Here is a 72,089-nt window from a genome sequence, read left to right as displayed (position 1 = left end):
GTGCAGCAGATCATCTCCAGATTGTCTTCACCTCTTCGGTGGTAATCAGGCCAAATAGTAATTTCTTGCCTTGGTCAATTGTCATTTCCAGCTGGAAATCATTTCAACTATCCATGATTTCCAGCTTTCTTTTGTGTAGATTTCCAAACACAAACTAGTGAAGGACATGACTTGGATACATTTTAAAATTATGGTTTTTTTGCTAAGTTGTCTGTATTTACTGGTTGATTTCTTGAATTAGGTGCAAAAACAATCAAACACACACAGAGACAATCCTCGTTAAATGATCAGGTACAAGAACTGGACTGAAAATGAGCTACAAGAGGTGGCTCAAGACTTTTGCACAGTGCTGTACCTATAGACCTATATATACCTGGCTGATTATAGGGGTTAAAGAACATGTTAACCATAGAGTTTTATCTCTGTGGCTGTTTTGTCGGCTGCACCTGATTAACACATCTGAGTTGAGCTTCCTGTGTTTCCTTCCTCCTGTCACCATCTGTTCACACGTGCATATGCATACAGTTCCATATGATTTCCTTCAAGTTTTCTTTTTCTGTCATTTTTCCATTTTACAGGCACACTTTTCATAGATTTAATTTAAATGAGGGAGGATTAGAGATGAAACTGAAAGCATTAGCTTGGATGATGAGGTCTTATACGCTCCATATGCATATTTTGGTGTATTTATGTGTGTTTGTTTGTAAGTGTAGACAAATGTCTACCTGGAGAATGGCCTGAGGAATCAGAGGCCAAACCGTGCCATCTGGTCCTACAGCCTGGAACTGACCAGTCAGCATTAAGTCAACAGCTCTCTCTCTCTCCATCTCTCTGGTTCTCCCTTCTCTCCCCCTTTCTGCACATATCCACCCACGCACTGACAGACAGGCCTCGGCTATGTGCGGTCTCAGTGGAGCTCTGATGGCCTTTGTGAGGCAGCCATGCTGGAGGCAACAGGCCCGGCTTAGTGCTCCACTGTGACATGCTGGCTTCGTTATTTCTCCATTCAGCGGAGGATTTGGTGTCATCCTTCCTCCTCTGCGTGAAAAATGAAATCAGGCTTTGTGAGCATTTTTTCCAGTGAGGCACTAACAAGAGGAGATTTATTTTAAAAAAGACTGAAAAGAATATGCATTCAAATTTATCAGTATGCAGCACAACTTGATACTGGGTGAGGCTAACTGTCTTTTGTGGTCCAGACTTGTTTTGAAGCTACAGTGTGCTGATCCTGTATCGTTTTTTTCCAGTATGAAATGTATGATGTCTGTTGATCAAACATGATGTTTGGACCAGATTCTCTGGATTAGCTTGTGACCCAAGTTGTATGAAAATTCTTGCAACAATTTATATTAATAGCTAATGCCTGGTCTAATCAAATGCATTCAACAGTGTAAACCTTTATTTTTTGTTTTGCTTTTGGTTTTTTTTTTTCCTGCAACCAGGTTTGCAACAGCAGAAATGCGCACCTCAACACTAGACAACCAACGGGTGACATGTTAGTCGCAACGTCCAACTTTTATACTGTCTATACTCCCAACATACTCTAATATTCAATTTAATTTAATTCAGTTTCATTTATATAGCATAAAATCACAACGTCAGTCACCTCAAGGCACTTTTATAATACTGAAAAGCAACAATAATAAGGAAAATCCTACATACCAGATGATCACCTGTAAGCAAGCACTTGGCGAAGGTGGGAAGGAAAAACTCCTTTTTAACAGGAAGTAGCTTCCTGTAGAACCAAACTCAGGGAGGGCCAGCCATTGGCTGTGACTGGTTGAGGGTGAGGAAATGCCCAACTTTAAGGTAGGATAAACATGTTTACAGCTTGATAGAAACCGTGGCTTCATTCTCTAGCTAATTTTTCCTTGTATAAACACCATACAGAGGGAAACCAGTGTGCCTGTTTATGTTGCATTAAAGTTTGAAAGTGAGTGACAGACACGTGCTGTCACATAGAGTCACATAGAGACTGACTGTCTGAAAGATGCTTGCAAAAGTTGGCTCTGCACTTTTTTAATCTGGTAAGTGTATCACAGGATTTCCTGAGAAGTACTAGTAGACATCTTAATCGAACAAACAGTGATTGCTCAACTGAGTTGGTGCTGTTGAAATAATGTTTTGCTTTTTTTTCTTAAATGTCATTTAATAGCTTTAAACAACATTTAATGACACTGTAATCAGTTACAAAACAAGCATGCTGACCGTAAGACACATTTACTCTTCTGTGATAACAGGTCACACAATGTGAGTCACGTATTAGCAAGTAGCGAGTGTAAAGCACTGTTGGTTTCTTGGTTCAGTGCACTCTACACCCAGCATTTAGTGGGTGTAGAGTCATAACATCTTGCATAGACACAAATAATCTCTACGCGACACGTAGCTATTGTTGCACCCTTTGAATTTAGTGATGGTGTTAGCATTTATGTTTAACTGACCTAACCACTTACGGCTTACGTTTCAACTAAAGAGCAACAAAGTGCATAAAAGCTGCCAAACATTTATTGTGGCTTTTTTGACTCTGGCTCATTCTGACCAAACATGAACAAAAACACTAATTACTTTGGGTATTTTTAATGGTTCCATACAAATTGAGTTCACAGCTGACAGTCGTGAGGTCGACGACTCTCTTAGGCTACGTTCACACTGCAGGTCTTAATGCTCAATTCTGATATTTTTTGATCAAATCCGATTTTTTGGTCTACTTGTTCACACTACAAATAAAATGTGACAGCAAACGCGCTGTAGCAGAGGTGTGGACTCGAGTCACATGACTTGGACTCGAGTCAGACTCGAGTCATTAATTTTATGACTTTAGACTTGACTTGAAAAAATGTTCTAAGACTTGTGACTTGACTTGGACTTTTACACCAATGACTTGGGACTTGAATTGGACTTGAACCGGTTTACTTGAAAAGACTTGATATTTTACCCCAAATATAAAATTTAACATGCATATTATATAGAGATTGAAAATGTGACGTCATTCACGGGTAGAACCGCAAAGGATTCTGGGAACTCGTGGCAAGCGGTACTAACGCACGCAGGCTTTCAATTGAAATCAGTCACACAGCGATAAAAAGAAACACAAAAATGTCAAGAAGCTGTTGTATTATTAACTGCAATAGCCGGTCGCATGACAGCCACGGGAAGCCGACGGGTAAAGAGATCGGTTGGTCGTTGAAGAGAAATTGTTCGAGCCATGTTTCCAAAGTAACAAAGACGCGACGGATGGCCTGGATTGCAGCCATTCAAAGATCAAATATAACGTCCCAGAACCCTCCAGCTCACAGGTTAGTCTGCTCCAAGCATTTACACGAAGGTCAGTGTTTTTTAGTAGTTAATACGTCATTTTCATAACATAATTGGTGATATAGGTTACAAGCAAGTCTGGCACTGAACAGAAATTGTCGCGCTATGCTCCTTTATTTATTGTGCATAAATAGTGAATTGTCCTGACACAATATTGCGTTTCGCTTCTGTTATTATGGTACATTGACAAAAACATATACTTTTATTCACAGGATAAAACAGGTTTTTTGTATCACTAATTGCCCAGTACGATTACAGCATACAATATTATTGTCACTGCTACATTTCTGTGATGCTACCAGAAATTATTTCCACTACTAATTAATTACCGTTGAGCTCAAAGGTCCTATTAATAAACGGTTAACGAATGTGTATTTATGACGACGATTTGTGAGACTGGTAAACTTATGATACGTACGATGGTCTTTCGTTCTACACGGTGCATTTCAAGGTCCTGTACCCATCCGTCGGTAAACTGTACCTGAGCTTGTTGCAGTGACCTGAAGTTACTAAACTTCATGAGTGTATGCACTCACTCCAAGAACCGTATAATTATAAATATGCATATAAATATGCTAAGATGAGATAGCTGACTTTATCTAACTAGCAAATGTTTTCCAGGCTACGTTGGTGATTCAGTTTTTTTTAATGTGTATGATATTTTTGTCATGCGATTTTAAAGTCGGTCCTACAAGCGCATCCAAGAATAACATGCAGCTTATCTCAGAACTGTCGGTGAAAATTATTCTTGGAGCTAAGTTTAATTGAGCTGCATTTTATAGAGGTGCAATTTCACAATTTGTGTATATTTTCTAAGTTCACTATTTTGTCATGTGTTGAGAAAAACACAGATTAAAAAATTACATGGTCTAATATTTACATTTAGCATAACTGCAACATTATTTTTTCGTTTTTTTTTTTTAAAGACTCGAAAGGACTTGAAATTCAAAGTTTCAGACTTGTGACTTGACTCGGACTTTTACACCAGTGACTTGAGACTCGACTCTGACTTGCCTGACATTACTTGAGACTTGACTTGAGACTTGAGGATAAAGACTTGAGACTTACTTGAGACTTGCAAAACAATGACTTGGTCCCACCTCTGCGCTGTAGTGTGAACGCTCAAAGCGGCCCACATGCGCGAAAGAAGACGTCACACACAACGCGCTCTGTTTAGACCCAGAGCAAACAGTATTGTTTGACTGATGGCCCTGAATATAAAGACTTGTTTCGGACTTTACGTTTCCCAATTTTGCTTTAACTTATAAAGTTATTTTGTTATATACATATATCTTTATTGCTGTTTTAGAGAGGAGCGGTGCTTCAAAGGATAGTTGCAGATTTCTGTCAGAATCTGCAGATTATACAGTACAAATGAAATGTTCACGTTTCCCATACTGTCTTCCCAACAGTTTCACTGGATGGCCAGGAAGCGTTCACGACGTCTTCTCGGCTCGCTTCTTCAGCGCTGATAATTGGTGTCTGTCTTGTGTCAGTGACATACAAGACGGATTTAATGCGACACGACCATTCAAACAGCAGTCGCTTTTAAAACATCAGATATGTATCGGATTCTGTACCACATACGAAAATGACCCAAGTCGGATTTGTGACCCAAGTTGGATTTGTGCTGTTCACACTGTCATACCATGATCGCATATGGGTCGCATAGGGTCAAAAAAGTCGGATTTGATGCGCTTTCGCCTGCAGTGTGAAGGTAGCCTTACTCGGCCTTTCTCTCTGCCTGTCTGGAGGAGGGGCGGTTTGTTAGCAACACCGTCAGCACCTGTGCCCAGTGTGCTAGAGTGCTAAAAAAGCCTTCACTGCCGTGGATTTTTGTAGATCCTACGACGTAACCTACATAAGTGGCCGCCTCCCTCACCAGCATTCACACTTTTCTGTGGTGTTTCATGTGTCAATTACATCGTGGTTGAGTTGCAGTGTTTCATACGCGGTGCCAGCCACAATAGAAACAAATAAAATGCTGGGATTTTTTTTTTCCTCCTGGGTCCACAGTTTTTGTTGTGGTCAAAGGCAAACAATTTTTTTATTAATTAGCATTTTGTGCATGTGTCTCCCTTGTTGTCATGCCCTGTTTGTGACACACGGAAGTCTCCACTACCCTCCTTGTGCTCCACTTAAATTTAGCTTTAAGCAGCTCAGGAGTTGAGTGGCATGTTTTCCTCTTCGGGGTAAAATGCCTTTATGTTCTTGCTGAGAGCGTTCAGTACTAAGTAACTCGACTCTGCTGAAAACAGTGCTTATATATACTTGATGCCCTCAACACCTACAGGAACTACACACAAAATACTAAACAGCCTCAGCTTCAGGTGCTAACCTTGCCAAATTTTCTCATTATGATGTGACACAATAAGAAGATTTTATTGATACTAGTACTGAGTCACTTTTTACGTCCCAATCAGTCCTCCCTGTGGACAAGAAGTCGGGTTGGCACAGGCCTACACACATCTTCAGTGACAGTGCAACTGTTTTTATCATCACTGACTCAGAATGTAGAGTAGATACAGATAAGAAAGAAAAAGCTTGCATGGTGCTTGATGTCAATGCACAACTGAAACAAGCACACCGCTTAATAAGACGAATAGATAAGCCTCAAGGGGGCATGATTTGGATGATTTGATCAATTCTTACCCGTTCTTAAATCAAGCTAGTTCTTAATTTCCATCCTACTTATACATGAGCCTGACAGCTGGGTGATTACTTACTAGCCCATTAGCTTTTTAGGCTATTTTTCTGAAATCAGACAGCCTAAATGCTTGTGTTAAGTCGATTAACTTCCTGGTATTGATGGTGTTATTAACTGCTGTGTTTTGATTTAAATAATTGTATCATTTACTGGTTCTTTGCCAGTTTGTAGTTTGACTGATCATTTCCTATTAACAGTCCGCATTAGGCATCAAGCCACTTACTACAGCAGTATAAGTAGAAAGACATTTAGGTTTAAGATTTCAGGAGAATAATGAAGCACAATAGGTTACTTTCCACTCAGTGTCAGGTAGATAGGGTTTTGAGGGTAAGATTCCAGACCTGGCATATGCCAGATGGAGGAAAGACGCAAAACCCCCTGGCACTATCTGTGACTATGTTATTTTCAACAGAAAAACACATCATACAGTGCGAAACAGGCTACTTAAAATACGTAAATGATGTCTAGAAGCATAAGAAGGCTAAGTGTGGGATTATGTAAAAAATATTTATCATGTCATCAAAACCTGAACATGAGTAATTTAGGGCAGATCCTCCCACTCTCAACACACACATGCACACACAGTTTCACTCGACAAGACCGAGTACCTGTATGATATAAGTGACAACATGCTTTGTGTTTTTATTTCCATGTTGCGCTCAGAGCTTTCGTGTAACTGAAAGACGGGCAGCATCAGAAACGCCAGCCTACAGCACTGATGACCTCTTACTCTTCTGCCTACCATGTGGCGTGCTAATACTGACATGACTACTTCAAAACTTGCGATAAAGGACATCTGATTTTTTTTTTCTTTAACCCTCTCAGGCTCAAATTAAACTTTTTGTTGCTAATGCACAACCAAGTCCTGCAGTGGTACTTCTGAGTAAAAAAACCTCATAAAATATGTATGTGGGGCAATCAGGTTGTTAGTTTTTAACTGTTGCAAATCGGCAACGCATGCCTCGAGAGGGTTAAACTGTTATACTCTTTAGATCAGAGGAACAGTCAACAAAACATGTAGCTGGTGAACAATACCCAAAGATTTTCATCGCCCACTAATCATGGAGTGGTTGGTTTGATCCCCAGTCTAAGTGCCAAATTTTAAAACCTGCCCCACATATGTCATCAGAGTATGGAAAAAGGTGTGTAATATTTGCATTTTTTTGTCATCATGTCAGAAAAACAGAAAAAGTGTCCTTTTTTAAACTTCCTGTTAAATAGGTCAGAGCAGGAACTTTAAATATCTCCCGTTCAGTCTTTTATGAACACTTTCTGCTCTTCAAGCACTTTTTTAATACAGTAAAATCCTGTATAAACATCTAATATTTCTGTGCTGACCTGGTTTCCTTTCATTGTTTGCTCTTCTGCAGCTGACCCAAATGTCTGTGTCCTCTAATGCTTGCCTTGGTTACACAATGCCAGTGAAAACAACTTTAGCTGTTCAGTGATATCCAGCAAGGGCATAAAAGTCTCAGAGATATGGTAATCGTGCGAGATGCGTCTGCCTTATCAGCAGGCAGACCTAATTGCAGTTATGCTGTAGCTGTTTCCGCTGTCCACAGAGTGCTGTATTTGTTCTTGTATTATGGTGTTAGGAGAATAAAATGCTAATTCATCTTCTAAAATGGTGGTGAGATGTTAGTGATAATGAGCAAAACCTATTTGAAGGTAAGAATTATAGCTGTCTGAGGACCGTAAATGCCAAACTAGTTTAGATGCAATTTTTGAACTGTGCTCAACACACTTTGTCCAAACAATTATAGTCTGGGAGCAAACATGTAGGCTGAGGAAGATCCAAAACAGTTATTAGTACAAATGTATAAAAGACCCAAAGTCCTGGTCTACTTCTTAAGACTCTTAAGAGTCTTGGCCATACACACACTGCCTACCTGTTTTGTTTTTCAGTGCAGAAAAATACATCCTGGTTGTTCCTGTGCTCATAATAACATCATGGTCTAATTTTACTATTAAGTCCAGGAGCAGATATGAGCTGAAAGCATACTTTAAAAAAAATCTCTTTATTCAATGAAAAAAATGCAAGAAAGTACAAAGCAGATGCGTGCTCAGTGGTAAAATGACATACTGGCTCTAATAAGCATAATGCTGTAATATATAATCAGAACAAACACATCACTAATTCAATTCGTCCAGAAGAATAGATCTAGGCCACAGCGTTCCTGCCAACCACCGTGTACCTCGAGTTCAGGTTTTTTGGAAATATTACCGCAATCCAGGAAAATAAAGCACAACGCCACAGAAAAGCAAGAAGTGCCATTTAAATCTGAGCAGTAGTAGTTCAGCAAGACGCTGTCGCCATGGCAGCTTGGTCTGATTAAGCATTAAAATCTGGGTGTAAAGCGCTGATAACTATATGCACCAACTTTGGACTGGGACAAACGTGGGCTAAGAAAAAGGGTTGAGTTTCAGCTGATGAGTTGAAGCTACTTTCAGTTGCTCCCTGAATTTGTCCAGAAGAAGAACAGGTCTAAGCCACAGCAGGTTGCTCCGTATGTTTGATTTGGCAGATTTTCAGGTTGGCAGTCCTTCCTGACTCAACCGGGCAAACCACTGCACTATGGAGCCACGTACCCCATGGAATCATGGTCAATATTTTAATGTTTAACATTTTAAAGATGTTTAAAATGAATACAAGTACATGTTAAGCATATTGAGTTTAGGTTTAATATGATAAAATGTGCTATATATAATTAAGAATGCAATACACAGGTATATGGGTTAGCTTATTTTTAAAACAAAACATCATTCAGTCCCAGCAGCCCATTCAGGTTTCAGCGTCACATGAAGAGCAAATAACTGCTGATCATTCTTATTCTTCCTGTCTTGCTTGTGAATAGTGTAGTCTTCATGGAGACGGACATGCAGCGCAAACATTTAGCCTTCTGTAGCCAAGTAACACCCTCCCTCCCACTGTCTCCACATACACATGAGGTTTGCTGGCTGAGTTTGCTTAACCTGCTTGAACTGCAGCATTTTCTCAGGACTCGGCTTCATCTTGGGGCTTTATCTACCACAAAACCCAAGCCGACCAGGCAGTGGAAAATTCCCTAAACCCAAACGTGACAGAAGGCTTTTATCGACAGGGTGTGAAACATGGCAATCAAAGAAAAAAGGAAAACCAAAAGCTTTTAATCTGCAAAATCTGGGACATGCAATAATCCCAGGTCAGTCTCTCTTGCTATAGGTCTCTGATTTTTGTCATGCACACACATTCACATTCTGCTCTTCAAATGGGAACTTGAATTACTTTTGTGTGTGTGTCTGTGTTTTAATTACTAAGAGAGAAGCTAAGAGAAGTTTTCACAGATTTATTGTGCTGGGTTTGAGCCAGAATAGGTGAGAGAACTGCTGCTGGCTGTTACTGTTCTCAGCACATACATATGAGTGCGAAGCCCCTCTGCAGGAGGCCTCTCACATCCCTGCAGCCAGCATGAAAACAGATTGTTTATATATTCTGCTAAATATTGCAGAAAACTTGTGGATATAAAATTGAAGGACGCCACCATCGTTCCTTCAAGTGCCCAGTAACTAAAGTGAAAGTTAAAGGCTCCCTATAAAAGTAAAAATGTATCGATAACATCTTAAACAATGATTTACTCATGAACCAAGCCCCTTTTTGCTATTTTTTCTTATGTAATATAATTATAATGTTTAAGTATCAATCAATCAACACAGACATTAACATTTCCTTTGTTTTGGGGTTTGTTTTTTTCTCAAATGGGCATTGGCAGCGTTCTCAAAGTCACGTACGGCGGGGCGAGTCCTTCTACAGCGGGGCCTTTCCTTCTCAATGAAACCTTCACAAAAGGCAAGATGAAAGATAAATCCAGCAAAAAGGGCGGAAACGGAGCAAAATGAAATAAATGCTGACTTACTGCGTTCCCATTCTGTTTCACACATCACGCCTGTTTGGTGGGAATGTGTGCCAGTGGAAAGCAAGTAGCCTCTGACACCTTAGCCTTACTTTTGGATGGCATCCACTTTGACACTATGTATAGGAAGGCATCAGAGTGTGTGTGTGCAGGCATACACCGTGACACAGCACAATACCCGGTCCCTAGCCAAAACACAGAGGGTGGGACCCACACCCTGGCTCTGTGCTAAGTGTCACATAGAGCTCTCCAGGGGACGTGATTGTACACACTTGCTAAAAGGATAGGGCCCCCCGCCTCCCCTCCTCCAGCGTGCCCACTTTTCCTATACTGGCACCACTCCTGAATTGAAAGGAAATGCAACATCACACGTAATTATCTGCATATACACTGCACCACTGATCAGATGATTAGCATGGAAAGATATTATTATATAATCTTAATTGTAGTGGAGGTCACATCACTCATGTTTAGTTACCTGCTATGTAAAGTTTCTGGTACCCAGAATTTACCTTTCTAAGTTTCTATTAGTATTATTTTATATATCAAAGAGAAAGCATGGATTAGATGTCATAGATAGAGCTTTGGTTCTGTCTCTCCTCTTTTGCTCCTACCTGGCAGCTCCATAGTCAACATGCTTTGCCCAATACTATCCCTCCTCTGAAGATGTCAAAACCAACACTGTCTCTCTAACTTTGTGTCCAAAACTTCCCTTTGAATGGTTGAACACCAGGTATTTAAACTTATTCACCATCATTGCCTCTACTCTTTGCAGCCTCTCCTTTCCACCTACCTCACTCCCATTCACACACACATCTATTCTGCCTTGCCTCTACTTACTTTCAGACTCTTATTTCAGGATGTTTTACATTTTGGATGTACTGCTGTGGAACTTTAAAATTTAACCAGTGCTGATCATCTCTCTTTTGCTGATTTGATCACCCTCAGTTGTACTACAGTTGGGTCTATATAGTGAATTAATAGATGTAAGCACAATGACATGAGTGAACACGATAAACTATATTGCCAAAAGTATTCGCTTTGCTGCTTTCACACATACATGAACTTGGGTGACATCTCATTCTTAGTCCATAGGGTTTATAATATAATGTTGGCCCACCTTTTGCAGCTTCAACTCTTCTGGGAAGACTTTCCTGTCCTCTAATTAATGGCAGAGGTTGCGGTCAGGACTCATCCATGTCTTTATGGACCTTTATGGAAACCCATTACATGACGTGTTCTACACACTGTTCTTGAGCTAATCTTAAGGCCACAGTAAGTTTAGAGCTCTGCAGCAATTGACTCTGCAGAAAGTTTAGACCTCTGTGCACCACTGACCCCACTCTGTGATTTGTACTCTCCTGAAAGCAGCCACAAAAGTGTTTGGAACACCTGAATTTAATGATTTGCATGGGTGACTGAATACTTCTGGCAGTATATTGTATATTTTGATACCTTTCCAGAGGTATTTGTAGCTTTGGAGAACCACCTGTGCCAGCAGAAGCAGCCGGGATCATTTCCATAAAAGGAAACCATGCAAAACAGAACGTTTGGGGTTTATCTGACAATCATTAGTGAGATGCTTGCAGTAGCCTCGCCCATATTCAACTGACGTCAGTGCCTCCAACTTTGGACCCAGCAGTTTCGTGGTGCACAGTAGATAAACTGAAATACATTTGCCATGTGACATGCAGCAGCCAGTTAAATATTTAGTGTAGTATAATATTTCACATTCTCTTCACTGTAAAAGAGTATCAGTATTCATCTTTGTCTCATAATCCTTTAAAAAATGTAAAAACACACACACACACACACACACACTACAGGTAGAGCACCAGAAAGCAATCGTCTCCACCAGCCCAGTTCTATCTTCAAACACGTTGTCCAATAACCACACAGGAGAGTCTATTCGTCATTTACTCACCTCTCCTACGTCAGCAGCTGAGAGATAAAAACATGTCTGTGTCAAACAGTTACTTATGAGTATGTTTGCAGACCTTGAGGTTTGAACGGTTTAGAAAAATAAAGACAAATGATGTCACAAATGTACAAGAGACAACAAGTTTGTTAGTAAAACTGTTTCTAACAGTTCGATCAGACCAGAAATGCAGCATTTTTTACAGACCGTGTTACAGATTTTATTAAGACAATGACATCATTGAAAGTAAAGATTAAAAACAAACTGAACTCCACAACCTGCCATCATAACACACTGTTCTGACGAGATTCAGCTACACGTATTCAGTCACTGGGTTTTTCAGCCTGAAGCGCATGGATACCTAAATGTGAATAACAAGATGAGTGCATTTTTCCCCTTCTTTTTAAATATCTTTATGTCATCATGCAGGAAGCATGACAAACTGTCTTTGGGGAAATGGCGGTTCCTATATTTACAAATTGTACTGTTAAGTTTTGGTTGGCTATAGCGCACACAGACACAGATTATTTCTGAAGCTCAAGAGCAGTTTTTGTTGTTTTCATTTGCAAATTTAGGCTTGTTGACAATTCATCCATAAATAATGAACATAAACTGCAATTTCAGCAACTTTATTGGCAAATGGTGGCAAATTTATATTGGATTTGATTGTTTTCTTATATTTGTTGCTCCAGACATTTTTGACTTTTGTATTCTACAAATAAACAAACTTTCCTCTCTCAGTGCTTGATAGTGATACTCTTCACCTCTGTGAAGAAGTGATAGGAATCTTTTCCTCCCTCCCTTCCCACACCAGAGTTCTTCATTCCTCCAAATGGGAGGTTCAGATCTCTCACCAGCCAGCAGTTGGTCCACACCAGACCTGCTTGCAACCGCTGGGCCACCCTGTGAACCTTCCCCACATCCTTGGACCACACTGTGGCTGACAGACCGTAACGTACACCATTGCCCCTGGCAACAGCTTCATCCTCAGTATCAAAGGGGCTGATACAGGTGACGGGACCAAAGATCTCCTCCTGCATGACACGGGAGCTGTCAGATATGCCTGTGATGACCGTCGTCGGCATGAAGTATCCAGACTTGTTGCGCTGCGGGAGGTCCAGCTGGTCGAGCCCCTCACCGCAGTGAATTATGCCACCTTCTGATTTGGCAAGGGCTATATAGCTACGAACCTTTGGATTTGAAAGGAGACATCAGAGACATCAGACATCAGAAATTTAAACAACAAGCGTTTAGTCACATTCTGCATTACATGTAAGCACCTTCTCCAGGTGTTCTTTACTGATGAGCGCTCCATTTTTGCTGCTGGGGTCAGAGGGGACACCAGTCTTCCACTTCTTAGCCGCAGCCACAAACCTTTCCAGGAACTCCAAGTAAATACTCCTCTCTACATAAATCCTGCTGGTACACAGGCAGACTTCACCCTAAGAGGAGAAGAAATGGAGAAGATAAAAATGGAGGAATTCAGAAAGTTGTTTTTGACAACCCACCTTAAGACAAAAAGTTGGGCTGTGATTGCCCCCTTGTGGACAAACTATGTTATTACACCCTCAACACATACAGAAGCTCCTGTTACAGATAATCACCTTCATTTCATTTGCATTAAGAAGTTCAATGAAAGAAAATTTGAAAAAAAAAATTCCCGTTAAGTATGTATTAAAAATGGACCTTCTGGGCTTTGTTTTACAGTTTTTTTGCACACCGGCAATTTATACATATCAAATCAAACTCATCAAGTTAGGTTGTGACGGATTCTGCAGTCTAACGTATATTCAAAACACCTACCGTCACATTTCAGTACAAAAAAAAAAGATTAACTTTAACACTTCTAAACTGACAACAAACATTTCCAGCTATGATCTGGAGAGCATGAGATTAATAACCTTGTAATAAAGAAATGATTTCTTGAACTTTTCGTTCTGTAAAAATGTGCTTCACTGCTGCACATTCCCCAACAAATTTCCAGTTAAAATAACAATCTGTGGACACAGAAGCTCTAAAGACTCTCGGGCAGCTGTCCTGTCAATTGAGTTTATAATATATAAAAGCCAAAACTAAAAGTGATGGTACCCATAAATAAAATAAATAAAGCTAAACAGTCCTAAAGAAAAAAATATCCTCAGTCACATTTTGTCTTCACCTGATTGAGAAAGCTGGATCGGACGGTGGTCTCGATGCACTGGTCTAAGTCTGCGTCAGCAAAAATAATAGCTGGGTTTTTGCCTCCCAGCTCCAGTGAGAGCTTCTTACAGTAGGGGGCGCTCCGCTCGGTAATGCGCTGGGCAGTGGCTGTGGACCCAGTGAAGGAGACTAAAGGGACCTCAGGGTGACTAACAAGCGCGTCACCGGCTCTTGGACCACTGCCAAATACGATGTTGACGACACCGGGAGAAACACCTAAAGAGATGAAGACGATTGCAGACCACTGATTAATTTCGCACTACAGTGGTCCCTCGCTGTAACGCGGTTCACCTTTCGCAGCCTCGCTGCTTTTTGTGTATTTTTCCTTTTTTTTTTTAACAGCGCATTATGTTCTGCGTCCTGATTGGCTGAAGACAATTGCAATCAATCTCGTGCCGTGTGTCCTGCGCAGTACAGAATGCGTTCAGCTTGTCAAATTTAGATAAATCTTCGTTATTTTGCGGGTTATTTTTGGAACGTAACTCCCGCAAGTAACGAGGGACCACTGTACTCATATCTGTTCATTATTTGCAGATTTAAAAAAATACCTTAATGAGTTATGTTTTTTGCTTTGCTTTAACTCCATCTGCATGACATTGCACTGTGGGTCCTGTAGTCCTACCTGCTTGCTGCATCAACTTGCACAGCATCCAGGCGGTCACAGAGGTCATCTCGCTGGGTTTGGCCACCACTGTGTTGCCTGCAGCGATTGCAGGTGCAATCTTCCAGGTCAGAAGGTACAGGGGCAGATTCCAGGGACTGATCAAACCAGCTAAAAAACACACCAAAGGCCATTTAAGAGCACATACACAGGACAAATGGGTCATCTGAAGGTTTCACTGCAAGCAGCCTAAGTGCTCACCCACTCCCACAGGGCAGCGGATAGTGTAGTTCAGGCAGCCCATGTGGTCCATTGGGCTGCAGTCGGTGGTGTGGTGAAGCATGGATGTCGAAAAGAAGCGGAAGTTGTACGCTGCCCGGGGAATATCCACAGTCCGTGCAGCTGTTATCGTTTTACCTACAAAGATTCTGAAGTGAGCATCAAAGGGCAAATGAAGCAGTTGGCTACACATTTTTGAGACAGAGTACAAGATTAGACATTCATGAATCAGTATTTGATTAATAAAAAGTGATTTATGAGCCACTCATTTCTATTCCTGCATTAGTGACCTGATTTCTAAGGTGGCAACATATAAGACAGTCTAAGCAACCTTGATCTTTGGACTCAGCTTGTGCAAACTCCTCAAGGTTGGCCTCAATCAGGTCAGCCAGTTTGTGGAGGATCTTCGCTCGCTGCTCTGGGCTGCATGCAGACCATTCGGGGAACGCTTCTTTAGCTGCTGCCACTGCTGCATCCACCTGCAGGCATGAGATGAGGTATAAGCAAACTGCACAATTAAGCACGATCACGTCCAAGAATAGAGCTTGATTCCACTTTGAGAGAATACGCAGGATTGTTTAAGTGACATTTTATTGATACACTCTTAAAATCTTAAAAAGCTGATCCTTTATATTAATTTCTAAGGAGTTCAGAGGACTTAAGAATATTGTTAACTACAATAATATGTACACGGATGCATTTCAACAAAACACTACATTTTTGAAGAAGGTCAAACATGAACAGCTGAAGTTAACTGATGTGTTTAATGATTACTTGATTGCTTGCTCTGCAAAGCTCAAAGGTGGCTTTTTCTGAAACCACATTTTATGGAACGCACTAACCTGAAACCTCAAACCTCATTCAGAAAGTTTGTTCTGTTCATCTCTTAAGTCCCTGACACGGAAGAAGTCCCTCGGATGAGTGACAAAAATTTCTCCCAGTGATAATGCAATGTCTAGATGAACACAATAGACTTTCTGGGACTTTCCTACCTGGATGATTAAGCATGCATCAAAACACATACACTAAAATGTACTAATATTGCTGAGTCAAAGGCCTTTAAATCTGACAACAGGATTTGTAATAACAAGCAATCCAACTCAATGCAAAAAATATTCTTGTGCAAATGTTGTGATATTGCAGCTTAGTACAGAAAAAAGAAATTGTATTTAAATAAGACAGCTCTGCAGAAAGCTGTCAGTCCAGCCTAATGCAAACACACAGCAGGACTTATACAAACATGTCTAAACATATGCAAGGATTCATTCAAATCTCAACCTCTTGGTTTTGCAGATGGTTTTAACTTGATCCCCACCTCCTCCTTGCCACTGTCCGGCACTTTGCAGTAGACCTCGCCAGTTGACGGGTCGTAGGAGTCGATGTAACTCCGACAAGAGACGAACTTTCCTCCGATGTAGTTCTCCAGAACCAAAAGTGAGCGCTCTTCTGACGTTTTCGACATGCTTGTTAATTACAGGCGCCAAAGTAACACCAGTTCACTTCCCAGAGAAAACGATGACTGCACGTACTGCTAACCTGACAAACACTGGGCCTCCAAAGGAGGGGCTTACTCTCTGATGATCCTATTGCCTAACTCTTTATCAGACCTTATTCACACAGATCTTTGAGCCTGAAAGAATAAACACTTTTTCTACACACAGTATCTTAAAGAGAACCTTAATTAATATCATGGCAATATGTCTGCTCAACACAAAGTTCAGATAGTTAAGATAAATGTGGCTTTCCAGTGTTCATAGACAATATTCAAGCATCTGAGTGACTTTAGGTGTGTTTAGAAAAACTGCAGAGGTCTGAAAAGTTTTATGTTTATTCTCACAGGCTGCTTCATATATCATAAAACTGGGTGATCTACTCCTGCTGGTGGTTAAATGAATGAGGTGAAGCCGTTTTGTTTCAGAAAGACGGACACAAAATGTCAGGTATATGTCGCATGACACTATTTACTTGTCTATAAGTTTAAATGGACATTGCATGCATGGCCTCACAATCTTGGATGGGCCTTGGAGGTCCAGGGCAGCCGAGGGATGTCACTGTACCCCCTTAGTTGAATTCTACTGATATACTTCAAATTATAACTATAAATTACACTAATTCATACTTTTTGGTCATAAAAAAAACTTAAACATCCACACCCCTCATAAGTTTTTGCAGCGCTAGCTCAATTTGATCATTCAGTTCACAGTTTAGTGCATAGCGCTTCTGAGGCAATCATGTAACCGGTATGACTGAGGAGGAGACCAAGAGGATGGATCTATGCAGGTCAGGCTTTGGGAAATACCCTTCATGTCTCTTTGAAACTAAAAAGAGGTCATTCATCAGCTTGCGTAGCTCTAAAGCATGACCCTACTCGCAAATAGCAAAGCAAAAGGAAATGTGTTGGTTCACAGTCAGCCGCCAAGTCCAAACGGTGAGTTTAGTGATACCTGGAGAAGAGATGTCTCTGCTATTTTGCCTTACAGACGGACATTTTTGCACCTTTATAACTGTGGCTATATTTCTGTGACTGTACAATGTGTACATGGTTGTAATCCAACACTGCTAATATCTGAACCTCAATGAAAAGATATAACTGTTTTTTTAAACAAAAACAAAAAACATTAACATAATTTACAGCACCTAAAGTGCTTTCAACTGTATTTGTGTACACAACTCCTTGAGGAAGTGCTGATTCAAAGGTGACTGCCCACGAAGCCATCACATTACTCATCCACTTACAGAGAACGTGATTCACTATTATGATATGAGCCAAAAAACTCATACCACTAACCAAAGTTCTCATCGTTTTCCTACTCCTGGTTTTTTTTTTTTTGTTGGTTTTTTTTTGCAGCACATATATTTTCCTGTAAGGTGAGTAGCGTGTCTGCGTAATGACCACTAACATCCTGTGGCAACTAAGCAACTTTCACGCTGAGTTGCTCACTAGTGCAGGATTTCTTCCTGAGGCCTGTGAATGACTTAAAGATCACTTACTGACATGGACACTAGATCCATGAAGTTAAATCCCAAAGCATACATATACAGTTTACACCTATGTAGTTCATTATAATATTTATGTACATTCATTTATATTAATGTAAGTATCCAATCATCCAGTAGCATCACCTTGTACAGTTACTCATGTAGACATGATCAAAACAATCTGCTGAAGTTAACTGAGCATCAGGATGGGGAAGAAAAGGGATTTAAGTGACTTTAAATGGGGCATGATTGTTGGTGCCAGACATGCTGGTTTGAGTATTCCAGAAACTGCTGATCTCCAGGGCTTACAAAGGATGGCCTGATAGAGAAAATATCCAAAGCAGCAGCTCTTTGGGTGAAAATGTCTTGTTGATGTTTATCACAATAACTCTACTTGTTACAATCAAAGTCTGCAGAAAAGAATCTCTGAACTTGCACACTGAACCTTGAAGCAGATGGGCTGCAGCAGCAGACCACACCGGGTTCTAATCCTGACAGCCTTGTTTAAAACCCCACAGCCTATCCCAGAATTGTTGCTGATCATGTCTATCTCTTTAGAATCACAACGTACACATCTTGTGCTGGCTGCTTCAAGCAAGATAACAACTAACAGGTTTTGCAATAGAGCGTCTTTGGGATGTGGAGGAATGGGATTTGCATTACAGATTTGCAACTGATAAATCTGCAACAACTGTGTGATGCTATCATGTCATTGCGGTCTATAAGCTGGCAACAATCACAAGAAAATGTAACAGAATGGACTAAAAGAAGATACTAAGAAGTTACATGGTCATGGCCCGCATGCATTTGTTAACAGTGACAAAAACTGCTGAACATATCGTTCAGCAGTTTTTGAATGAATCATTGTGTTTGTGTTTGGAGAATTCTTGTATACTCGCTCTACAGGACACGTTCATCCTTTCATATTTCATCTCTTCAGCCGTTTTACCTCAGGGAACGTCACATTAGCACCTACGCAAAAAAACAACCACTATATTTGTTTTTTCCAAAGAGAAAAAGAGAATGGAAACTTAACTCTCATTGAACTCTCACCCTAAATTGTGCGCAATTAGAGGTGACAATGAGTAGGTTGTTCGTCAACATGCGTCAGAGCTTTAAAAAAAAAAAGTGTGTGGGGGTCACAATTGTGAGCATTTTGTAAAATTATTTCATATTATTAAGCCGGCATTTACATTCTAGCTGTGAGACTGTCAGGACAAAAGCCAAGCTTTGTTCAACTTCACATGCAACACTTTTACTGAAGATGGCCCTTCCAGAAAGGTTTGTTTTTCTTGGCTTATGGGATTATAATAACGAAGAGTCACTAGATGAAAGGATTTTCTCAGATGCAGAAATCAAAACTCAAACCACAAGTTGCTGATGTCATGTTCATTTTTTCTTCTTTCTTTTTTTGCACAGAAATGATACAACTCTTTGAACCCCAAACTGCACTCAGATGAGCCTTTGTTTAAAAAAAGAAAAAGAAATAAAGAGGGTAATCAAACCAGGTCTTCAAACAACATCTTTCTGCTGATTTGCAGAAGAAAATCAGTAATAACTCTATTATTGTTTCACCATAAATGAGAAATGCCTTCTCCAAGTAGAAATGATAATTTTCACTTTTTTGTTCTTAAACTACTCCACCCTGGTTAGAGTAAACATTTGAATGCATTAAACTTCATCCCTTCGGTTATTGAAATTAAAATAAAATAAAAAATAGTTCTAGTTTTAAAAAAAAAGATACTATTTTGCCCTTTAGAGTCCCACATAACGTAACATTAGTTACAATAGTTAATTTTAGTTTTGATTAGAAAAGCCTCATCAAGGAAAACGGGGCAGTGTAAACCCAGTGCTGACCCCTCATGCATAGAAGCAGAGAGGGGAAAAACATGGACTTGTTCTTTCACTCCTTAAATAAAAGTCAGTGTTATCCGATTTATTACAGCTCCTTCAAAAAGAACATAGTTAAACCCATCACTGTGAGATGCTCTGCAGGGTAGGATCGGTCTTTCAGAGTCTAAAGAAAACATTGGTTTAATCAAGTGGAATCAATTTAAGAGCAACAGGCTTTACTGTCAGATAAAGGTGGAGTGAGCAGGAGCTGGGTAGTGCGCCTGTATGACTGAGGAGGACGCTCAGCAACACAGAGTTGAGATGTGAGAGCTGGCGGATGCATTGGGAGTTTATTTTGTGACATCTTGCCACACACTTGGTATCTATGCAGTTAGTGATGTTCAGGGCAGACAGGTGGAGTAGCTGCTACACTGATTGGATAAATGGATGGATGAATAAGACGCTCTGACTCCATGAGCGGCGTTTCTTTGATCTCTCTGAATTGCATTTTGTCTCTGGCTGCATGCAGTCTCCAGAGCAAGGTCAGGCTAGCTGGCTCTGTGTCGGCGGAAATGGTCTTCATTCTTTGATCTGCAGGAAAGAAAAATTAAATGGCGTAAGAGTACTTTATTAAACGGGGGAAGTGGGACTATTTTGCCACAGGATCCAACTCATTACCTCAGTGACAACCCCCGCGGCGATGGTGGAGCCAACATATCGCAGCATGAAGCGGCCCAGCTCCTTATAGTCTTTGTACAGCTCTAATGACACGGGCCTCTGGGTCTGGATCTCCACGATGGCATTCATGCCCTTACTCAAACACCTCAACAGAAGAGACACGCAAGAAGCAGCATGACATGAATTTGAATATTCTAACAAGAAGTTGACTTTATGGCGAAAAAGGGGTTAATATGATGCCATCTTGTGGTGGCATTTTCAGTGGAGAAATGTTTTGTCACTCATCTGACTGACTTCTTCAGTCTCGGCTGACTTCAGGTTTCCCAACATCATAAACAGCATATTTGCATAATGACTGAAAGTAGAACTACTGACTAATAATGACTAACAATGGGCCATGAGGTCAGTTTCATGATCATTAATATGCAAATTGTCATGACCACTGACCAATAGCCACCGGTATTAATCACAGAGAGTTGGGGAATGGCTGCGATCACAGCATTGTAAGATGGTGAAATATGTACCCTTAGGCCGCCTCCTCGATTCAGAGATGGCTCCTTTTCACGTAAATGGCCTCTTTGACTCCCCGCTCAAACCAGCGTTCGCCCCTGTCCAGGATGTGTACATGCTCATCATTGAAACAATGTCCACTGGCCTGTAGGTCTGCTTAGGACTTGTTTTCCCTGATATATATATATACACACAGCAATCCTCCTGGCAGTTAACAGCGTACACTATATTCCTCAGTTTGCAGCTGGGAGCCTGATCCTTGTGGTGGGCTTTGAAAGCCTTTCCCAGTTTTGTCAAATGTCCAGCTGGGATAACCACATTTACTCTGGGCTTTTTGATATGATGTTCGTCTGCTTCGCTTTGCACAGTGTCTCTGGGGATTGTGTTCGCTCTGTGTAGTAGCATCCTGATAACACCCAGTTTGTGCTCCAGTGGATGATGAGAATCAAACCTTAAATACTGATTTATATGTGATGGCTTGTGGTACAAGTCGACTTAATAAAGTTGGGGAATCCTGCTGTCAGCTGAGACAAAAGAAGTCACTTGGATGATTGGTGAAATGTTTCTCGCACTGAAAACTCAACGTCCAGATGTTAGGAAGCATAAACCATTTTGCATCAATTCCATCTGCTCTGGCATAAATGAAAATGACAACAGGTGCACTGGAGAGGCAACAGAGCTATGAGCATAGGTCCTACTACAGGATGCCCTCCATGCCACCTTCATGGAGTCTGTGATAAAAAAAACTGCACATGAGTTTTTTTTAGGACTCTGGCAGCGCTCCTCCTCCTGTTCCCCCTCATACCAGACTTTCTGCTGGGTTAAGGCCTTTCAACGGCCTGTCCAGCCTTCTTTGTAAAACTGCCCGTTGCCTAGCATCTCCTCCACACTATTGAGACTGTGCCAACCTGGGCGAGCTAGCATGAGGCACAACTAAAAGAAAAAAAGAAAAAAAAAAAATCAGTCATGAGGGGTCAGGCAAGAGCAATGATCTATGGCCACCACCTGCAAAACCTCCTTTCTGGGGGCAGTTTTGTCGTTTCCGCTCCAGTTGAACACTTCTCACTTTCATTTACGCCAAAGCAGCTAAAAATGATGCTTCGTGTTATGTTGTGATGATCTTTTTTTTTTTGAGCAGTGTATGTGCATCTACAGTAAATATCCAAACTACTGTTCGTGTAAAGTTTTGTTTAGGAAAAAGAAATGTCCTACTTAACTAACCACACTTCCCACACATTGACATTAAGGCGCTGGAAGGCAGTACCTTGAACATTTTATTTTGAAGGCTATTCATTGTTTCCAAGTTCAGAGAAAAGCTTCAGCGCTACCATAAACAAAGCAAATAATAAAAAACACTCCTAACAACACAATAAACAGAAACAAAAATGCTGGCGTGCATAATTGGATAGAAAATGATGATAAATCCTTTTCCAAACTCACTTTGGTTTCTTCTTCAGGACCTCGCCGCTGCTCTTGTGTAGAACACTAATTAACTTCCTTATGGTGGCCGGTTCGCTGACTGTCTGGTAGTGCAACAGTACCTACACCAAGCGTGCACACATTTCTAAAGTTAAAGCACATACAACTGTGCAAAGAGTCGTTTCACATAACATAATTATGCAATTGTCATCACTAAAATCTTGGCAGAATTGTTTAGGTGTGTAAAAGCAGAGCTTTGTTGGCACTTACTGGAAAGCCTTGTGTGATGGGGATCTCGATATTGAAAATGAGGACTCGAGCTCTGAATCGAGTGCAAACTCGAATAGGTTCTTTGGGATCACAGAACACACAGCCCATACTGGAAGGAAGCAGCCAGAAAATATGTTTGAAAAATAAAGTACAATAAAAATTTAAAAAAAAACACCCTACAAGCAAAATAAACGAAGTCTGTATTTAATCAAAACACTGTAAACCAGACCTCAATACTTATATGTACTGCAAAATATAAATTATAAATTTCCGTTGTTAAGAAATATTTAAAAATACTCATTCAGTTTTATATTAACACATCCTTAGCAATTAATTCTTTACTTGATCTTAATGATGTCCATGCCAGTGAGTGTCAGGCTGACGTGGTCTCCTGCTGCAGCCCAGTCCAGAGCCTCATCGTGTAGAGTAATTCCTGCAGTGCAAAGAGCACAGTGTTGTTCCCCAACTTGCCTTAAGGTGGCAGTGTTTACCACTCATCCACACCAGCAGATGCACACAAAAAAGGTCCACATGTAAGCAGACATCAGGCTTACATTTGTTTTCTTTGTGATTTTGCATAATGTACGCGTGTTTTTCTACTTCTTATTAATATCAAACTATTGTTTTTGTGAGATGCTATCAATCTGTTTCCCTTCAGGTTTACAGAAATTCACTATATGGCTGCCAAAAATAAACTTTCCACCTGTGCAGTGGGTGTTGAGTGATGCTTTGTTGTATTAATGTCAAACCATGACTAACAGACTTTGAGATAAAAAATAATTGAGGTCTCATTTGATAGTTTTTAGTACAGATACTAAAAACCGAGCCATATAAGGTTTTTATTTTTCAGCCCACCCTGATGACATTTCATTTAACAAAGACCGGGAGGGGAGGAAAAAAAGCACATGAGTGCATACCTTTGACAGTGCAGGTTTCATTTGGAGGCATTGCCAGTATTTTGTCTCCAGTTTGAATATAACCAGCCTCGATCTTTCCTGTAACACAGAAGCCTGAACCCTGGTCTGGGAAGAGAAAATCCAACGTCAGCAAAATCTCAGCAATCAAACACAAATTGGAGAAATGAAAACAGACATTAAGAAAATAGACATCAAGGGCCCATTTCCATATTTAACGTTACCTTTAAAGACATCGGAGACGCACAATCTGAAAGGTTTGTCTACAGACCTCTGAGGGGCCTTGAAAGCATCTTCAGAGGGGAAAAAAACAACAAAGAGGAAGTAAACAATAAGTAGCGGTAAAATGCTGGTAAATAACATGAGCTGTCCAGTGACCATTGGCGGTGAATCATGTTCTCTGTAAGCAGACTGAGACTGGATGTTGAATGTTTTGAAATAGATGTCAGTTCTATGGAAGCTAAACTTCACATGTCAGGCGGTGTTGCGTGAATCATTTTCAAGTAAGTCACGTCTATTGCAGCAAGCTTACAGTCAGAATGCATGGATTCTGTAGCTTTCATTTCAAGAAAAAAGGTTGCACAAAAACACACTGCTGCAGCTGCATCGTGTAAAGCTGGTTAGATTATCCACATTCAGTGCTAAAATCATTAAATCTAACTCGATGCTGCGAAGCGTCTTAGGTTTTCCATCTGGTGTTTTAACACTCATGCCAACCCAAAGAAAGGAAGTTTGAGTCATTCAATAATTAAATATAATAAATGTAATCAAATATTTAGTCAATTTTATTGTTTAAAGAAAAAAGAAATTTTCAGCTCACACCAGCTGACCTTCCCGGGACTGAACCAGAGATCTTTCACTTGTAAGTTTAATGAACCACCACTACACTATAAACCTTTTATCTCCGGCTGCTGGCAGATTGCCACTCTTGCCTATAGTTTGCATGGAAGATGTCAACTTGCCTGCAACCATTCGCAAACCAAACACCAAGTGATATATAAGTTTAAAAAGTGATGAAAACCAGGAACAGAAAAGATTCACAGTCAAAGTAAAAGTTAGTGCAGCAGGAAGGCACAGCTTTTAATTCAAAGACAAACAGTCTCCACAGTCGGTGTAGGTGGGAGTACTTGAGTCTGCGTCTTCCATGCAAATTATGGGCAAGCGTGGCAATCTCTTAGCAATCAAAGCATTCAAAGCAATTAGAAGGGGGTTTTAGTAAGGCACCTAGCAACTTCTAGCAACTATTGGCCAACTGGTTGGGTAAAACAGATTGTTCCCTGTGGCTCACAGGACCACTCTATAGACCTGTGTGACTGAGGCATATGGAAATAAACAACTTACAGTAAATACCTGCAGCTCTTAATGTGATTATAGGGTTTTCCTTGCATTAGTTAACAGCAAGATGAATTTCAAGCTGTCAAACTTGATGATCTACATATGACTAATTCTTCTTTCTGCATACCTTCAAGAACAGTGAGAGCAGAACTGCAAAGGGGTGAACTTCTTTTGACAAAAATATAAGTGCTGCAAACACACAGGCACTCCAGAATTTAACAGATTTAAGAGAAACGGCAATATATTTAGATTTACATAAAGACAGCTACATCAAGAGTTTAGTCTACTGACTTATGTTCCAATTTATATAAAGTTTTTGAAATATTTAATCCTGCTCTATAACTATAGCTGGGCATAGGTAGTGCAGTCAACCTTCTTAGGAAACAAAACTCGTGACTCATCACGTCAGATCACACATTTAGAAAAGTAGAGAGTGAAAATGTAGCTTGAGTCAAAAGGTAATAAGCGCTTTCGGCAGCTCGAGACGTGCCACAGTGTATTACCAATCTGCTCCAGCAGGCTCGGCCCAGAGTACCAAGAGGTGAGCTGTGACACTGAGCTCCTGGTGGCAAGGTTTTCTCCTGACAGGCCGCTGGTGGGGATGTAGAAAACATCAGACTCCTGGAAAAGCAGATAAACACGGAATCAAAGAGAGAGAGCAAATATTTACTCACAGCCAAAATATTATACAGATGCAGAGCTATGTCCTCAGACTTCGTGCCAGCTCACCTTGAATCCTGCCTGCTTGAGAAAATGGCCAAGTTTCGAGATGATTTCTTGGAAGCGCTCCTGTTGCCAGTTTACCTGATGTGTAAACGAACATACAGGAAAAAGGAAAAACACAAAGAAACAGAGTTTCCCCTTCAGCACTGCTTTGATATGGAAATGTGTCACCAACATGCCAGTGATTATAGGAAACAAAAACAAAAACACAATCTCACACACATACACACAGTTTCTTAAGGCCTTATTCTCTCCTGTTAAGGTCTTCAACATTCAGAAGGTGTGTATATATATAAAAATTTAACTTCTTTTAGACTGCAGTGCTGTCTATGCAGTCCTGCATATGGTGTCAACCAAGTACACCCGCAGTCTCACAGGGTAGATATACCACCTGAAGCTGAAGCTGGGCAGTACTAGTACAACAGTGACAGGCTAAAATATCAACCCACTTTTCTAAAATTCCTTCAGATGCCAGATATTACATTTCTTTAAATATATTTGCATGTAATGCTTACTGAACATCACACCACCATATTTCAATCTACGAGGCCTGTTACCAGGCCTTTTCTTGATAGATTAGATTTTTTAGTTGCACTGAAATGTGCAGTGTCAACTTTCACAATGATCTTCAAAACTGCAGAATAATTATAGTCATGACACCAACTTCGAGTTTCCTGGTAACTACAGCAATGATGACCGTGCTTCTGCAGTTATTCTGACCAATCGACTCTTTGATTTGTCCATCTATACACAACAGGCCTGCTCTTTCCCTTATCGTTTCCTATAATCTGAACTTCTCCACAATGTTGTTCTTGAACAGAAAAGGGAGATTCTGGGCACACCTTTTGCAACAAAGAAAAAAGATACCTTAGAAGGATTTGCTGGATTCACCCAACGGTGGACAAGCTGAAGATTCTTTTCAACGTTAATTTTTAAACATACCTGCAGGACTGTGTGCTTATTTGTTTAAAACAAACAGACTGCCACTCATATTGTTCAGCTGTAAAAAACAGTTGGTCTTAAAAATGCCTCCACAGTGCTTCGTTTTAGTGCAGAAGGTCTGACCTGGTCCATCTTGTTGACAGCTACAGCCAGCTGAGTGACACCCAGCGAACGCACCAGCAAGGCATGCTCTCTGGTCTGACCACCAGCCTCGAAGCCCGCCTCAAACTCTCCTCTGCTGGCATCCACCACGAGCACCGCCACATCAGCCTGGAGAGAGAGAGTAAGGCGAAGGGGTGTTGAGATTGGCATGCATACGTTTCTGCAGAGGCAGACTTAAAAATAAAAACCACACACTGTAAATTTTCCAAAACATATTCTGTTTGTAACTTTATAAACCACTGCTAATGTTTCCACATTTAGAAAGCATTTGCAATGCTATCAGATTTTAACATGAGCAGCACTGATGCTTTCAGAACAGGTCCTGCTTATATATTGTGCATAAACTACCCTCAAGTCTTAGGGGCTCTTTTTGTTGTTGCTTGTAGTAATTTATATTTGGAGTCATGGCTCTTCTCTGATCCCTCCCTGCCCTTCCACATACACAAAAAACACACATGGAAAGTGAGAAGCAGGGAGCCAATACAGAACAGAGCACTGATGGGGGGTTTAGTACAATTATTTTTAGAATATTTGATTATCGCATGTAAAATTTTATCGTCACGCAATGAATATTTTCCAAGTTAGTGAAAGAATGAAATTTTCCGTTTTTTACTTTCTGTTGTTATTTTTTCTTTCAGCATTTTTTGAGTTTTTACAGCATCAAAACATAGGCCCAGGAAATTTCTCAGTGTTGGAAAACACATTTAACCTGTGAAAAACTGCAATTACATCAGCTTTCCACCCACTCCACGCATCACAATCTAAAGCCAAAATCTTGTTTTTGTTCACCACATTTTTTTTCCTGTAATCAGTTTTGAGCATGTATATCAAGGGATGTATCAAAGATTCAGTAGCAAAAGTGCACAGACTTAACCCTTGATGTTTATATGCACTTCCTGAGAAAATCACTTTAGAGAACTGCATGAATGCATGTTGTGTAAACCTTTTAATGTCACCACTGGGATAGGTGAGTGCTGAGTTACTTACACTGTGTGAAAATTTAGATTTTTGCCTGCTGGCTCATCTTCTAGCCGTGCCTCCTCCTGTGTTACCATTTCTTTGTTTTAACATTAAATGAAGCCATGTTCTACATTACAGTTTGGACAATTCATGTCGAGTGTAGGCCAGCGTTAAGATACTGCACTGAATACATGCGTCACAGCAACTGGATGCTCTCCTCTAAACTTTAGTAAACTAAGTAAAAATGGCACAGTATCTTATGCAAAAAGAAAAACAGTCAAAAGTTGAAGAGACAAGAAAGAAATTGCAAAGAGAGCATGCCCTGAAAGCCAAATTTATAGCTAAAGCACATTAAATAAAAATAATTAAATCAGCTGACTGACGGGGGAAACCCTATTACTGACATTGGTCATAATGAATGCCCCAAGTGTTTCATGACAAAATATTTTATACTTTTATACTATATACAAGTATAAGCAGGTGGCTTTCTATTCATTTTGACTTAGAAATTCATGTTCTACTGGAGAAAATACATTGAAAATATCCTCCTAAGTACATGACACACTGTCACCTTGATTTGCTTACAGCAGAAACTCCTTAGTCACTACATGAAGAGGTAAATGTGAGGACAGTCATATGGTAAAAGAGAAATTACACGAGCTCCCCAAAGCAGACACAGACAAGCACACCCATGCCTGCAAAAACACCTTGCGATACCAACACCCAAAACCACCGAAGTTATTTCAAGATGTCAGGGTGCGGAAGGAGGGAAAGCGGCCATTTTAATCGAGAAGTTTTCAAAGTCAGAAAAATGTTTTAGGATCGGTTAGAATTGTTTAAATGGTTGAGTCATATTTGCAGCTAACCAATGGATTGAGTAGAGTACAGCAGAAGATTTGATAAACAGCAATCTATTTTTCAGAAATAGGTTACTGAGCACATAGGTTACTGAAATAGGTATTTTTCAAACTGTATCCCCTTCATTATTATTACATTATATTTATTATTCATCTCATAAATTATAGATGCATTCAAGCCACTTTTCAGTTTCTGATTACTAACCTGTACATAGATGTAGCTTTCTAACTTCGTTACTTACACTCATTCATATTCATCTGTAACCTCTTCTTATGAGGTCTGATTTTGTATTTTTGCAGCACTTAAATTTCATCAGGCACGTCCATTTCGATCATTCGTAAACTGTAAATGCGCAGCCCACCAACATCTAGCAACATCTCACTCACAGCCTTGATTTACATGCACTGATCAGGCTGTGTGAAGAGCTTTTCATGTTATACCTGTGCAGCTCCTGTGATCATGTTGGGGATGAAGTCTTTGTGTCCTGGTGCATCCATCAGTGTCACCACTTTAGAGTTTGTCTCAAACTTTGTCATGCCCACATCCATTGTAACACCTCTGAAGCACAAAAAGGGGGTAAAAGCCAACAATTCATTTTTTAACCATTTGATACACTTGGATATGAGAAAATTCTAGATGTTAATAGCGTGCTAAAGTGTCTGGAAGGCCTTATAAGGGAATCCAGATTTAAAGTCCTGGTCATTTCCTGTGTAACTGCACGTCTGGTGGGCGAGGCTCGTAAGTATTACGCATCTGCTTCAGAACTTAGTGATAAGTTGAATATGGATTCCCACCCATGTCACTTTCTGTTTCTGCAGTATTTCGCTTCCGTTTCACTCTGATAATAACAACAGAGTGCAACCAGGGACAGATTTTTTAACACTATTTTTTTTTTCCATGATAAATGCCTTTTGTACGAAATAAAAATCCCATGTCACGTAGGAAAAACAGCTTTCTTGTAACAAATTAACCCTTTTCATCCATCCAGAGCAAAACTGACCGACTGCATCGATAACTCAACAAGGCTTTTCTAATCTAAAGAAGCTTGAGCAAAAAAAGATTCCAAGTTGAATCTCACATCTTTTAGCATAACAGTAGTTACCTGTGAGCTAATAAATCTGATTTTACCCTCAACTTGGAATGCATGCATATATAGGCAAACATTTTTTGGAGTAATAAATATAATGTTATGTAATAAAAATATGTCCTTAAAAACAATAAATGCACATTTTCTCTGCAAATATAAATTTGCTGATTATTATGTAATAACTGTGCACGCATCTTTCACTTTGTGCGCACTTTCATAGTCAATATATACCTGTCTCTCTCCTCGCCCGTTTCATCCAGAACCCAAGCATAGGCGAAGGAGGCTTTTCCTGCCTTTTTCGACTCCTGCTCGTACTTATGCATGGTGCGTTTGTTGACATTGCCGAGCAGATATAGCAGGTGGCCCATCAGTGTGCTCTTACCCGCATCCACGTGACCTGTAGAGAGAGGACTAGCACTGTAATCATAGCGCCGAGTTGAGGGAGAAAGTCATTCAAAAAGAAAATAGGCTCTAAGGGCGGGGAGTGTTAAAGGACTCTGACGAGGAATGGAGGGAGGGATAGACAGATAAGGAAAAGAGGAAGAATGTGCAAAGAATGATAAGACAGGTGGGAGGACTGAAAATGATAAAACAGCAAAGGGAAGCCACAGATTGGAGAAGGAAATAAGTAGAATTGCACAAGTGGCAAGGGGGGTAGAAAGAAATGGGAAGAAGGATCGAAGGTTCTGGGGGGGGGGAGGAGGGGGGTATCGTGGTAAAACGAAAGGTTTCATAGGCTGTGGGAAACTAGAATCATCTGCACTTCTGAAACTACCAAGTCACTTTTTCTGCTGTAACTGAGAATGAGAAATAATGATTGAGCAACTGAGCTGGTCTGAAGCTCGACTCATTTACTACATTCAACGGTGACATAGGCACAGCCAACCAAACAAGGGCAGAAAGAAGAGATCTTCAATATGATTAACTGCCCAACTGTAAATCGAAATATCAAGGCACTGAACACAGGTTCTAGAATATGAGGGGAAAAACCAACTCTGCAAGAAGTGCCCGATTTAAAAAAACAAAAAAAAAGGAACTCCCACTCAGCATACTTTTGGGTATACTCCCAAATTTCGAAGCACTGTGACTGCTGATCTTTCTCTTCTTTTAACGTATAACTTGGATTTGCATGCATTCAAAATACCCCAAAGCGTTAAATGTTAAAGTACTATTTAACTGAGTGGTGCACAAAATAGTTCATAAAGGTGGAGCATTAATATTAGTATATTCAGCCTACCTATAACTACCAAATTTAACAGAGGCTTGCCCCCTTGTCTCTTCTCCAGCTCAGCTTTGATATTGATGGCCTGCCGTGCCTTCCCAGATGAACGGCTCAGGGTGGGACCGGTCACGGGCTCGTCCCCATTGGACCCTTTAGATGGAGTCTCAGGGCGTTTGGAGGCAGCTTCTGTAGCTGTGACGACAACACCGTTCTCCCCTGTACTGAGAAGAGAAATTGAAGTGTGAATACGCTTCTTTGCAACAACTGAAAATTATGTCTCGCAAGCTCTAATCTCCTTCTAACCAAACAGATCAGTCTTTAGCTTTTGCTTTAAATTAAACCACAATTTTGCTAAAGGCTTAAATCACAGTCAAATAACTTTTTTTTTTTACTGTTTTAAGAGAACAATCTGAACATGACAACAGGGGAAGGGTTAAGTTACCTTGGAACATCAAAACCCATAGTCTGCTTCTTTCCAGAGACGGTCATGCGGGCCACTTTTGGTAAAACTTCAGAGTCCAGTTTATTGTGAGAAGCATCTCTGCTTTTAGCTGAGAAAAATAAGAGACACAAAAAGGCAAACAAAGGCCTCCATGACTCACACTTTCTCCAAGGAGAAAAAGTTTTTCCGTTTGTTTTTTTTCCACTGTGGTTGCTTACATCTAGACTTTTCTGGGCATGCACTAAGATCAAGGTTAATATAGAAATATTAGCTAAACTAAAAGACATTAAGATTCAATCTTTCAACAATTATCAGAGTAAGTGAGTGGAGCAGCTTCAAACCTCAGATTCACAATGTGTCTAACCAGTCCAGAGAAATAATGTCAATATTTATTGTGTTATTAAGTAGATAATGTTTTGTCTGTGAAGGTTCTCAGTCATCCAGGTCATCGTAGTCAAAGGAGATTGCAAAGAAAAGCGTCTGGACTCCTTTAAGTTGCTTGAAGATAATGTTTTACAACACTCTAAAACAACCATGCACACATCAGTGATGTCCAACAGATTCAGGTAATGACTATTTTACTAGTTATGGTTGCACGTTGGCATATTCTTGAGAGCAGTAAGAGTGCAGATTGCAATAAGTTGCACTTTGAGCCTCATATCTATCTGATTGCTAGTTCATATTATGCAGCAGTGAGACTTGTTGAGGTCACTGCTTTGTCATCCCAGTCCCAAATGGCCACCGGTCCCAGTCATATCAACCCGTTTCTGATTCATTTAGACTGGGCTGCACAGCCAAGCCTACTGCACACACTGTGCGTCTGTGCGCGGCAGTGACATCCTGGTTCAGAAAGGGTTAATTTCAGAAGTGGCCGTTGCCTCCCGTCTCCACGTAAATAGATCAGTGTGACACAGCATTTCGCAGAATGAATCTTTTGAAAAGGTGTCACCTCAGCAAGTGCAGCACTGAAAGTGAATGCATCCATTATCACACACGCACACACGACTGATTAAAAAAATATGTCCATATATGCACAACAGAAAGCCTGAACTGCTACAAGGTGAAAAGGGCCTAAGATCTAATAAACTGCCACTTCTATTAGTCTTTATTTTATGTTCCTTTCCTTGTTGTATCAAAATAGGATAAACTCCCACACAACCCCCCACTGCATTCCTTCAGCATTTCTATAATGTGTTGGAGTGATAAAACAGTGGATATACCTTCATCTTCTAGCTTTTGTTTAGCATGAATTTTATGAAAACACTACAACTCTGTCAATCCTTGCATGTTTATACCTTTTGTTCATCATAAAAAATACCCTGAGGGAAAATGAGAGGAAAGAGGTGCGATTCAACAGAATATTAATGGACTTTCTCTAACCAAACACTCTCTGAATGACTTGCTCTGCATTAGAGAAAAAGTCCCTTTCACTCAGAAACATTGCAACACAAGTCAGCTCACCACACTCTAGTGAGGCTTTTTAAGTTAATGGCATTTGCATACTGTTGATTCCCACACACTTATCCATATCTACTTAAATGTGGAAAAAGGGGACAACCAAAGCAGAGCTTGCAACAACTGAGATAAAAACTGAAAAACTACACTTAAGAAATGACAGGTAAATCTAATCGACAAAAGAAAAAGGTTCAAAAAAGTACCACCGCTGCGATTAAATTACAGCAATTTTAAAAACACCACCGTCATATGAAATCTACTGTTTCAGTTTCACCTGTCCTGCAGTAAGCAGCAACATGAGATGGAAAAAGTACTCTCTGGGGAATTTTGGTTCTTCGTGCAGCTGGGGGCTTTTCTGGTCCTTGTTCAGTGACACAGAGGTTTCTACCACCTGTGTCAACAGAACATCAGGCCACTTGAAAACTTGAAAATCACTTACAATTCTGTATCTAAAGGAGTTGGAGCCCTCTCTAAAATCCAGTCAATTGCAAATCACCCAAAAACCTACATATTAATTGAAATTAGTACAAAGATAAAACATTAAGGGTCAAATTGGGAAATGTTATTGCCTTTTAAAATATGAATGTTAGCAAAATAGTTGAGATAGCAGTGCAAAATAAAACTATATATCATTTTCTTTGGTGTATAAAATCAAAAATATAGTGGAATCTCTATATGCAAGGCCGTAAACCTCATAGCTCTGATCTTTAAGCAATAAAGGGCGTGGCATTGTAGTGCAGGAGTGCTTTATAAATTGTACACCTACCCAATGTTATTGCTGTCTATATGCAGAATACCAAGTACTGAGGACAATGTAAAATCTACAAATACCAATACTGAGCTTCAGGCCCCGAGACAGGGTCCTTGACAGACAGCCACTGACAGTCTGTCTGTATATAAAAAAAACAGGCCAGCAACCATGATGGTAGAGACGGGGTGGGTTTGTGCATTTGGATTAGCTGCACAGCTGTAAATGGTATATACAGATTCTGGACCAGGATCATTTTTCATTCAATCAATCGATTAATATAATTTGACAGTAGTTCAAATTATGGTCAACTGATTTCATTCTTATTCATGTTTCACATAAGAGTCACAACTGTTTTTGGAAATAAGGCTAACACTGCCTCGTTAGAGCAAGTAAGAATGATACGACAACTGGGAAACTCTAATGAATCTACCAATACACACTGTGATTAAAAAAATACATCATGCTCTAAAGTATGTGACAGGTTCTTTGCTTTTTTTTTTTTTTTTTAATGTTTTTTTCAAAAAGAAAAAAGAAAAACCAAACATTCTGCTGTACTCCTTCAAGTTCTTAAGCAAATGTCAACCCCCTTATTAACTGTGCATGTTGCTTTGTCAAAACACTGCAACACTTTTCCAAACAGGATGGTAACATGAGAAAAATGATTCGGCGCAATATAGCTCCGAGGCGCAGAGCAGGATCTTTTACCTTGTTTGGACTGGTAAGTAAACACATGGTATCCTTCTATCCAGGATTTCTCTATTATAGGGGACCCTTAGTGTGACTGAATGAGTAAGTGAGTCATCTTATTCATGACAGAATAAAGGGAGTGCACCCAGGATATGCAAATCAACCCTCCCTTGTCTGTCCAAACACAGAAACGCAGTGCGGACAAAAGAAAAGGTGAGGGGTGGGGCAAAGACTACACCAACCACTTGAGGCCGCTACAGCCTACGAGACATATAAGGTGTGTCGACTTTATATCAAAATATCTAAAGAGAGACAGGGGTGGGAGTGGGGAGGAATAGGGGAATATTTGAAGTGAGTCACCTAACATTTCTGAATGTGCGCCAGTTTCATCTCTAATTTGTATTGTTACAAAAAACGAAAAAAGGGAAATTAGTAATTAAGAATATATGTAAACCAGTTTAAATCTATTGTTAATTACACGATTTCAACCACAAAGGCTGGAATAAAAATCCATGGGGTTCTTCGGTTTAAATTTAGTCCATCTTCTACCCTAAACTTGTGGATCTATTCTCAATGAGACAATCTGGGAGTCAAACTTCATTCATGTTTGAAAAATAGATGGAAACATGAATGAAAAAGAGACTGCTGGTGGAGGCAAAAGCTATGAGTAGGATCTGACCCCTTTCACGATGAGTCATACAGACCCACAGTGTCAGTACCACAATTGAAGATTTCATAAAATATATATATATATATATCTGCTTCTGTGACTTCCACCTACTCAGCAGTTAACCTTTAGTCACAGAAGCTACTTGAAATTCTCACCTAATGTGTTTTTATAGTTCAAAACAGGTCTATAAAGAGACTGTCTCTGACCTACAGCACGACAACCTACAACTTTAATGTACACTGTGGTTTACACTGTTGTCTAAAAAAAAAGGAGAAATAAATAACTATGTCAATCTATTTTAAGTGACATTATTGTTCAGTGCTTTCTTGTTTGAGGAATCTAGAAGTGAACTTTAATGACAGACATGACTGCACATCTGCCCCTTCTGCAGAAAGAACGCCAAAAGACCCGCATGGAAAAATAAACAAGTCTCTATGCCAACTTTAACAGCACCATGCATCAAGCAGGGTAATGATAGTAACGATAGTGAGGTTTTGAAATGACACACTGTACTGTGGCTGGACTCAAGTACTCACATTCTCAAGGGTTACTGTACATGAGCTTTTACCTTATTCCTGTTCAAACCTACATTTTGAGTCATAATTATATTCACACATTAAGATCTCTGTCATCTGTATGTTGCTCATGCATACAGGACCTTTTTCTGCACTTTTACATTATAGAGTAATTGCCACTGGATGACTTATTTTTCTGCTACAGTGTTTCATATAAAATTAGTTGGAGAAACATTTCAAATCTTAACTACTTTAAGAAACTGTGACTCTTTTTTCATGCACATTTGTTAAGTTATCCCAAAACCACAACTTAACAACCCTCCCACCACCAAAAAAAGGTCAAAGGGTCATACACTACATGTAATGCTTTAAGAATAAAACTACAGAAGTCTTAGTTTAGCAAAAGTTGATAGTGATTGGGAGAGCCTAGAAATCTGAATTTACCATTTATAACAAGCTGCTTAAATATGGTTTTAACAACACTTTATTACAAGGTACACCTTGCTAACCCTGGTTTGGACCCACTTTTTTCTTCAGAACTGACTTAATTCTCAATGGCATAGATTCAACATGGTGCTGGAAACATTCCTCAGAGATGTTGGTCCATATTGAGGTGCTTGCGTGACACAGTTGCAGCAGATTTGTTGAATCCACATCCTAACATCCTTGATGAGAATGTCCCGATCCACCACATCCCAAAGGTGCTCTACTGGAGTGAGATCTGTTGACTGCGGAGGCCACTAGAGCTAAAATAAAACTGATGTTCAAGAAACCAGTCTGAGATTATTTCAAGTTGCTCATGCTCAGTTTGAAATTCAGCACATTGTCTTAACCATGTTTACATACCTAAATGCATTGAGTTGATGACATGTGTTTGGCTGATTAGATATTTGTATTAATGAGCAGTTAAACAGAAGTGTATGCTCTGAATAATATGCAAGGGTTTGCACACAACTTAAGGCTGAACTGTTTGCCAACATGAAAAAAACCCCCAACAACAACAACAGCAGGGGCGACTGTAATCTTTTCTGCCATAGAAAGAGCCTAACAGCTATATTATTAATACACACCTTCTTCTAGACATAAATTTTCCACATTTTATCCCAATTTTTGCAAATTTAGAGCATGTCTGAATGGAAAACAAGCATGCAGCTAAGCAGACTTTGGCATAAAAAGTAGCATTCTGCTAAAGCAAGGCGATTAGTGGGTTAAGGATTTATTATATGACACTCCCCATCTGCAAACAATAACTGCAATAACTAAATGAGATCAAAATTTGAAAAGAAGCACTTGGTCATGTAGTTTGACGGTAACTGCAGTTAGATGGGACTAAAAACTTCCCTGCTGCTGTTTGTTTCACTGAAAGGCATTTTATCCAGTTTTTCCCCCAACACATAGCATGGATTTCTTGGGTGCGTTGCTTGGGAATGTTACCAATATATGTCTGGGCAAATGATATGTCCAGGCAGGTCGCCCAGGCATACTACAGTCTGTCCAATCCCATGTATTGCACTGAAGCCTGGCCATAGCGGGCAATGCTGTTGGATTTATACTGACATGTTAGTATTAGGGGCGGACGTTATAGTCTCAAAATTATATCACGATATTACAGAATTGTAGTGGCACAGCATAAGTCAACTGTAAGCAGAAAACTAGCCTATCAGGTTTTTCCCTGGACCATTTAAGTAGAAAATAACCACTTAACACTTTAACAATAACTCACACTGCAAGAGCTGCACAGCACTGTTACACAAACAAATTCAACCATATTTTCTACATGGGATGTTGTATCCCAGTTTGCGCTTTTAAACCAGTTGCCTAAAGCCCTGCTTTTCCACTGTGTAACCACATCAGTAATTTCCATCCACCGTTTGCTCTTACTGTCGTATGGAGCATAATTAGCAAGTGTTCAGGCAGTTTTTGGTGGAGTCATTTGCTGACATTTGGGACAATCATCCCTGCTAGCATCTCTTCCTTTGTAGAACTTTCTTGTACTTGACAGGTTGTTTCTGCCTCAAGTGGTGAAACACATTTATTTGTTGCTTCCACCTTTAGCTGGAATAGTTTTCTTTCAGTTTTCTTTCTTTCTCAACAACCCTCTTCTTTGTTAGAGGGTTGTTGAAGCAGCTCCTTTTCAAATATTCAATCGAAAGCTCACATGTGGCTCTAAGAAATACCCGAGTTTGTCCCCTGGTTGGATGCAATAAGAAACATAAACGCCTGGCATTAAATTTAAAAATAAATTACTATTATACTTGTATTACAAAACAATACCACATGGCACAGCCCTAGTTAGTATGTCTGCATTGCTCTGCCATCATGAGTCAAACTGAGCTGTCAATGCCAGACTTGAAAAAAATCAAATCGTGATCAAGATACATTTACTGAAATGCAGGAAGATAGAAAGACTAAAGACGCACCAGAGTCTACGCATGTATAATTTAAAAAAACTATATGTTTACACTGTTTACACTGGCAGAATTATAAATTAGCAAAATAAGGAAGTGAGATATAATTACAGCCTATTATATCGTGTTTTACAGAGCTATAATCTTACTAATCCACTTACTAGGTTTGCAACATACATTATTACCACACAGATCTATCACAGTTATTGAGGTCTGTGTCAAGTCTACTGTTACAATTCTGGGATGTGCACATCAGAAAATGATGTAGCCTAAGGCTTGGTGATATGGGCCTATGCATCGAAGAGTACTCTGTTACCTGGACAGCAACTCCACTGCTTGGCGAGGGGGGGGGGGGAGGAAAAAAAAAAAAAAAAAAAAAAAAAACACACACACACACACACACACACACACACAGGACCACAAGCAATTAGGTTGTTCGTTGCACGTGCCTGCATACACACAGGCCTCCACCTGACACAAATAAAATCTAATTATAAAATCTTACCACAGCCTGGACCCTGACAAAACTTTAAAATAGAGTTATAGTTACTGTCTCAGCTCATATTAGTAGCTGATATTTGGGACAGAAAAAGAGCTAGTGAGTGCCTCCAAAGATTTTCAGCTACTGGAAACCGCTAAACAGCTTTCAGGCAAAGTATGAGAACCACTCACCCAAACAATTTCATATTCAAAATCACATTTTGTGACAATGATTGCATAGTAAATACTGAACAGAGAGATTCCTTGATTTGTAAGTCAAATATTCCTAACAAAGATTTCTTTATTTATAAGTAATATGTGGTCGTTTAAATGTGTAACATGTTTACTTAGTACAGTATATATATTTGCACGATTGGTATTAGGAAGTAGTAGGACTAGCATGTTAACTCCTGGGAAAGTGTAGCTGTTAACAAATTTGAGGAACTACTGTGCATGCCAGCTGCATGGTTTTTTTTTTGGTTTTTTTTAAAAAGACATTTAGGATTTGTCTTGCATTCAACCACAGCACCGAGGTCAAATGTTCTGAATGCAAAATTTTCCATTTTGCCCTTTAACAGAACACACACCACAAAAAAGACATAATACTGACGCATGTAAGTCCAAGTGCATCTGCTTATTTTTGACCACTTGTTAGAACAATAGTATTTTCCAGAGTTGGCACCACTTCAAAACCATAGTTTGTGCAACATGTATGCCTTGCAAGAAATGCAGAGCCTGTAAAGACACAAAGAGGATTTGATCTGTCACAGCCTTTGTGAAAGCTGTGAAAGTTGAGAGGCTTGATCAGATTTTCCTACGTAGGTGGTGTATAAGAGGCACAGCAGTCTATCGGCTGCTGTGCAGAGTCGACATGTGCTTGGCTTGACATTTTCTCCAAGAGTGCAGCTTCCTGCACAAACCCACACAGCGGCTCCCCTTGAGAAAAAAGGACAAATAGCTGCTGGACAAAACCACTTGCTAATAACAATTTGTTCATCTCTTGATTCCCTGAAAAAAAAACCATTATAAAAACACTCTGGACCTGCACATTTTCACACAAAACAGACCACAACACGTCCAGGGCATCTAATTATTTCCAAACACCATTTTCCAAGGACTGCAAGCTTTGTACACTGAAAAACCTGTTTAACCTCTAATGTTTATCTTGCTATTGTTAACACTAACTGTCCTTTATCATTTATCATCTCCCTCAGGCTCTCCTTTCTGGAAGACACCCCGGGGGTCCAGTTTACTCTCTGCACCTGCATGACGTTTACTCCTCTTCTACCAACATGAATTCCCACTTAAAACAACAATGAATGAGTAAAAAACAAGAGTGTCAAAACCAGAAATGCCTCAAGACACTTTAGCATAACCGTTTAAAAATGGAAGCTTTACTGCAGATAAACAATGTTTTCTTTATAAAAATGTCTCTTTAAAAACAGGCAAATGCTCTGTTAACTGGTAAAGATACCACTATGACCAACTGTTTATTGTCCTATACTGGCAGTTTACTATACAATTATACATTAAAATAGAGCACTTTAAAATTCATTAGGTAGGATTAGTTCCTTACAACAAGCCAAAAAACGTGTTTGACACACGCACATTCGCAAAAACTGAAGAAGACTAGACAGAGGTTCACTCAGAGCACATAAAGTCAATCATCTTTATTTCGAAACAGACAAATTAACCTTTGGCAGTGTGCGAAGACACACCCAGTGTAAATTAAACCCATGTATACAAAACGAAATTAAAATCTTTTACTACAGTATGAACGCATTCACTTTGACTAATTCAGTAAAAGTATATAGTGCTTTCATGCAAAAAAAACCTGTTTTTCAATATTTAACAGTTAAAAGATTTTGCTTGTCTTTGTGTGTCTGTACGCATATGCGTATGTGTTCCTCTTCCCTCATGGGAAAATCTCCAGGTGTCCTCTAAACCAAAAAGTCAAACCCATGATCTCAAACACAGGCAGCAGTAAACCAGTACAATGGTTAACTGATCCATATTCCAATAGCTGCAGCACACCTGCAAACAAAGTCAACCTCTTTTGTCTTTTGAGGGTTCATGCAGCTCAGAAAAAAGTCACATCTAGAGTATACATGAACTTTCTCTTTGCTGTGATCATAAAAAAATTAAAAAGCCATTGGCCTTCGAAGCATACAAAAATAAGACTACATTTAAAATGAAGGAGAGAAAGCTAACTACAGCAATAAGAAACAAAGATCTTTCTAAAAGTTCCTAAAATACTTAAATTGTTCTTTGAAGGTTTGTTTGGGTTAGCTAAGATTATTGTTAAGCTGCCAGAGTGAATTCATTTCTCTTTGTTCTGTATGTGTTCACTTAAAAAAAAAAAATACATAAATGCTTGAATAATCTTCTTTCTATTATTTTTTTAACCAGTGATCAGAGTCAGCATGTCATTTTGTTGGACCCAAAAGTTCTTTTACTCCCCTTAAATGAGTGCAACCCTGAGTGCTGCATCTCTGGGTTTAGTTCAGTGATAAGAGCAAAAGGGCCCTGATAGAAGTGGGGTTCTCATTCAAAGCAAGTCAAGTTAGCACCAAGGTAGATGCAACTGAATTAAGCGCTTTCCTTGTGGCTACCTGGTGAAAGCTTTCCGCTGATTAGCACGGACGATGTCATCAGGCGAAGGGGTGTCGAAGCGGAAAGGTACAATCGGCAAAAGTGTGGGAAGCTGCTGTTTGGATTTCTCCTGCGACTGAGAGAGGAAGGCCTTGTAATAACTTCCTCTCCTCTGACCTTTTATTTTTCCCTTCAGTACATTTTTCATCCTCTTTTGTCTTCTGCTAGTCTGAACAGACAGCGTAATCGCAAACACTGATGGTTTTGCAAAAACGGAAACATCCAACCCCAATGCAAAAGCAGCTGGAGACATGGGTGATGGGAGGTCACTTTCAAGCTGATGGAGACCTTCTCCATGTGACTGGGCCATCAGTGAAGTCAGATCAATAGTGTGACCTGGTTTAGGTTGTCTGAAGATTTGGTGGTATGGTCTGTGGTCGAGTTCACACTTGGCACCACCCTCTTTAGCACTCTCTTCTGACATGCCAGTCTTCTCTGGTTTTGCTGGTGAAAAGAGCGACGTGAGGGAGCACTGTGACCCATTTGAGGTGGTTGAGGTTTTGCTTTTGTGTTCAGATGCCATATGTGACAAAGAGAGCTGCTCAGAGAGACCAGGTGGTTGCTTCAGTGCATTTTCTGGAGATTCAGAGCTGAAAGGCTTGGGGGAAGTTGAGAAACTGTTGCTGTAATGCTGCGAGGCAAGCTGGGACAATGAGACAGTGCCAGCCAGACATGGGGGAGTGATGCTAGTTATTTTTGATGAGGAGAGAGCATTCGCTAGTCTTTCAGTGCTTTGTGATTGAGGGGAACTCTTTCTGTTTTGGTGCTGGGAAGCAAGTTCGCACAGGGATAGTGTTTGTGCTGGTGCAGCCATTCCCTGAAACATTGCAGATGGTATGCTGCTTTGAGGAGTAAGGAGAGAGTTACTGAAAGCTGGGCTTCGATTTGAGTGCTCCTGGATTAAATCGGCCAATGTTGGGCTACCCTTTGAACCACCCAGCATGGCTTTGCCTCCAACCCCAACAGACTGCTGATTTTTCTGCACAACAGAGCTGAGACTCCCAAATCCAGGAGGAGCAGCCATAGAAGAGCCTGCAGCTGCTGTCTTGGGGTTGTTTAGCGATAGACTACTGAGTGAAACTGAAAGGATGGAGGGAGGAGAGGCCGGTGATGCTGATAACGTCTTTAAAGATGCCAAAGCTCCCAGTGAAATACTACTCTGACTAGACATAATGGATGCTGTTGTTGTTGCGTTTAGTCCTTTGTTGAATGAGGAAACGTCCAAGCCCTGCCTTGTGTCAGCTACTACTGACCCCTTATTCTTTTGCTCGTGCTCAGAGATGAGCTGTGCCAGACTACCACCACTGCTAACACCTGGGCTAATGTTTTTAAGGCTAAAATCCTGCTTTTCACAGCTGCCGGCATTTGGTTGAGATAAGAGGTCACATAAGCTGGGTGCTTTTAGTTCGGGTACATGTGGATGTGCATGTTTGTGCCCATGTGTGTTGGCTTCATGTGCCTTGGACGTCATGTCTGTGTGAGAAGAAGACAAGCAGGCTCCTTACCTTACAAAAGCCAAGTGCAGTTGTCGAAGAGGAGGGGTGGGGGGGACCACAGAGCAGAAGTCAAATCAATCATATAGTAAAAAAAGAGAAAAAAAAGACAGAAAGAAGGCACTTTGTTAAACATTTGTATCACTATACAAATTTGTGTGAAATCAACAAAGAACACTACTGTCTGTTAGGCTTCCATACACCCAATAATGACACATATTTATATAGAAGTACTAGCAGCAGTGACCTATGTTGACTGCGTTTGAGGAGGAAATGGGAAATACTTATCTTGGAACACCCACCTATACAGAAAAATTTTTTCATAGCTATGAAACTCCACAGAAAACCCAAATCTGTTATACAACCCTTTAAATGCCACAAATTAACGTCCTCCCGGTGTGTTACTACACTGAATCACTCAGGGGTAACAGTTTTTAATCAGTAAAACAATTTTATTTTGACCCACTCAAGGTGTACCTTTGTCAGCCACAGCCTCTTGTTTGGTTCTTTGTGGTTGCGGCGCTTTGTCCTGGTTAGCTCGCTCTACTGTACCAGTCTCTTCAGCTGTACTTCTGGTAACTGGAGCAGTTTTAGTGTCTTCAGACAGTACTGCGTCCAGTGCCCTCTGTGGGTCAAATCCACATTTTATGGCTGCCTGGGTCAGGACTGAGTCCGGCACTGCATCTCCCAGCACAGTCCGCATGTGGTCCAGACAGGAATACAGCTTGGCTAAAGAGTACAGCAAATGTTGGACACACACAATAGATTTGTGATCCATACAAAAAGCACAAATTTTAAAAAAGACATCAAAAGTTTAAAGGACAAAATGAACTGGTGCATGGAACCTTTAATTGTAAAAACACAAAAAACAAGTTGAGAAATGTTTATATTCTGAGACGCAGTTGTGTGCTCAAAAATACTACCTTGATCAAGAGGGTTGAGATTCTGGTTGACAGTAGGGGACACAGGGACAGCCTCATCTTCAAATTCTTCCTCCTCTAAAGGCTCTTCCCTTGGTGCATGTCTTTCTTGACGCGAGTAGATGAACTGATTTGCTAGATAAGCCAAAACCATTTAATTTTAATAGTAGATTATACGTTATCATATATGATGTCTACTTAATGTTGCATATTTTCAAACTTAAACTGGAAAGGCAAGCAACTATTGTTATCAATGACTGTAATGAAAAAAAGTTATTTATTTGAAAATGCAGTGTATGCTTAACTTCAGACAGATTCAAATTAGTCTGCTCCATCTTCACTATGCATCAATGGTAACCAACCTGTTGCTGGTGAAATGCAACAGTAGTCATCCTCCACAGACTGTCCATACATGTCATCATCTTCAAAGTCTGAAAAAAAGAAGAAAAAAACAACACTTAGATGGATACCTTTGCTCATTTTGTTGTGCCTCACAAAAACAGTCGTATACACAATTGCAGTAAAGTCCTTTTATGCCAGCTGTGACTTTGCTTTGTCAGCAACTTTATGAATGCCACTGCACACTAGAAACCTGGAGATTTTCCTCTAATCGCTTAACTCTAAGCTTTATTTACAGATATATTCCGCAAATTTACAACATTGGGAGATTTGAATGTAAAGAAGAGCAAGTAAGGAATCTGGTGTTATTGGCACAAACTAAACACTGGATAGTTAGCAAGCTAGGCAAGTAGCTAGCAATAACCTGAGTAAACATTAGTAAATTTAGCAGTTACACACACCTCACATCAAATTTTTTTTACTATAACATTAATCCAAAATGTTGGGTTTGCGTGGGTATTAGTAATTACTGTCGTTATGGGACAATTTACCATACGCTAGGTGCCAGGTGACACGACAACAGTGGGATCTTGCCAGTTAAACGAGCTAGCATTAGCCGCTACAGCTACTGAGTTACTGTAAACTTTAGCTTAGCTGTAAACAGCTAACTGGTTTAGCTCTTAGACGCCTTGCCGCGGCATTTAAATGAGAACCGTTTTTGCCATCTACCTTCATCGTAGTTGTAACCTCGAACATTTCTATGACGAGACATGTTGATTATGCCTCCTCTCTCGGCGCCACTGTTATGTTATTCGGTTCACGGACATGTGTCCACTGCCCAGCGAAGCTCCTGCAGTTGCTGCTGTGTGAAGCTAGCCTACCTTAGCAGGCAGGTCACAATAGATTCGACAGTCACGCAAATACATAAATGTAACCACAACACACACAAAAATAAAAACAAACAAACGTATTTGTTGTAATTACGTCATTTCATCGACGCCGAGCTTCTGCATAATTAAAGTAAAATAAATAATAATAAAAAGTTTTTTTCTTCGCTGACGTAACTTCCGTTTGTAGTTGGCATAAGATCTCAACGGGTTTCAAAACGTTTACGCTGTCAGACCTATATTACACTGGATTTATTTACAGCTACAACTCTGTGCATCCGTCAGAGTAAAGTTCTGCAAGCCTAAAATAGTAATATAAGTTGCACCCCATATATAAAAAAAAGAAACATTGCACGACACTTCGAGTTTAACAGTAAATAATAAGAAATAACACAAACCACAATAGAGAAAGAAAATAAATTATGTCGCAAAGAAAGAGAAAACAACCCATAAAATGGAAAAGTTATAATAAAATTACTCTTTAAAACAAAGTGAATGGCTGGGAGAGGACTCTGTCTGACGGAGATAAGAGTATCACAGGAAAATAAGAGAGGTGTGAGGTGGTATGAAATACAGTCTGTAAAGTGTTAGATTTTCTCAGGTGTTAAGTGTCCATGGTGTGAAGAGGGTGGGGGATGCAGCATTTCCTTTAAGCCCTATAGTCTTTTTGCCACCAGGCATCAGGCACCTATAGCAATGGCTGAAAAAAAGAAAGAAGAAAAAAAATTTGCAGAGCTGGGCCTCACATGTGGTGATGCTCGTTTCTCAGGCTGTGCTTGAATTATATATTTTTTATGTTTAACAGGAACAATACTTGTAAATATTTGCTGCACTGAAGCAGAGTGAAGTTTTCCATTTTGGTAGGACACTGTCATAGAAAGATAGAAGCAAATAGGTGAAGAAAATCAGACCAAAACAAAGAAGTGGGGGAGTGTCTATGTGACTCATATCAGTAATAACTGACCTGGCTAAGTTTTCCTGTAACAGCAAAAGCAAATGTTTTTATTTGTAGTTACACCCCCAGGGATAGCTCAGTAGGTAGAGTGGTGGCCCCATGATCGGAAGGTCGGGGGTTTGATTCCCCTGAGCAGCTATCCTGAAGTACCCCTGAGCAAGGCACCGTCCCTACACACTGCTCCCTGGGCGCCCAATAGCTGCCCACTGCTTCACTGAGTGAATGGGTTAAATGCAGAAAGGAATTTCCCCATGGGGATCAATAAAGTACACTTTCTTTCTTTCTACACGGCCTTAAAGATCTGTGGACCTTTAACTGTGAAAAAGGCCTGACAAAATGATAAATAATGTTCTGATTTGCAGTTTTTTAGTCTTTTTCATTTTAACTGTTTCCCGCTTGGATGTTTACGAGGGGGTAACCCTTTTTTCTCTTTCTAAACATAATTGTAACCTGTTTTCAGAGTATTATACCTGGGTGTGCATCACGAGCTAGTGAACGTGATCTCTGCTTTTACAGCTTACTAGGGCTACGTTTGAAAACAAAACAAAACAAAAAAAACAGGACCAATTCTAATTGTTGTCCAGCCACATCTTTAATGATTCATTGAGGTGTCAAAACTCATCATTAAGGCTACAGGGGGGGGGGTTTTCGAATGTCATCTTTATGAGAGGAAAGAGTTCGATCATTTGATCTTCAATTTCTGAGGCAACACTTAAAAGGCCAATATATAAAAATCTTAATTCCACAATTTTGCCATCTTATTGGCTTCAGTGCCGATATTTTCAAAGCTTCCCCCCGAATAGGTTGTGCACCGGATGGTGCTGGGACTTTTCCCCCCCGCAGCTCTGTGTTTACAGTGTATACATGAGGAGAAGGCTGATGATTGTCTCTGTAGTTTCGATGACTTACTGCAGAGATTTCCTCTTGTTCCCCACGGTGTTCCCAAACTCCACTTGTCAGAATTCTCAGCGAATCCCGTGCAGGCCTGTGTGGCTGACAGCTGAATCTGACCTTCCTCCACACCGATGAAGTCATGCCGTTCTTTTTTTACAGGGTTTTTTGACCCAGCTCAGGTGTTCAGATTTTCTAGTTTTAAGTCATACGAAGGAAACACCATAATGTTTCAAGCAAACAAACAAACAAACCAAAACTTAATGTAAAAGGGATAATGCACCATGCACTCTCTCAAGAAAAAGAAGAAAAAAAAACAAGTGAACTGAAAGAACTCGAGCCTGCTCACTTGAACTACTATGCGCATACAAATTTGAATCCCACCTTTGATTTTGGGGTGTGAATGACTATTTTGTCAAAGGTTATCGCCTATGGTTAGGGGCCAACCCATCTGAGCCCACACTACACCTCAAACAAACACTCAGTGACATCATATTTTCCTGCTATCTTTGTACCACAAGAAATCTATAGCCTGTCTACCACAAAGGGGGAGAAGCGAGAAGTGTATATGTGTGCCCTTTTTTTTAGTAACATTTCATGTGCTTGTTTATCTGCGAACTGGTCTGCAACATGCCCCTTTTTTGGTGTCAGATATGCTTGCAGATGTATGCATGTTTTGGTTTTTTGATGTATCTTATTGCCTCAATGAAAGGGAGGATGATGAAAATGTCAGACAATAATCTGATAGCAGCGATGCAGGTGAAGTTTACAGCATGCATCTGCACGGTGAAATGAAATATGAGGTCTGGCGTGTCTCCCCCTTGCTAAAAATAGAACAGAATAAAGAACGGCTCCTGCTTAGGTAATTGTGAAGACTTTTTCACGATTGATGGCTCATATTGCAAATGGCAGTTTGACGAAGATCAGATTAACAGAGGTTGGTAAGAACAATGGGGGGGAGAACACACTCATATCGGGAGGGGGACGTCAGTGTAGAAGATGATCATTTGTTTTACGTAAAAGTTTGCCCGCGTGTGTGTGTATGTGCCTTTGCCTGCGCATGCATGTGTGACCCTGAGTGGGTGGAGGTTTCCCCTCACAAAAAGAAAAAATTCCACTTCCTGCGTTTTGAAGTTTTAGCTGCACATCTACATGTCAAAATAAACAACTGCATATGCATACATGTGCAATTGTTGTTCATTGCACAGTTTACAGGGTCACACAGGTGACAGAGGGAACTCTTCCTTTACATCAAAATGTTTCTAGGACATTGTACAAACTAAACACTTCAAACAGCACCTGATGCAAGATGGAAATGGAACATATTGCATAAGGGAGAAGACATGTATGCCAAAAAAAGAAAAAGAAGTCAATTGAAACTAGAGTAGTTGGTCTCTGCAGCATTTCTCTTGCATTGTCCTTGGTCAACATAACCTTTTGAGATTCAAAACAAAACGGAGACTTGTTAAAAAAAAAGAAAAAAACGCCACAACTTCAACCAACCAGTCTTTGACACAGTGCTATGCCAAATACGTTGTTTGTGTGTGTGTGTGTGTGTGTGTGTGTGTGTGTGTGTGTGTGTGTGTGTGTTTTATTTGCTCCCTGCCACCTTGATGCAATCACATATAGAGATGAATCAAACATGCGTTCGTGTTGCAACAAGGAGGTGTGATCATTTCACACCTTCACACAGGATCTGAACACTTGTTTCCTTTCAAGGGCTTTTGAGCACTCGCCGGACAAATCTCTGTTGCCGCAGAGTTTACAGAAAGTCTGATCAATTAATCAGTGGCAGATGAGTGGGATTTCTGAGAGAATGGATTCTGCGCTGATTAAAAGGATTAAACAGATGGATGGACAGATTGCTGGAAGAATGATGGGATCAGAGGATAATTGCTTTGTTTGTTTTTAAACCTGTAAATTATATCATTTTTTTTCATCAAATTAAAATAAGGATGTTTGCATTTGTCACACCACCTCGAAATGAATTACCAAACATTTCACGGGATCTGCATGATAGCTCCCGAGAAATGGAACACGGTGGTGTCTGTGGAGTCAAGTGAAAGCAGAGGGTTGCAAATATTGGTGACAACAACATGTACATTTGCAAACAGATTAGTCTGCTGTAATTGTAGAAGACAAAGCCTTTGTGCATGTGCGTGGGGAGGGGGTGAGGTCCCTTTAAAGGTTGGCAGTAGGTACCGGGGAACACTTTACATAATTTTCCAAGGGCCCCAGACATGATGGGAGCGCATTTTCACAGGAACTCACCCTCACCCTCGGGGAAAATGCAAAACATACACCCTTTGCAGTCAGGTGGGCAAGTAGTCCAAACAACTAAAGTACACACAGATGATACATAAAAGGTATTTAAAGTAGCAGGTTGAGAAATTAAAAGATAATCACATTCAAATCCATAAATGCTGAAGGAATGGAAATAGTGGTTTTGTTTTTTTGTTTTTTTAAGAAAACAACCGAAAAACATGTGTTTTGTTTAATTTTCATGTACTCGCTACATTCATTAAACATGTATCAGTAGCTAAAATATGAAATATCTAACAATCGATTAAAAATATAAAAATTCCCACTGGTTTTAGGCATGTGATATATTTTTTAAAATACACATTTATTCTCAGTTAACAATTAGTAAATATGTAGCTACATACCCACACATAATCACGTTAACCTTTCTGATGTTTCCAGTGCTCACTTAGATGCAAGCACATACGGTCTTCCCGACACTGTGCACAGAATCTTGTAGGATGAGACCATGAGCCATCATTAAAATCATTCAAATGAACCACCCTGTGCACACACTGTTTTGCAAAGGGGGTAGCTATCACAATACCTCTCCTTAACCTGCCCAATAGCACCCATGCAAATGTCCCCAGCTAAAGAGTCAATGGGCTTTGGGCTTCCTCCTCAGCCTTCTACAAAGGAATTTTCATATACCCCTGCTCCTTTCTTTCAGTTTGGTTTCAGATGACTCAAGGTAGTTTTACATATTACCCTCAAAGAAAAAGATACATCTGGGGCCTGTGCAGAAAACACACACACACTTTTAATTTCCGTCTTTTCTTCCAAGTGATCCCAAACTCACATGAAGGCTGCTTGTTTACTGATGTCCCTGTTTTACTAACCTAGAGTGGCACTTGAATGTTTCTGTGTCCTACAGAATGTTATTTCTGCAGAAATATCCTCAAACCATCATTGCGCTTTAAAATGATCTGTTGATGCTCAGAGAAGGTTACACAACCATCTCTGGAGTTTAGACTTCTTCACTTCACAGTCAGGCAGACAGAAAAAGAAAAAACGCCAGGCCATTATCACCCTTAACAGCAGTGATCAAGAAACAAAAGATCCCATCGCAAGCAAAGTGTGTCACAAGATCTGAAGACCTGTTTTGCATTAGTTAATGTTAATCCTTATTAATGGATCGTCAGGAGAACACTGCACAACAACAGACAGCAAGGAGACAGCCACCGCTTCTGCAGGTTGCAAGACAAGCCAGGGGATCACTGGAAAATGTTTATTTAAAAAAAAAAAAAAAAGCGGAGAAGTGTTGTGTTTGCACAGAGGACACTGCTGCTTCCATCTGTGAAACATGGTGTTTTTTTAATGTCAGGGAAAGCTGAATTTAGAACGACACCATTCTGGCTCATGTAGCATAAAATTAGCCCTCTGCACATAGTTTGTCCCGGCAAAGAATGGTTAAATGTAAAAAGTTAAAAGTCAACTACACTTGTATTTTTGCGGGGGGATCTTGGATTGCAGTCTTACAGGATAACAGCTATTTAATTAAAGTTGAATTTGAATAGATCAAAAAGTCATGGTTGTACACAGTGCTAAGAAATAATACAGAGTGGACACTGAGCTTGCTAGGTCAGGTAGAGGACAAGCAGCAAAATGTGTTTTATACAATGGAATAATAATATACTACAACACAGTAATTATGACCATTTTGCTCTGCTCAGCTTGATGTAATCAGCTGATTTAAAGCAGTCCTCATTTTACCCTTTCCAAAAAGATCTATGAAAAATGGGAATTAATGGGGAGCCCTTGCTTGTTAATAACAAAAGTTGGATCTAGAAAATGTGTTTTAGTGTTTTAGTTAAAAAACCTTTGAGAATTCGTTTGGGGAGCAATTTAAAGATAGTTTTAAGTGATTATTTTATTCTTTATCAGATTTTGATCGTCAAGTCAACATGTGTAGCCCCATGCTAAGAAGACTACGTCCCTCTAAATATCCATGACTTTCAATGCAATGCATCAAATATATGAATTTTATACATAACACATTTTGTGGTACACACATTTGAAATTATCCACACTGCCTTTATTTTTGTCTCATGGTTGAAGTTAATCAGAGAAGACCAGAAGGGCTGTGTTCATGCAACTTGAGGCCCCTTTTACTTTCCGTATGATGTTCAAATTCACAGGCCCACAATCAGGAGAGTCACAAACACTGTGGCAGCATGATGTGTATAGCAAGGCATGAAAGCAGAAAGCAACTGCTCTCCAAAGAAACACAGCAGCTTTGCAAGATTACGTCCAGAAAGGGTTATATGTAGATAATCCTCAATAGATGGGATTGTTATTAAATGTACAGTAAAGCATTATGTTAAAGACAGGAAACAGTTGATTTACAGTAAAAGCTTTATTTGTGAAAAACAATGTTAGTGGCATGCTTTGGGCCACTAACCAAACCATTTTTTCTTTTTTTGTGCACTGATACACCAATCAGCCAGTTTCAGATGACAATAATGGTGGCCACACCCACACCAAGCATAGGTTCACAAACTCACACATTCTTATGCATGCTCAGAAAAAAACCCATATTTGCAAGAATGAGCCTGAATAATCTGCATTTGCAAGGCACACCTACACATATCACTGGGGTAGGTCATTAGTGGGTCATTAGTGGGTCCTTTTAAGTTTTTGATCAACAGCAAAGGGGCTGCATCTACATCATCTACATCTCAAAGGGATTAAACGACTGTCCATCAGCAAAGCACAATAGGTCCTACCATTTAGTAGGTAAATAGTTTAAAATGCATTATAAGCACCCCCCCACCCATTTCTTCACTGACCAAATGGTTTATCTGGACTCATTGTTCACTCAATTAAGACATGTAACCCTGTGGTAACAATATGAGTTGATCCCCTCAGGAAAGTAAGTTAAATAGGTACAAATTTTCTTTAGTGCTATTATCAGTTAAAAATTACTAAATAGTAAGAGGTGAAATTGTACATGTTTTGTCTTATATGCTACTTTTCCCTCATTTGTCAAAGATCCGTTTCTCCCGAGGGAGACGATAAAGCCTAATATAACATCTAAGACTAGTGCTGTTCATATATTTTCATATATATGTTGTTTTAACACACATAGCTGTCTGTTTCTCACTCCTTTTTGGTATTAGAGACCCTTCAGTTCCTCTTCAGCCTGAATGCAAACAAACACAGCTTCAAACTAATCCCAGACATTAGAGAGCTTAAGGATTCTTTAGGTTTTATCACTGGCTGTGTAAACACTGCGGGTGGTTCAGGTACTTGAGGCAAAACTGACAGGACTGTAACTTGTGTACTCAGGAGTTGCCTGCGACGTATGAGGACAACCAAAATGAAGATGAAAAAAATAGATTAAGCAATCTAGTAGGGCACACTTTGAAGTTGTAGTCTACCTCATTTAACTCATGTCCAAAGCTATAAACTGGAAAAATTGTACTTGCTTCACTTCACTGAGCCATGTAAGCACTTTTAGAGGCTGCATTAAGTGGCGAGTTTTTAGTCTACAGTAATGTGTTTGTGTATAAGCCTCCATCAGCCTGTTATTATCATTACTTCTCTGGAACAATAGATTGGTATCGGGTGATGGTAATCACAAGTGATTAGGACAATACGGCTGCGTATGTAGGAACAATAAGAAGACACATTTAAACCAATAAAGCATTAACCCACCCACCCCCCATGAAATGAATGGTTGAGTAGAGACAGCTCTAGCAATTCAGAGCTTCACCAAAACAAACTACACACAATATGTGACAAATGAGTTGGTTAAATAAAGAATAATTCCGAAGCTTTGCGGTATTACTAAGAAATAAGCAATATTGTACAAGCCACGTGCATTAATAAGCGCAAACTCATCCAGTCTGTAGTTTCAATATTGATTATTTTCAGAAAATTCAAAGAGAAGAAATCAACCTAAAGAGGCAGTCATGTGTGGTTTAAAGGCGCCTATCCTCTGAGATAAGTGCAAATAAAGTACCACAAAAAAAGTTTAGTGCAATTGCAAGTTCTGTAACTTTTTTTCTTTTTATGGGCAAACAATAACACAAGGCCTGTTCTATGCTTTATCACCAAGAAACATCTGTGGCACCAAGAGGCACCCTACAAACAGGTAGGCAATCACCACTGGTCTCATTGTAACTTCACTTTCCTTGCATGCCATAAACCTATTTGTATTGTTTTCTTCAGACAGATGCATTTCCTTCTCCTTTTGAGTGACCTGGCTGGTGCGCTTAAGGACACGTTTGAGAAAATCAACCAGGAACTTGTATTACAAGACAGGACCAACTCTCTCACATGCACACACTATATTGGGCACTTATTAAGGAGTCCTGCTGCTTCCCCAGTGTGATCTATCTCTATAGAAGAAACGATCAAATCAATAACTACTAAGGTTCATGACAACTTTTTCTTTTGGCTTCGCTGCTGCATTGTACCCTGACCTGTTCAGAATTATATTAATAAAAGAGCTATTAAACTTCCTCTCCTGAGATATTGCATCATTAGGCAGGTTTCATGTGTAGAGGCTTACAAAAATAAGGTCAGAGATCACTTTTTTATCATACAAAGTAGATCCCATATCGCATTCACTTATTAACCCTATTCGAAGCACATTTCAAATAGGCATCTTCTGGCAGAACGATATGTCATACAAATCCTGTATATTTTCATTATTTTACTTTATACTCTCTCCACTGGGAAGCTGATATCTTTTGCCGTTGTCTTGTGGCTGTATTGTAATTTATTCTGACTTTCATATCCCCCTGAAAGGAAAGGAAACCTGTCACATACACCATTAATAGGGTCAGACCTAAATCCAATGTATTTAATTTGTCCTAATAAATAGAGTGAATGTGACCAGTTAGCTTAGCATGTATTTTATCTAATTTTATGTTTTAATGGTGTCTACTAAAGCCAGTTGTGGTTTTGATAGTAAGGGGTCTCTCACTGCAAAACTCAACATGCTTTCAGGATATATCTACGAGAAACATCACATTTTCTTATAGGCGGCATCTGCTTGTCCATTAAAACTCGGACTTGCTAAAAACTGTAGACAGAGAAATTGTCTTGAAGAAACGCCTGGGGGTCCACAGCCTCAGGCCACGACCGAGAGGCGCCAAATACAGACTGGAGGCGCGGCGTATTGGTGAAGGGCGAGCACAAGGGGCGGGAAAGGGCGGGTCCGTAGAAGCAGCGGTCGCGTTTTAAAAGTGAAGCTGAAAGTGAGGAGCGAGAGCAAGTCAGTGCTGTCTGTCGGCTAGGTGCTTACCGCGTTCACCAAACACCGTCAGCAGACTTTAAGCATGATTCGGCGGTCCAGAAGCAGGTAAGAGAAACACTTTGGCAGCTTTAAAGCTTTCATTTCTGTCTCTCAAAGACTCGCAGCTATTATTGTAGTTTTCTCGTGAGGCATTATTTCACTTGGATACGGCGTGAAGTAAGTGCGAAGAGTGCATCCTCTTGCCCTAGCTCGCGCGCGTGTGTTTATATTTATATATATATTGATATATTGATATATGTTTTACTTCATATATACATCATATACATATATATATATGTGTGTGGTCAGCCTGTACTATGCGCGAGCCCTTTACTTTTCTCCAGTTGGAGCTGTGGAGCGCTCGCGCCAATGACAGGTGGCTGGTCATCGCTCGGCTTTGACAGTGCTGTGCCGTGCACGCTTCGGCGTGTCTTAACTCGCGGATAGTAAAAACAGGCTGCAAAGCAGTTCATCTGCCACCGATTTCGGCTCTTTTCGATGAAAACTTGCACACGCTACACACACGACTGCTTTCCAGCATCTCCGACCGAGCGCGAGGAGCGATGGATATTATTTTGGAAACCTGCGCTCTAACATTGTACTCCACGCGCACTTCTTCCGCGGAGACCCAATGCTATTTTTCTCCCTTAAATTACACACATTAGGTCTTGTGCGCGAATCTCATGTTTGAGATGTCAGGGATCCTTTTTGAGGATCTTTTTTGCACATACACACAAAAAAGTCACCGTTTACCTCCGTTTACAGACGTGTTTTTATCTCGTTTTGTCCTCATCGTAATTAGAAGAAACTGCACCCGGAGTTAATTTGATTGGTTTAAAAGTAATTATCGCTTCTTTTCACGAAGAGCCGATCCAGCTGATTAATCGTTCTTCTTGAGAGCGCTGTAATCATCTTCTATTGTTTGCTTGCTTTTTTGTTTGTTTCACGCTAATTATCTCATTTGCGCTGAAACGCAGAGGCTGTTGGATAAATTTGAGAGAAGTTGTTTATTTGCTCGCCTCTGCGAGTAGTAGTCACGCATTTGGGCAAAAGGAAAATAAGGAAGATTATGGCGTGTAAATATCCTTCTGTACGCATGCACACACACGCACGTACACACATAGTGGGGTTCCTCTTCACCTGTTGTACTGTATGACAGGACAACTATCTACCTGTCCCGCATTCTGATTAGTTGACCACATGGTGTGTGTGTGTGTGCGCGCGCGCGAACGTGAACTCTGTGTGCACGTGTGCGTGTGTTTCCGTGTGTGCATGGCTGTGCTGTACAATGCCCTGTGCAAGTTTGAACACGCCAGGGTCACAAAATTATGATCGCATGTGCCAATCCAGGTATCTGTGGAAACTAAAAACACTGGAACCTGTTCGTCCTCCCCCCCCCTCTCTCTCTCTTACACACACACACACACACACACACACACACACACACACACACACACACACACACACACACTCTCATACATGCACACCCCCTGTGGGTGTCTTGGCTAAAAGCCTGCAGCCAAACCTTCAAGAATGACTGGTTTTCTCTCTGTGTTGGAGTTAAGCGAGTGACTAAAAGAGAGGGCTGAGTTTTTTTTAATGCACCTCATAAAGAGATTAATAGGGAGTAGTTTAGAACAAGTAAAGTACTTATTGTCCTATTATTCTTCTGTCTATTATCCTACACTCTTCTTTTTCCACGCAGACTCCACCTCTTTTTAAAATGTTGCCCTCTGTGTGTGTGTGTGTGTCTGCAGTCTGTACAGCAGTGAGGATGACGAGGAGGAGACTGAGATGTATGAACATGATTATGATGGATCATTGCCCAAGCCTGGGAAACGCCAGCTCGGCAAGACACGCTGGACACGAGAAGAGGTACACACACACACACACACACACACACACACACACACACACACACACACACACACACACACACACACACACACACACATACGTCAATACAGTTCAAATTCTGCTGTTCAATACTAAATATTAGTGACATATTTTTAAAAAATGTACTCTCTTTTTTCAGGATGAGAAGTTGAAGAAACTTGTTGAACATCATGGAGCAGAAGACTGGAAAGTAATTGCAAGCCTATTAACTGTAAGTAGCAGGCATGAGGCCCTGATTTGTCTGCGTGCAACTTCCCATTGTGTGGAGATGATAACAAACTGTATTTTGTTTTTCTCTCTACACAGAACCGTACAGATGTGCAGTGCCAACACAGGTGGCAGAAGGTTCTCAACCCAGAACTCATTAAAGGACCGTGGACCAAAGAGGAGGACCAGAGGGTAAGAGCACACTGTATTTTTGTGGGGTTTTGGGGGGGAGGGTGGCATGGAAAACTGTAAATATAAATGCAAGATTAACTTGCATGTAGAGTTTGTAGTGTGCTTTAGCCGTGTGTTATGTTATAACAGCCATTAGTGGTGACCTTACAGTGTAATTGTTAGAGTGGGCTTTATACTAACTGGATACCACTGAGATCAACAATTACTTTGTGTTCCTGTGTTTAAAGCAACTTCTCTGTAGCAACTCCTGAACTGTGGTTGCACACTTTTACTCACCCTTACACAACATATAACACGTTTAGGAGTTATATTTCCACCCAGATGCCACTGTAATGATTAGCAGAGTGGCTAATGTTCCAATGGAAACTCCCTCACTGCTCACCAGCAGGTGTTCTCAATCAGCTACACTAGCGAAAGATCAAGAAAGAGAGAGAAGGAGGAAGGAAAAGCAGTGCATTTAGTAAAACTTCTGAGATTTTTATGGATAATCATTTTTTTTATTTCTTCTCTCCCTCCTGTTTTCATATCTCTGTACCACTCTACTTCTCCCTCCCCTCCCTGTTATTACTCCTTCCTTCCTCTTTCCCCATGCTCCTCTACTACCATTCACTTCTTCCTTTTCAACACTCTCCCTCCTCCTCCTCCTCTCTTGCCTTTCCTCTTTCTCTCACCCCTCACAACCCTAAAAATCCCCAGGTGATCGAGCTGGTCCAGAAATACGGCGCCAAACGCTGGTCAGTGATCGCCAAGCACCTGAAGGGGCGAATTGGCAAGCAGTGCCGCGAGCGCTGGCACAACCACCTGAACCCAGAGGTTAAGAAGACTTCCTGGACGGAGGAGGAAGACAGAATAATCTACCAGGCACATGAGAAGCTGGGCAATCGCTGGGCAGAAATTGCTAAGCTGCTCCCTGGCAGGTGAGGTGGAGAGAGGGAAGAAGAGGCAGAAAAGGAGAAGCTAGATGAATCACTGAAACCTTGTTGGTTAGCTGCGCAATGTTGCGGTTAAGAGGCTGAAATGGAGGGGAGGGCACGCCAATAAAAGTGAGCATGAGAGAAAATGGAGTTGTGGACATAGAACGCAAGCTGGGAAAGAAAGGTTAAAAGGCTAAGTTAGGACGTGGGGGGAAGGTGTAGAATGACAGAAGAGAAAACACAGATAAATATGTGGTTATTGTAATTGCTTTGCACTGATAACCTTATCAATTGCGCACATTTTTAAATATGCGTGTATGTGTGTGACTGAGACTTTTCCTATCTCCCTCAGCGTGTGCGTGCGCCTGCATTGATAAAGCTGCTGTGTGCAGCTAGAGGATGTCACATCCCCTTTAAGTTAACACATGTCCCTTATGACCCGCAGGACCGACAACGCTATAAAGAACCACTGGAACTCCACCATGAGGAGAAAGGTGGAACAGGAGGGCTACCTTCAGAACACAGCCAAGAACAGCAGCCCCTCGCTCCCCGCCAGCCGCACTTACGTGAAGACCAACAATCAGATCATGTGCTTTCCCCAACAGCCCGGTCACACGCAGCTGACTTCCAATTTGCCGCTCAGCTACGCCACCTACCTGTCTGACGCACGTAGAGTAAGTGGGCTTTAAACCAGAATTTAGGCAGATCTCCGCCCACAAGATCTTGCATTTATTAACGTCTGCTTCTTTCTCTGTAACAGGTGCACTCCACCCTCTCATTCAATATGAACATACTCAACATTCCCCAAGTCCAGGTAAGAATCACAAACCTGAGCGGCGATCGAAAGATGGGGTAGATGAGTTGTTTGGATTGAATTGGTGCTCACGCATTTCTTCTGCTCTTTCAGAGACACTATAACGAGGAGGACCCTGAGAAGGAGAAGAGGGTGAAAGAGATCGAAATGCTGCTCATGTCAACAGAAAATGAACTGAGGGGCCAGCCGTCACTACCGGTGAGTCACACTCGGATCTGTGTCTGGATTCAGGAGGGTGAAACATGTGACAGCACAATTTATGTGTTTTTTGGTTTTTTTGACCCTGGCTTTAAGGACAGTGGTTGGACTTGTGTTTTTTGTGTGTGCATGAGGAGGAGGAAACATCTGGGTGGTCTGTTTCTGCAAAAAGTGATGCAATAGGATCTTATCACCATTTCTTTTGGGTTTGCATGACCCCTTGTGCAATTCTCTACTCAACACTTCTTCTGTCGGCCTTTACATTAAAGTTCCCCTTCTCATTTGATCACGGCTGAGCGTTCCCTGCGCTTCTTATATCTGTGCTTCCTTTGCACTCGCTCCTCTGTGCTTTTGTGTTTTCAGGTGATTATTCTTTTCCAGTCTGTAACATTTTTTTCCTCTCTCCAGATTTGTTCGTTCTATCAAAACTGGACCAACCAGAGCTCCATGTCCAACAGCTCAGAAGGTGCTGCTCTGCCTTTACCTCATCACCAGGCAGCCAGCCATGAACTGTCTCTTGACCAGAGCAGCTCAGCTGAGGACAGCGCCCCCACAACACCCGTCGAAGGCATTAACGGCAACAACAGCAACAACAACAGTCCCCACAACAGTCCTGCATTCTCAAATCCAATGCCAGGGATAATGGAATCCATGATTGACTCAGTAAGTATCTTCCTTACACTGTGTCGTGCTATATTATGTTTTTATTTTTGTCTGTCGTGATCAACTGGAACCAGCTGAAGAAGATGCCCTATAAATTAGAAACACAGATATAATAGCGGGCCTTGACCCAGAATTTCCCACCCTTTTCCCAGAGCCTGTTAGCAGTGGGTTCTTGGAAAGTAGCACTCTTAAAGCAGACAGGGTCTTGCCCAATCGGTGCTCAACAACTGCTAAAGAATCATTGACTGGTTTCATGTCGAATGCCAACCCATGTGAAGTCACAAATCTACTCTGTTCACCCTCACAGGTCACATGACCCGTGCTTACACAGTCACCACACAAAACTAGTGTTTGTCCCATTGTTTAGCTTAGCTTAGCGTGCTACACGAGCTGCCTGGTTGTCAAAGCCTTGTCAGGGGTCTTTAATTTAATGTTTTCTTCCTTTTTATTTCACAGTTCCTCAACCAGCCAGTGAGCCCAGAACACTCAGACAATCTACCCTTTAACTCGCCTGTGCCTGCAAGCCTCCTAAATGATAATGAATTGTAAGAAGCTTTTGTTCTCATCACTTTTATTATGCAAACCTGTTATTGTTATATGAGCCTTTTTTAACAGCTGTTTTTTTGCGCTTTTTCTTTCCTCTCTCCTCAGGCTCATGACGCCTAATATGTGTGAGTCAATTCTGGAGTCAACCCCACGTACACCCACGCCTTTGAGATCAGCCTCGACCCATCAGGAGATCAAATATGGCCCCGTTAAACTAATGGTGAGAGACTTTAATGTGTGTATATATCCCTCGGTGCTTAATTTGACATGCAAACTGCTGCTTTGCACACTGCATTGTCCTTGGGACTCACTCGGAGGTTTGTGTTGTTTCCAGAACACCACTTTGGGGCAGCAGATGGTTGGGTCCATCAAGCAGGAGCCAGTGGAAGATGCCATTAAGCATCCTCCATTTAAGAAGATAAAGCAAGAGGTACTTTCCACCCTACATATGCATGTACAGATATGCAAAAAAAAGCATGCGCATATGATGTGAGACTGACATAAGAAGTGTTATTTTGTATCTTAAGAAAATAGCAGACAGGGGTGAAATATCAAACTCAACCATTTGCATGTTGCGGTGACAAACGTGTTGTGTTTTTGTTTTTTAGTTACATTTTGCAACACGTTTGACATCAGCTTAAAGAATAGCTTGAGGTTAATTTTTGCAAGCGAGCTTGTGTGACTTGGTTACAAAAAGAGGAAAATGTGGGGTTTTAAATGACCGTGTTGTGTTTTTTTCCGGGGGTCCTAGGTCGAGCTCCCATGCAAGAGGGGCCACTGCATGCAGTGGGCAGGGCAAGAACTTAACAGGCAGCTCTTCTCCCCCAGTCGCCCAGCTCAGGAAGTATCGGTAAGTTGACATTTGACCTTAAGTCAGACCTCCTTATGTGTTTTTGTTTTGTTTATGTGAGTCCATCAATGAGTACACACAGGATCAACCCTAAGATCCTTTTCAGTCATTGTACTGTAATTATTGTGTTGTTAACAAGTGTTGTTGCATTTTTCTTTCAGGACCTACTTACAAGCTCACTCTTGAACGAAGACGGACACAAAATCTACCAGCTCCCTCACAGAAGCCTGAATAACCCACTACAGGTGTGTGTGTAATTAAATCATAAATTTATAAAATAGCTTTGCATGTTAACATAAAAACTCATCATCTTCTTTTTTTTCTTACAGCAGCAACAGCTGGGTTCCTGGGATCTGTTGGCCTCCGGGAAAACAGAGGAGCACATACTGGCCTCGGAACACAAGTTCTTGAGTGCTTTCCCTTCAAGGACACTGATGATATAGACTGAGATAAATGCTGATCCAAACACATCAACTTTTCCTGCACTGGAGTTTAAAAAAAGAAAGAGAAAAAAAGCCCTTAGCTCAACCAGGCTAAGGTGTTTAGCCCCCCCAGCTGAAGCAGTAGAAAATGGTTGGAGCAATGGATGGATCAAGCAGATGTTTACTTGTTTACTTCTGGAACACAGGCGTTTACGGCATCACTGGGTTCAAAACTCAAAGAGTTTTCGCTTTCACCTACACTTGTGGAACAGACGGGCGGATACATATTTGCGGTGGTACAGTCATTGGGAGAGGCTATATGCCACTGATTTTTTCACACTTACATTTGTTGGATTTGTACCAACCAAAGACTTTTTTTAAGGGGGGAGGGGGGGGTGACTTTTTTAAAGTTTTTAAATTTTTAAAATTTTCTTTGGTTTTATTGTATTACAAACGGGGAAATGGTGACCATGTATGCCTTGGGCTGTATTATTAATTACACATGTTGATAGTAATATAAAGAACAAGCTCATTAATTTATTGATTTTTTTTTTTTTACATTATGACTTTGTTGCTGTTGTTTTACAATTGGCCAATGGAGCAGTGTTGTATTTCAGAGTATTTAAGCCCTTTTAGCATTATCGTACATCCAAAGTCATAATGATTATTTTCTAACTGACCTCTGTTTTTATTTTGGTTTTTTTTGGTTTTTGGTTTTTGGTTTTTTTTGTCCTTTTTTTGTCCTTTTTTTTTTTAAATTATTAAGGGGTTTTTAATGGGTCTACTGAGAATTTCAAGTGTTTGGTCTTTGCCACCTCATGTAAACACTCCACTGCTGAACAAGGACTGCTCGGTCTGTTCTCGTACCACTATGCAACTACAATTTTTATACTTTTTTTATACAACAGAAAGGGGCCAGCCTTTTTAGTATTACCTGACAACCACATCGGCGCCTTTATTTCATAGGAATTGAGTTTTCATTTCAAGTTTTTTTGATTTATTTCTGGCCTTCACAGTATCCCCCCCAACCGGGAAAACATTCAATGAACAAGCAATTCTTAGAATTTAGATACATATATATATATATCTACAGAAAGAGAGAGAATTTATTTATACATTTGAAAATCCGAAATGCATTTATATTTGAAACCTGAGCTTCACCCAGTAAGAGTAAGACCAAGCTGCACTTGAATTTTATATTCTCCTTAAAACTGTGAGAGTAGCAAACACTGATATTAATGCTACAGCCAAAATCCCATTTTTTTAAAAAAGAGAAAGAAATAAACATTTCTTCTGGTGGATTTACACTGTTGTAAAAGTACACTCAACAAGCATTTTGTGTCCTTTAACGAAACTGCAGTAACTCGTGTCAAACACTTAGCACACTTTTTGTAAAAGCATTTACACATGCCAAGTTTTTATACTTCTACTTTTGACTGCCTACTCAATAAAGTGTGCTGTTTTTATAACAACCTTGTGTTCAGTGTTTAATCTCTGACGTTCAGCGTACTAAAGTTGATAGCAGTTCAAACGCAGCTACTCGTGGACAAAAATATATGGAAATAACATTTTCATATATTTAAGCTGTAAAGTGCGAAGTTCAGCCCAAGAAGCCTACGTTCTCAGTGTAAATAGCACTCCAAATAGCCGCACCATTATGTAGAGTAATTATTGCCTTTTAAACTGAATGAACTATTTACCCTCTCCAAAGTGTAATCTATCTCTAGTATTCAAATTCCTCTACGGATTATAGTATTCAAATAGCCCTCGCTTTTGCGCACACATAAACTGATACAAAGGTTTGTTGTCATAAAATTGTGTGGACCATATCATATCATAAAACCTTCTCTCCCATCTGCCGCTCACCAAGTGAGTATAGAGTTTATCAGCAAGCAAAGAAAATAAGCAAATGTTTCCAACCGTTCCCTCTTTTTCCATGGATAAGCAGGGACCACTCAGGTGCATGTCCCAGAAATACAAAGAAACATTTTGTCCTGGACTGCTTTCACTTTTTTCTTTTTTTTTGCTTTGCATAAACATGCTATCAACTCCTTTAAACACAGAAATATGCACTAACATGACTGTGGGCAATGTGAAAATTGTTATATTACTCGTCGCTGCTCGCCAAAAAACGCTCGTAAGTATGAGCTCCACATTCAGTCTCTTGAGGAGACTTTCTTTCCTGTGAGGCCTTAGCAAGCTAAGGGGCCCAGACTCAGACCAGGAGCTATATTTACACCCCCTCCCCATCCACACGTTCTCACATCCCCCACAACACCTTCAGCCACCTGCACCCCCCTCCCAACCTCGCCCTGATCCACCACACTGCCCTTAAATATAGATTCCCATCTCTTAAGTGGTAGTCTCAGAGGGATTCATAAACAGAAATGGCAGTCATCAAGACGGACATATCTAACAGGAACTGTGATATTTAAGACTGGGGCAAACAGAAATAGTTTCTTTGTGGGTGTAAGCATGCTTAGTCCATCCACATGTTCACAATGTTGTGGTTTTTAGCTATTGTAACAACAATGGTTGAAAAAACCCCAGAAATGACAGCAAAGGCCTGATGAGGGCTGCTTGAATTTGAACGACGGGTTTGACAATCCCTGTCAGCAAATGTAGAGTGTGTGGTTTTATGTGTGTGTGTGTGTGTGTGTGTGTGGGTGGGTGGGTGGGGGTGTCTTGTGGAAAGAGGCTATAGCACGAAGCAGACTTTCACCCTGGGAATTTCACCATCTTCTACTAGACCCCCCTGCCAGAAAAAAGCCCAAACCCCAAACCCCACAGGATTCACAGACACCTGCTTCCACTGAGTGAGAAGGCAGCTGCTTGTGTGTATACTGAATGGTAGTGGTTTACTGATAATAACCCCCCCCCCCAATATATACTGGGATGAGAGATGCAAGACACAACGTATCTTTACTCTTTTGCAGTCCCCGCTTCACCATTCAACAGACCTCACTGACTAAACTAATAAAACAAACAAACCAGGCTTTTTCGTGCGTCTGCTTATTTCAATAAATGGAAAACTGAGTGTCCACTTGTGACTGTTATCAGAACAGCACTGTCTATCAGAAGAGGTTGTGGTAAGTCATCAAAATACTGGACTGCAGTGCACTTTTGTTGATAGTGAAAAATTATTTATTTTATTTTTTTCCGAGTTCATTTCAGTTCACGTCAGGGTTGCTGTCCCCTCACACAGATCAAACAGAGTTTTATGTAGTTTAAATCATGTAAAACAGAAGAGGAGCTTCAATTGTAAAAAATGCAAAAGTGGCTTGTAAATCATTGCATGTGCACCTACATTCATTTAAGCTCAAAGAGGCTCTTATTGGCTGTTTATGTGGGTCACAGGGGCGAAAACTGCTGTCATAATGTTGCTCTTGTTTCTGCCTGGTTCTGTTTAGGTCAAGTAAAGCAACCTCTAGCTATACCCTTTTTCCATGGTCTGTTTTTATTGGGTAATTATACAGTCATATTTTAGAATTATAACTGCACTTTTAAGATTTTCACCTGCCACTGAGTCACACTGTTACATTTTTATAAGGTATTTAGCTCTAAAAGTCAAAGCAGAAGTTTACTTACAATGCTAGTGTTGTTTTTTTTTATTCCATCCTCCTTTCCCTTTTCAAATCAAACATGTCTGTCGCAAGCAGATTGGCTCATAAATTCGGTTTGTGTGTCACAATAGATTTATAGCAGGATGTTGCAGAAATGGCGGGCTCCTGAACGTGCGCGTGCATATGCACAAAAACACACACATGCCACTAGTTCACACGCTGGCCAGCGTGCTCTGGGTCTGCATAGATTACTCTAGCCTGATTTCCTCATTCTCTTGTTGCTGTTGTGGTTGGAGATATTCAGGCAAGAGCAGCCGCTCCCTGCTGGCAGTGGTCAGGTAGAAGGGCAGGGCTGTGCTGGCTGGGCCTGATAACTACCGTCCCCATCCATGGTACAGAGAAGAGGAGAAAAACAATTACAGAAACCTGTATGTAAAATGTCACAATGCAGTTTGTGAAAAAGGCCTTTAAAGCAGGTTATTTAGTGGTTATTTGTGTGGAGGAGGTCAGCAGAGATCCGACAATTTACTAGCATGCATAAGGCATAAAAAAATATTAAAACAATCCATGTGTAGACACATAAATTAATTAATAACATCATTTTAATGGGACCATTTTGTCCCAAATAGGCACAGAATGTATATAAAATGTAGATGCAGTCTCTGGGTCTGAAAAATGAAGCTAGCGTGCCCTTGTTCCTACCACTGGTCAAAGGTGGGCGACTTTTCAGGTTGCTAAAAAGGTCTGACGGGAAAATGACCCGACTTCTAACTTGATTTATGACCTCAGCAAACACTTTCTTAATGAGTGTGCAGTCTCAGTTGATAGTTTCATATTCTGTTTGATACAACATGACGTTCAATTTGGAAATTACTGTTCCATTTGTGACAACCTAAGCAACAATGGACACACCTATTCTAAATGAAACAGTTCACACTGGCCAAGTCATTTCACAAAACAAATTTACGGCATTCTTTTTCCATTATTTTTCACCTGTGAATAAACTGATCTGACCAATCAGATCACTGCATTTGGCAACAAGTGCGCTCGTTGTTCAAATAGAGCACCGGTAGTGAAAAGTCATGCATGTGCCCCACTGGCATGTACGAAAGTGGCCTTGACACAGCTTCAACTCCGGGGTCAAACCATGAAATTTGATATTTTTATTTTTCACAAAAAAATCAAACACTTTCTTTGTGTACTTTTGTTATTATAAAATTTCTCATCCAAAAATTTGGAATTTTGTGTCTTACTTTCACAATCCCCCTGGTGTTTATTCATTTCATTTACAATGAACATTCATTTGAAAATGATATGTTACATTTTCAAAAAGGAAACTGGACTCGTGCAACTTTAATCGGTCACCAAGGAGTACCGCCTGGATTAGCTAGGTCAAAGGTTAAGGAGAATACCTCAAAATACCTCCCTTTTCACATGTAACATGTAGCACCTAGGAGTTAAATCCTGATTGGTTTATTTACAACAATTTTTTCTGAGAAAATATTGGGTGACAGTGAATTCTTGGACACACAGATAGGCTTGTTCAACCCGTGTGTGACCTGGAACCACAGGCTCATTGTTGCTGGTGACACATTTAATGTTAGAATCACCAAGTCAGTTAAACAGCTGAACATCCCTTTTTCAAAAAGAAATTTGGTGCTGCTATATGACTACGAAAGCATGCGTGCTGATTTTTTACCTGTATTCCATACAGAATAGTTGTTCTTTTCAGTTATCTGTTTGCAGATAGAGGTAAAGGTGCAGGACCCCTGCCCAAAACAACCGCATTTGGCTGCCATGTGAGGACCATAACACACGGGCATGGATGCTCTATGATATGAGCGCGCTCACAATCACGAAACGCACATACATGCATATGTTCAGACGCAACCAGAACACACAGATTGAGCAGATAGTCGCTGCCATGTGGAAAGAGAGACTGAGGGTGAAGAGATAGTCGGGTACGAGAGTGAGCGAGGCAGAGAGAGAGAGATGGGGAGTGCTGCTGAGGTGATTAGACTCATCTGCAAGTCGCTGTCTTCCCAGATTTGGCTGCCATTCGTTAGGCCGTTTGTTTGTTTGTTGTTGTTTTTTTCAGGAGCAAAAAAATGTATAGACCAATGTGCCTGCTGCAGATAGCCATAAAAAAATAACTGTAAACATTTGAAAAAGTGGGTCAGTACTGCTAAAGCAGTGCCAACGAGGTCAAAGAGCAAAAAACAGACGTTAGGCCATTAGATAAAAGACTGAAAGAGCCGAGTAAATAAATAAATAGAGGGCAACAGAGAGGTGGGCTGTTCATTTACGGAAATGATGAAACTGTAGCCTCATAAAGTTTAAATTCGAAATAGTACTTCACTTAAGGATTCACTGCACTATAAGCTAATGAGCTTAATTTGTTTGATATATTTATCAAACAAAGCTATATTTAATAATATGTAGGGATGTAAGTGTAATTTTGCTATGAACAAATATGAAATTCTGAATAAACGTGAGAGAAAGAATGCCTCGTAAACAATAAATAACACTACAGTACAGCAGTGTCACATTTGCAAGCTGCAAACTGTAATTGGTGTTATTTTCCAATCATTCATATCAGGGAGTCACGCACAGCTACCGTTTATACTCTGCGCTCAGGTCTGTGCCACGCGCCTGTCTCTCTTTGTAATTTTCATAACAATCCGTCACACTGGAGACAAGCGTGATCCGAATCTTTGTATCAAACAGGGCCTTTATAGGTAACCACACACACATACACACGCAGACGCACAAACGCTGACATCCTCGCAGGCTTCTGGTGCTGGAGTGTGGTCAAATTTCTCAGCCTGACAGCAGGTTACCGACTTCCCAGCAACACCCCCCCCTCCACCAAAAAAAACCCGAAAAAAAAAAACATGCCATACTCGCACACACGACAGACACTTCCTCTTAGAGCCCATTTTGTCTGCTTTCACACTGGCTCTGTCTAGGTTTTTTTTTTCATTACACACACAGACACATGTGAACACACACAAAGTAAGGCGTGACTGAAAAAAAATGATACGCTTTAGAAACTTGAAAGCAATTTTTTGACTCTATGAATCCAAGAATATGTAGAAACTGCTATGTTTACAATGGTTTGTGTGCGTCCCCATGTGTGTGTGCGCGCGTGTGCTTGGAGTGGTCTGTTTGGGTTAGGGATTGAGAGTGTAGGGTCATGGTGCGGCTAACTTTTTGTCTTGACAACTTCTACTTAACTACAGTATCCCCACCCCACCTGCTTCCTCACACACACACACAGGCGCACACACAAATTTGCTTGGCACAAAATGACATGTTTTCCCGCCCAGCCTTGGTCCAGCTTCCCCATTCACCTGGGTAAATAGAGCAGAAGGAAGGGCCTTTCAATAGGGCCCACCACACAGACCCACACACAAACACACGTGCGCACACCCGCTACATTCGCTACAGCCCCTCCCCTGCCATCACTTCCCAACACTGCAACTGGCCACGAACGCACATTTTAATTTATCCTTAATCCAACATGCGATAAAACACACACACTCGCCTCTCGTCTGTCCGCTCCATTGTTGTCTCTAAGCGATCCTGACAAGTCGATTCACAATGGCACGATCATGCCTGACTACCCTGATTTAGGACACTTGTCACAGGGGTGCCCCAACCATCAGTACAATCTGCCCTACATCCACCCGCCATTCCTCCAAAACACACTCACACAGCCCCCTTCAGATACACACCCGTCCAGTGGGTGTGGTTCAAAGTAATGGGGTGAAAGTGGTGTGCGCGTGTGTGTTTCTGTGTGTCTATCTGCCTGCAAGTGTGATAATTGCACCAATGAGATAACAATCCTCAGACCTCAGGGTTGTTTGTGGTCTGCAGTCCAAAACACAGCCAGGCTGAAAAGGCAAATGCACACACACACACACAGACACACACACACACACACACTGATAAGCACACACATACTTTCTCTTTGTATGTATAACACCTGTTATGAAACAAGCTGGTGGATAGAGTGGTGACTGTCACATTCTGACATCATCTTCAAAGTTAGACAGCTGAAGCAAGCAAATGCTCTGCTGTACACAGTAGGGTCTTTTTTTCCTCGCTTTGTAATCGTGTATGCATGTGTGTGTGTGTGTGTTAGAGAGACGAGCAGAGGACATATGGGCCAAAAATGCACGAAGAGGGAAACAAAACAAAGAAAAACAACGGCACAGCTGGCGATGAATGCATCGCACAGTTTTAGAGGACAGCGAGTAAGTGCAATGATTAATAACACAGTCAATAGGAATAATAACAGGAAACATGCATTAAAAAGCAACTTTTCAGCCTATCTGTTAATTACACACACTGGGACATGTGTGTCTATCTATGAAATAACATACTTGTGGTGGCATACTTGTGTGGGGGATATTTTTTGCCACACTATGGGTCCCTTAATATTATTAGTATTATTTAAACCCTGCAGCCTACCTGAGTATTGTCGCTGACCATGTCCACATCTTTGACCACAGTGTTCCCCATCTGCTAGCGGCTGCTTCCAGCAGGATAATGAACCACAAATTAAATCATCAAATCATCTCGAACATCTTGAAAATTATAATAAGTTCATTGTGCTCACATAGCCTCCATTGCCACCAGATCTAAATCCAAAAGAGCAACTTTGGGATGTGGTGGATTAGGAGAATTAATGCAATTATGAAGGCAAAATGGATTCCATGCAACACTAGCACTAGCACTAGCAAACACTAGCAAAATGTGCCTAATAAAAGGGCTGGTGAGGTGTAAGTAGATGTGGTTTAAGGGCCCCTTTATACACACTGTGGCCTACCTGGCAAATGGCAACATATGACAAAAATGGTGTTTATGCCGTTGGTGCATTTCTGGATTTTTGTAACTTGGCGCGTTGTGTCATGCCCCCGTAGCGGAATTGAACACATGAGTGTAGGCGATCAAGTTCGCTTTTCCCGCTGTTTTAATGATCTGCCAGTACAGAGGCTCCAAGATTCACGGATTATGCACAGGGAGATGTTGTAACAGTCGGAAAGCCTATGACTACCACATGACTTCCTTGGATACTAATGACCTTCCTGATTTCAAAATCAAAATCCCATCCACTTATGATCAATAACGGTCAGAAGCACTTTTTAGAAGAGCACCAGTTTTGTTTCAAAGTCCAATCTGTGGAGCAAGTAACACAAGTTTTAAGTCCTGACTTAAAGAATCAAAATCCTTTAATTTTTCACCTTTATTAAAACATGCTAAAACACATTATTAAAACACCTAACATATTCTTTTTGACTTCCGAAAAAGTGAGGGAGCATTATTTGTAACTTGCAGTTTTTGACTTCCGAAATAGTGAGTGAGCATTTTTGTAACTTGCAGTTTTGAATTCCGAAAAAGTGAGTGAGCATTTTTGTAACTTGTGATTTTTGTAATCACGAAGCTCATTTTTCCTCTAAGAAAGAAGCTCAATTTTCTTCCCTCTTTGCCTCTACACTCAATTACTCATTAAAACTTTTTAAATGAGATGCTTCGCAAGGTCATTTTATTTACAGCGTGTTCCTTACTTAGCAGGACTTCTTCGGCACCTCACCTTCTTTGTACTGTCTGATGGTGGTAGGGGCATGGGGGCAAGGCTCAACTGAAGGAAGAAGAAAAATGTCACATTAAACACATTATACGGACAAGCTGGAGGAAACCTTACAATGTGTTACTTTTGTTTTTGGTAGCACAAACCACAGAGTGGAAAATTGTCATGATGAAAGCTGATGTATTTTTTTTGTCATCACATGTCTTCCATGGAAGGTCACAGGAAGAGAACTAATGCTGACAAAGAATGTGCAAAACTGATTAAGTCTGCATCCGCAAGTGCTCATCCTTACTGTTATTAAATCCTAATAAGACTGACTTTTCCCCTTAAATTTAGAATTAGCGCTGAAAATAGCTGTAAACGGCCTGTGGACAAAACCGTCATCTGTATCTGTCATCATAGTAAAGTTTCCTATAACAGGGAGAGTCCTCTAAAGATGAAAATTACAACATCTCAAGCATTGCTCCTTGTTGGTGTCATCCATACATCTTGTCTCCAGTGGCTGCTGAGTGATGATGTTATCATAGGCGGGGAACTCTGAACAAACACTCTGGAGTATGTGGGCGTCTGTGATAAATGTACTCAGCAATGCAGACGGCAGGTTTTTAACACCTGTCCCCTTAAAGATAAGAGCAGCAGATACCAGGCTGGTGGAAAGGTGTGTTTCAGGGGGCTTATCTCAGCTGATGGATCTTGAAAGTTAATCAGCATGGATGCATGGTGCTCAGACTGATTTGTGTATACACATTGCTAAGCAGATTATGCAATTTAGGAAATTCAGTCGATTAGTCTATTTCTTTATGGGTTTCAAATTTTAAAATTGAAATTTGGGCAATTTTCCCCACTAGGATCATTTTCTCATGTACATCCACCTTGCTTTCAGAATTGCTACTAGATTGTTCCCCAGACCTCTGAGCACTCTGCTCTTCTCTTTTCACATAACTAAACTTTTGTGTAAAGTATTATTGCATGTGATGACACTATTTAGCTGGAAAAAAAATACACGATTACAAGACCTGAAAGTCTGGTGCACGCAATGCGAGTTATCTATCTACCATCCAGAATGCCCACCTACAAAGAAAATCAAGGCTCACTTTTGATGCCATTTAATTTGAATGCACTCGTGACTAGCCACTCTATTCACACTCTGTTCGCTGCTAGCTAAACAGATTATGGCATCACATATAAACACCTTCAACCTTAGCACAGAGTCCTAATTGGAGCAGTTTCTCTATCTTCCAAGGTTGTCATGGCCCCAGAAAGCTTACCACCGTCACCCTGAAACTAAAGGCTGTCACATACATAGCTGAAGGACTAGCTAATTAACATTTGCCTTTGCTTAGGCACTGGGAATTTCTTGTCCTTCATATCCCAGACGGTAGTTTGGCTTCATCTAGAGTGAAAACACATCAAACTTTCTGAGATTTTCTACCCTTCATCCTGATGACAATGATGGGGGGGGGGCAAGATTGACAGTAAGGAGCTTTGATGGGGATTTTTCTGTTTTTATTAATGCAGGTGGTGCTGTATATAAATCAGAAGTGGCAAGAACTTTTCCAGAGACTTTCCTGAACTTGAACTTGAAATAAAGCAGGTAAAACTGTAGTCTTGAGAGCTTGAAAAGAAGGCACTTGACTTCTCAAGGTTTGAGAAGCGATTTTTCCACTCACCCAAGAGGCTTCAAACAACCGCAACACATGGGGGAGCATTTTTGTAACTTGGAATTTGCCCACCTCAACAGGACAAGACTCAGCTGTATCCCTGGGAGAAAGGATACCCTTTTAAGAATGCCAAAGTGTTTAAATTTTGAACCAAGAAGACAAATGGTTTGAGAGATGAGTAAAGGAGGTCATTTCTTTGCTGAGAATGACGATCGTTGAACAGAAGTGGTGGTTTACGACACCGGCTATCAGCCATCTACAATGTAGTACTGAGATCCCTTCCAGGCATTTTAACCCCCATTCACACCTTGCTTCAGGGGATCTCAACATGTCATGTGATGGTGGGGTGAGCCAGCTCCTCCCAGAGGTGGTAATGCCCACACCAGAGATGGTAATGCCCACACCTTTTTCACATCCTGGCTCATTTGATGACTCACATGCTTATTAGTGTATCATTTCCAAAGGGGAAAAACATCTACTAAGGTTTTATTACCTAGGACTCTCCACCAGTTCTGTAATGTCCACTTGATGTTAAAATTCCCACCTTTACAATATTGAAAAAGTGTTTTTAGCCTGGTACAAAAGCAGTTTTAAACTCTTTTTTTGTCTTCCTTTTCAGTGGGACACTATACAAAGAGATCAATTATTGTGTTGTAATTTAATAACTCATCCATG

At 40.6% G+C, this 72,089-nt stretch overlaps 3 protein-coding genes across 5 annotated transcripts; 1 reads left to right on the top strand and 2 right to left on the bottom strand.

Moving 5' to 3' along the window:
• Positions 1-12,025: 12,025 nt before the first annotated feature.
• On the bottom strand, positions 12,026-16,481 carry aldh8a1 (aldehyde dehydrogenase 8 family, member A1). The gene is made up of 7 exons (XM_026142877.2): positions 16,225-16,481; positions 15,241-15,388; positions 14,892-15,047; positions 14,652-14,801; positions 13,989-14,245; positions 13,111-13,272; positions 12,026-13,020 (listed from the first exon to the last, which is right to left on the bottom strand). The coding sequence occupies exons 1-7, from the start codon at positions 16,369-16,371 to the stop codon at positions 12,568-12,570; spliced, it is 1,473 nt and encodes a 490-aa protein (XP_025998662.2). The 5' UTR covers positions 16,372-16,481; the 3' UTR covers positions 12,026-12,567.
• Positions 16,482-19,262: 2,781 nt separating this feature from the next.
• hbs1l (HBS1-like translational GTPase) lies at positions 19,263-44,667 on the bottom strand. 2 transcript variants are annotated; one of them, XM_026194335.2, is made up of 18 exons: positions 44,343-44,667; positions 43,637-43,705; positions 43,278-43,409; positions 42,832-43,083; positions 31,244-31,352; positions 30,817-31,022; positions 29,811-29,976; positions 28,933-29,050; positions 26,636-26,782; positions 25,577-25,651; positions 25,351-25,468; positions 23,737-23,805; positions 23,516-23,620; positions 22,941-23,031; positions 22,599-22,707; positions 22,350-22,450; positions 20,400-20,544; positions 19,263-20,312 (listed from the first exon to the last, which is right to left on the bottom strand). In XM_026194335.2, exons 1-18 carry the CDS (start codon positions 44,383-44,385, stop codon positions 20,301-20,303), a joined length of 2,067 nt encoding a protein of 688 aa, XP_026050120.2. In that variant the 5' UTR covers positions 44,386-44,667; the 3' UTR covers positions 19,263-20,300. The 2 variants fall into 2 exon arrangements, with proteins under 2 accessions (XP_026050120.2, XP_026050123.2); XM_026194338.2 differs by lacking the exons at positions 19,263-20,312; positions 20,400-20,544; positions 22,350-22,450; ... (9 more) ...; positions 30,817-31,022; positions 31,244-31,352 and adding an exon at positions 39,865-42,361.
• A 9,165-nt stretch (positions 44,668-53,832) lies between these two features.
• myb (MYB proto-oncogene, transcription factor) lies at positions 53,833-61,347 on the top strand. 2 transcript variants are annotated; one of them, XM_026143217.2, is made up of 15 exons: positions 53,833-53,958; positions 55,650-55,767; positions 55,928-55,999; positions 56,095-56,187; positions 56,884-57,104; positions 57,547-57,775; positions 57,862-57,915; positions 58,009-58,113; positions 58,522-58,776; positions 59,233-59,321; positions 59,428-59,542; positions 59,657-59,752; positions 60,074-60,172; positions 60,334-60,417; positions 60,502-61,347. In XM_026143217.2, the coding sequence occupies exons 1-15, from the start codon at positions 53,936-53,938 to the stop codon at positions 60,613-60,615; spliced, it is 1,767 nt and encodes a 588-aa protein (XP_025999002.1). In that variant the 5' UTR covers positions 53,833-53,935; the 3' UTR covers positions 60,616-61,347. The 2 variants fall into 2 exon arrangements, with proteins under 2 accessions (XP_025999002.1, XP_025999003.1); XM_026143218.2 differs by having other exon boundaries at positions 60,505-61,130.
• The last annotated feature ends 10,742 nt before the right edge of the window (positions 61,348-72,089 follow it).

Source organism: Astatotilapia calliptera, chromosome 15, assembly GCF_964374335.1.
Source record: "Astatotilapia calliptera chromosome 15, fAstCal68.1, whole genome shotgun sequence".
In the NCBI taxonomy this organism is placed as follows: Eukaryota; Metazoa; Chordata; class Actinopteri; order Cichliformes; family Cichlidae; genus Astatotilapia; species Astatotilapia calliptera.
Note: the sequence above shows the minus strand (reverse complement) of the source record. Positions and strands in the feature narration are given on the sequence as shown.

Coding starts and splice junctions, on each gene's coding strand:
- aldh8a1 (XM_026142877.2), bottom strand. CDS start 16,371: ATGTCGAAAACGTCAGAAGAGCGCTCACTTTTGGTTCTGGAGAACTAC. Junction 15,048..15,240: donor AGCTGAGTCCAAAGATCAAG/GTTGCTTAGACT, acceptor GAATCTTTGTAG/GTAAAACGATAACAGCTGCA. Junction 14,802..14,891: donor CCGCTGCCCTGTGGGAGTGG/GTGAGCACTTAG, acceptor TGTGTTTTTTAG/CTGGTTTGATCAGTCCCTGG.
- myb (XM_026143217.2), top strand. CDS start 53,936: ATGATTCGGCGGTCCAGAAGCAG. Junction 55,768..55,927: donor CACGCTGGACACGAGAAGAG/GTACACACACAC, acceptor CTCTTTTTTCAG/GATGAGAAGTTGAAGAAACT. Junction 57,105..57,546: donor GCTAAGCTGCTCCCTGGCAG/GTGAGGTGGAGA, acceptor TATGACCCGCAG/GACCGACAACGCTATAAAGA.
- hbs1l (XM_026194335.2), bottom strand. CDS start 44,385: ATGTCTCGTCATAGAAATGTTCGAGGTTACAACTACGATGAAG. Junction 43,706..44,342: donor AGGTTACAACTACGATGAAG/GTAGATGGCAAA, acceptor TCTTTTTTTCAG/ACTTTGAAGATGATGACATG. Junction 43,084..43,277: donor TCTCAACCCTCTTGATCAAG/GTAGTATTTTTG, acceptor TGTACTCTTTAG/CCAAGCTGTATTCCTGTCTG.